The following is a 60,948-nucleotide window of genomic DNA, read 5'->3' as shown; positions in this document are numbered from 1 at the left end:
AAAACTACAAGCCTCACTGTTTTCTATAAACTTGTTAATCCAGCAAACTTAATGATGGTGTTGGAGTTGCAATTCCATGCAGTTGTGGGTGAACAGGGAATTAAGAATAACACCTCAGGGGCCCCAGTGTTGATCAGGGAGAGGTTGTTGTCCTGGCAGTCCAGCAACTTTACTATCTCAGTTGAAAAACTCTGACTCTGCCATATGAGTTCCTCCATTAGTTTTAGACCATCTCATCATTAGCATCTGGGACAGAGTAGGAGGCGGTTCATTGGCCTATTCAAAGTGAAAACTGTTGTGTACTCAGACGCAATACCTCTAGCAAACTTAATGATACCAGAGGTGTCTCTGGACGGTGCATGGAAAATCCCGCTAGCTCTAGATTGTCCATTGTCTCTGTTTCCCCTCATGCCTTTGTCAGTTGTTTGGGTTGTATATAATTGGTGCGCATCGGGGAATACATTCAGTGTTTGAGTAAGTTTCGTTCATTGTTATTAAATAACTCCATTACACTCAGTTTGAATCTCCTGCGCCTGACTTCACAAAATGTTTGGATCTGGGCCTGTCCCAGTGGGCCCCAGACTCGTTAAAGGAAAAGGTTTCTTCCATCCGTGGTGAGTAAGCTTTTCTGATGTCCAGCAGTACACAACATTATGTACACAATGTTTGTTACACAAAACACACAAAAAATAACAAAATCTTCCACCATGTTCTTTGAACAACCTTGTTGCTGTAATCCAGGCAACACCACACAGGCCACTGCTATTTCAGCAGACAGTCAAGACAGAACTACAGTGGTACTAAATGACCAGCACTATCTTGCCTTGTTGCCTCTCCTGTAAAGTCTTGTGTGTATCCCTCAGTGCTTGACTTGGGCAGGAGGTCACGAAGTAGTACCAGCACCTCAAGTTCTTTTCTGCTTGAGCTCCTGTTCCTCTTATAGAATATTATCTAAAAATGTTATTGTGGAGCTTGCACCTAAATATAAACAAAAACAAAATGATTACAAACCTGATTTCTCTCAAGTTTTCTGTTCTGCTCTGTTAGGATGTTGTGTGTTCTGTTATACTCACAGATATCATTCAAACAGGATGTTGTTTTGAGACACTTCATAGTGATGCCTTTTCAGGATGTTGTGTGGGTGATGCCTCTGTTCACAGGATGTTGTGTGTGTGATCCAATACTAATAATAATATGCATATATTATGCCTCTGCATCTGGGACATGCCTCTGTTCACAGGAGTAGGATGCACCTGCTCACAGGATGTTGTGTGTGTGATGCCTCTGTTCACGGTTAAACATCCCGTTATTTGCAAGAGGAAGAAACGCAGGTCCAGGGGACACAGAGCGGGATGCCTCGTGAGGACCCGCAGACGGCAAGTGGGAAAGTTGCCGTTACCGTCAATAATATGCCTCGTGAGGATGTTGTGTGCAAAGTGGAAATCGTCAATAATTCGCCAACGTGCAAATCATTGGACAGTAAATTAGACGAGGTACGATCACGAATATCCTACCAACGGGACATCAAAAACGGTAATATCCTATGTTTCAAGGAATTGTGGCTGAATGACGACATGGATATTCAGCTAACAGGATATAAACTGCACCGGCAGGATAGAACAGCACACTCTGGTAAGACTAGGGGGGCAGTCTGTGCATATTTGTAAACAACAGCTGGTGCATGAAATCTGAGGAAGTCTCGAGATTTTGCTTGCCTGAAGTAGAGTATATGGTGATAAACTGTAGGCCACACTACTTGCCTAGAGAGTTTTCAGCTATACTTTTCATGGCTGTTTATTTACCACCACAGACTCAGTCTATAAAAAAAGTGGTCAGATGAAGCAGATGCTAAACTACAGGACTGTTTTGCTATCACAGACTGGAACATGTCCCGGGATTCTTCTGATGACATTGAGGAATACATCACATCAGTCACTGGCTTTGTCAGTAAGTGCATCAAGGACGTCGTCCCCACAGTGACTGTACGTACATACCTCAACCAGAAGCCATGGATTACAAGCATGATTCGCACTGAGCTAAAGGGCAGAGCTGCCACTTTCAAGGTGCGGGACTCTAACCCAGAAGCTTACAAGAAATCCTGCTATTGCCTGCGACGAACCATCAAACAGGCAAAGCGTCAATACAGGGCTAAGTTTGAATCACAATACACCGGCTCCGACGCTCGTCAGATGTGGCAGGGCTTGCAAACTATTACAGACTACAAAGGGAAGCACAGCCGCGAGCTGCCCAGTGACACGACCCTACCATACTCTCTTCGAGGCAAGCAACACTGAGGCATGCATGAGAGCATCAGCTGTTCCGGACGACTGCGTGATCACGCTCTCCGTAGCTGACATGAGTAAGACCTTTAAACAGGTCCACATACACAAGGCTGCGGGTCAGATGGATTACCAGGACATGTGCTCCGGGCATGTACTGACCAACTGGCTGGTGTCTTCACTGACATTTTCAACATGTCCCTGATTGAGTCTGTAATACCAACATGTTTCAAGCAGACCACCATAGTCCCTGTGCCCAAGAACACAAAGGCAACCTGCCTAAATGACTACAGACTCGTAGCACTCACGTCCGTAGCCATGAAGTGCTTTGAAAGGCTGGTAATGGCTCACATCAACACCATTATCCCAGAAACCCTAGACCCACTCCAATTTGCATACCACCCAAACAGATCCACAGATGATGCAATCTCTATTGCACTCCACACTGCCCATTCCCACCTGGACAAAAGGAACACTTATGTGAGAATGCTATTCATTGACTACAGATCAGCGTTCAATGCCATAGTACCCTCAAAGCTCATGACTAAGCTAAGGATCCTGTGGCTAAACACCTCCCTCTGCAAATGGAACCTGGACTTCCTGACAGGCCGCCCAAAGGTGGTGAGGGTAGGTAGCAACACATCTGCCACGCTAATGCTCAACACTGGATCCCCCCAAGGGTGCGTGCTCAGTCCCCTCCTGTACTCCCTGTTCACCCACGGCTGCATGGCCTGGCACGACTCCAAATTACACAACAGTAGCCTGATGACGAAACAGCCTATAGGGAGGAGGTCAGAGACCTGGCCGGGTGGTGCCAGAATAACAACCTATCCCTCAACAAATCAAGACTATGGAGATGATTGTGGACTACAGGAAAAGGAGGACCGAGTACACCCCCATTCTCATCGACGGGGCTGTAGTGGAGCAGGTTCAGAGTTTCAAGTTCCTTGGTGTCCACTTCACCAACAAACTAGAGTGGTCCAAACACACCAAGACAATCATGAAGAGGGCACGACAAAGCCTAGTCCCCCTCAGGAAACTAAAAAGATTTGGTATGGGTCCTGAGATCTTCAAAAGGTTCTACAGCTGCAATATCGAGAGCATCCTGACTGGTTGCATCACTGCCTAGTACGGCAATTGCTCAGCCTCCGACCGCAAGGCACTACAGAGGGTAGTGCGTACGGCCCAGTACATCACTGGGGCTAAGCTGCCTGCCATCCAGGACCTCTACACCAGGCGGTGTCAGAGGAAGGCCCTAAGAATTGTCAAAGACCCCAGCCACCCCAGTCATAGACTGTTCTCTCTACTACCGCATGGCAAGCGGTACCGGAGTGCCAAGTCTAGGACAAAAAGGCTTTTCAACAGTTTTTACCCCCAAGCCATAAGACTCCTGAACAGGTAATCAAATGGCTACCTGGACTATTTGCATTATGTGCCCCCCAACCCATCTTTTAGGCTGCTCCTACTCTCTGTTTATCATATATGCACAGTCACTTTAACTATACATTCATGTACATACTACCTCAATTGGCCCGACCAACCATTGCTCCCGCACATTGGCTAACCGGGCTATCTGCATTGTGTCCCGCCACCCGCCACCCACCACCCGCCAACCCCTCTTTACGCTACTGCTACTCTCTGTTCATCATATATGCATAGTCACTTTAACCATATCTACATGCACATACTACCTCAATCAACCTGACTAACCGGTGTCTGTATGTAGCCTCGCTACTTTAATAGCCTCGCTACTGTATATAGCCTGTCTTTTTACTGCTGTTTTTATTTCTTTACCTACCTATTGTTCACCTAATACCTTTTTTGCACTATTGGTTAGAGCCTGTAAGTAAGCATTTCACTGTAAGGTCTACACGTGTGATATTCGGCGCACGTGACAAATAAACTTTAATTTGATTTATTTATTCAATCAAAACCTCAAAAAAATAAATAAAAAGTTTGATTGTCTACTTCAGAATAGTAATGTTCACAATTTCCCTGAGGGGTGTATGGAGCCAGTCAGCCAATAAGGTAGCCCTACAGGTTAGTTTGGGCAGTTTGGAGAACGCTGCAGTTTTACCACATTCTTCTTCACTGAAAAGTTGTTAAATGAATAACTCCAGTCAGAATAAGAGGTATTTATGCTCATTCAAAGACATTAGACATATGCAGGGATTTCTCCTCTCTGTATGTTTTCTGTTGTTGTTTTTTATAAGGGAAGTCCAGGAAGAACCAGAGCAAAATGGTGGATTGGTTACAATGGTGATACATTCATGTGAAGTAATTATTAACTTTAGATAATATATATGACTATTATAATTAGTTCAGTAACTAGTTCACATGAAGAAGAGAACAGAACATTGCAGTTTCCATTTCCATCAGATAAAGAGGGACAAGGAGAGGAAAGGGGAGGGGAGAGTGGGGTGTGGTAATCAATGTTTAAAACCAACAGCCCATCCCTCTCTTCCTCACTTCCTCTCTCTCTCTTTCTCTGACTGTCCAACTCCTCGCACAACTTCGGTGAGTGAAAACTAAACCTAGTAAAACATGTACCTGAGTGCCTCGCTGATAAAAACCTTCAGTTTGTTTTAGCTGTGTTTATTTATGATGTGTTAGATGTGCCAAATTATACTTTCTCATCTGGTGGTTTACAACATTTATTTCTAATTGTGTGTAGTTTAATGTTGTATAGTGATTAATACATGACTGCAAAAGTATGAATGACTTCAGGGTGTGCTTTGCAACAGTTAGTAAGTGCCTGTCCACACTGTTTATGATCTTGAGCCAAGCTCTGCGGAGGGCGTAACTCTGTCTGCCTTTCCATTCAAACATGTGTGGTGCTACTCAGAGCACTACGCAGTTTAGATGAAAGAATCTCTCTTCTCTTCCTCCTCCTCCCCTCTCTCTCTTCCTCCCTCAATCCTTCCATAGTGCAGAACACTACCTCTTTCTATCCTCCACACCCCCTCTCTCTCTTTCGCTCTCTCTGTCCTTACCATAAACTCTCTCTCCCCTCGCTCTGACCATTCTGTGAGTAGAGTGTGTTTCTAGTTATCAGATGGGCAGTCAGAGGGGTGGTAAGAAGGTGTGTCTGGTTGGATGCCTGCTGGTCCTGGGGCAGCTGACAGTGACTCAGAGAGAGATCAGTGGAGTCCACCACAGTGACTGGGGTTGTTCCTTACAACTATAATGTTGTGCTTACCATGTTCGTACTGTGTGGTTGCTTCAACGTCCTTCTTTGACCGCACTTACTGCAAGTCACACTGGAGAGGGGGTCAGCTAAATGAGAGATTTACATTACAGACACTTCCTTAAACTCAGAAGCTTCACACCACCTTGACTACGAGGCAGAGAAAGAGAGAAGAGAGAGGGCAACCTCCCTACATAGTGGCGAGATATGTGAAGGGACAGAGTGAAGATACACACCTTAAGCAAACAAGATAGATAGAGGGTGGAGACAGGTGAGGGGTGGGGGAGGTGCTGGGATTTCTATGTTATCGTTTGCCTGAAATTACCAACGCACCTTTTAGCCGATCCACCAATTTCCTACAATCTGTCTTTTTGTCTATGTGTCTGTCCCTCTCTCTCTATATATATATATATACTTCTCTCTTTCTCTCCTTAAAATCCCCCAGAGTTAATGAGACAGACATGCAAGGGCGTTGGCTAGAGCCATGTCTGTTTGTGTTTAAACAACTCAGCCCCCTCTTCTCTTCCTTTCTCCCCTCCATATCCGCATCTCTCTCTCTTCCTTCTCTCGCCGCCTCTCTCCCTATGACTCCATCTCTTACCTCTCTCCCTATGACTCCATCTCTTACCTCTCTCCCTATGACTCCATCTCTTACCTCTCTCCCTATGACTCCATCTCTTACCTCTCTCCCTATGACTCCATCTCTTACCTCTCTCCCTATGACTCCATCTCTTACCTCTCTCCCTATGACTCCATCTCTTACCTCTCTCCCTATGACTCCATCTCTTACCTCTCTCCCTATGACTCCATCTCTTACCTCTCTCCCTCTCTAATTGCCTCTGTTGCGTTGCTCTCCATCTCTCCTCCCCCTCTCTTTCTCTTCCTTTGTGGTAGAGATGTAGAACCTGTTTGCAGTGGGGTGTGTGGGGTGTGGTGTGGGGTGTGGTGTGTGTGTAGTTAAGTCTTTGCTGCGTGTGCAACAACTGTTAATATTCTTTAAACCCTCTATTCAACCTGAACCTTATGTTTAAACATGATTACACCAGTGCCAACACGACTTTATTTCCCAGACTTATGGAACGCATGGAATGGTAACCCGGATGTAAGATAAAAATGGATTTGAATTGATAATACTGGAAATTAATCACCTAAATTTGTACCTCCATTCTCTCTCTCTGTGTGTGTGTGTGTGTGTGTGTGTGTGTGTGTGTGTGTGTGTGTGTGTGTGTGTGTGTGTGTGTGTGTGTGTGTGTGTGTGTGTGTGTGTGTGTGTGTGTTGTAGTCACCATGTCACAGGTCCAGCAGGGTATGGCATTGCTCATCTCAGCCTTCCACAAGTACTCTGGCAAGGAGGGCGACAAGACGACCCTGAGCAAGGGAGAACTCAAAGATCTGCTCAACGCTGAGCTTGGAGAGATCATGGGGGTGAGTGGATCCTAGGAACAGTTCAGTTCAATCATGCTTTATTAGCAGCACGACCAAATACAATAATGCTAAAGACAGTATTGAAATATTGAATTGCTTGGAACATCACAAACACATGACCCGCCTCATCCAATAGAATAACTTAATCTCTCACACCTTTATAAACACATAACAAATGTATGGATTCTAGTTTGAACTGCTAAAATCAAAGTCTCACCTATTACCTCTCTCTCTGATCATTATAACAGAAAAACACTGACCAGGCAAAGGTTGACAAGATCTTCAAAGATCTGGACGCTAACTCAGATGGCAGTGTGGACTTCCAGGAGTACGTCACACTGGTGGCCTGCCTGACCATGATGTGCAATGAGTTCTTCACCAAGAAGTGAAACGGCTCCCCCTGCCCACTCTCCACAGAACAGCAGCTATTGCTCCATGAGTGAATTCATGATAAGATTAGCAAAATCCTCAATGCAGGTTCAGAGGGTCAGAGATGCAGGTTTACACACATACACAGAAAAGGGTTGGGTTGATTATACACACCACACAGGTGAAGGACACAGACACTACAATCTCATGAGATGAAGCTCTTTTTACTTAACTAGGCAAGTCAGTTAAGAACAAATTCTTATTTTCAATGACAGGGTAGGAAGAGTGGGTTATCTGCCTGTTCAGGGTCAGAATGACAGATTTGTACCTTGTCAGCTCAGGGATTTGAACTAGCAACCTTTCGGTTACTAGTCCAACGCTCTAACCACTAGGCTACCTTGCCACCTTTGGTTTGTTTAAAGTGAAAAACGAAATAAACTATTTTAATATGTTTGGAAGAAAGCTGACTTATTATTTGTGCAGGTGTGATTGTGTTTGTGCATGTGTGATTGTGTTTGTGCATGTGTGATCGTGTTTGTGCATGTGTGATTGTGTTTGTGCATGTGTGATTGTGTTTGTGCATGTGTGATTGTGTTTGTGCATGTGTGATTGTGTTTGTGCATGTGTGATTGTGTTTGTGCATGTGTGATTGTGTTTGTGCATGTGTGATTGGCTGTGTATGTGTGATTGTGTTTGTGCATGTGTGATTGGCTGTGTATGTCCTAAATAGGATACAGCAAGCAACATGAATCAAACATGAACCTTTGTTTTCAGACACCTGGTGAAATAATAAAATTGTTGATTATGTCAATGTAACCCAAAACATTAAATAAATGAGGGGTTTACGGCATACCCTATATTTGATTACTTAATTACGTCACAATATTGTTATCTACTCCAGAGGCAGTAAGAATACAGGAAGTCAACTGTTACTGTGAAGGTTAAATAGAGCCACATATAGAACCATCTCCAAGATGAAGCCTCCTACCCAGCAACATGAAACAACAAAGATAATATCGAAAGAATGATACTGTATCGCAGGTCTCCATAGAGAACATATTGGACAATACTGAAGATGAAAATTGAGATGAGCCGTAGTCCAGCAATCGCCTAGTTTTAGATTAAATCTGCCGTAGAGTCACCATTTACACAAGCACACGCAACGTAACATGCAAGCCAAGGGGGCCCATTGTATAATTTCTTACGAACGAAGAAACCGGAAGTGTGATTGTTTTGTTCTGAAGAAGGTGTTATGGCGGCGCCAGTGGAGGGAATTTCAAAATTGAGCAGATCCTGCTAAATAGAGTTAATCTAACCTCATGTATTAACAGTGAAAACTACAAGAAACGCGTGAGCTGTCATTCGGGGCGCTTCCTCATAACAGTAAGCGGAGAATAAACGACATGATTGAATTTGCATAGCTTTAGTTAACGTTAGCTAGCTAATTAGCCAAACAACCCCTATAACGTTAGCTGGCTAGTAGTACAACAAGTATAGTTAGCTGGCTAACTGACTGGTGAACTTTCTAGCATGTCTGCTGTCGTCGTTAGCTAGCTAGCTGGCTGTGTGCTGAAAGCTCCCACTGAATGGAATCTAGCCAGAGATCTAACGTTAGATAACGTCACATCGTCATATCTGGTTGGAAGTGTAAAGTGAACGTTATTCAACCTACACTACAGATGCAACAATGTTAAGAGACTGGGTTCGGCATAGGACTCAAAATATGTTCAGTTTGCTCCATCAGAAAGGTTAGGTTAGGGGGTGTTAGGCAAAGTGTAACTGCCATTCAGAACCATACAACATATTCTGGGCATTGACTACCTTTGCCTTGTATCTTACCTACATCAGTAACAGAGCCTTCACCCAAAGATAAAGACCCAGACTGGTGACCTAAGATGACCAGAGTAGGTCCCCTGCAGCAGCATCCTCTAGCAGGGTGCAGTGACCCAGACATCTGGCTGGTCCCCCTGCCTGCCCCGGTGCCCCTGGTCCCCGCTAGCCTCCTGCGGTGCCCGGAACTGGACCTGTCTCTCCCCCTCAGCCCAGACCCGCCACGACCCAACCCGGCTAGCCTGCTGAGAGGACGCAGCCACCGGCAGGTCAGTCTGACACACACACACACACACACACACACACACACACACACACACACACACACTGACGGACAATCACAAATGGTGCTTTTCTCAGTTGTCAAGACAGCCGTAGAAATGATGAGAGATCTGTGTGTGATGGTCTGTGTTTTTGGAGAGACATCACTGAAGTGTGTGCCCCTGACTCTACAGGTGCGATTTGTCTCCGAGGTGCCTGTGGTTGACACGGTGATAGCAGAGCCTAGCAAAGACCCTCCACCTTGGCAATGCCCTGGACACTCCAGCAGTTACTCAAAGGGGAAAAGACTCCATGGTAACTAACCCTCCTGGTCTAGAGTCTGATGTACACATGTTCCCCTGCACAGGAGTTGCATGCATCAACCAATGGTTGTGTGCCACGTCATGGACTGTGCCGTCGCACCAGATTGCTATAACGTGATGTGGTTAGGTTGATACGTAAAGTACCTATCCAGGTGTTATAAGATCTGGCATGAGTCAGCAATGTCTGAGCAGAGGACTGGTCAATATCTCTTCCTGTATTCCTCACATAGGTGGAGATCTGTGTTGGAGGGCAAGGTCAGCAACCAATGAGGAGGCTCCCTGTGAGGAGAGGGGTGGCAGCCTCCCTGAAGGGGCGGAGTTAAATACTACTCTGGCTCTGAGGGCTGAGCTAGATAACGTGGCAGGGGCAGAGTTTAACTCCCAGAAGGCCGTGCAGGAGCAACTACAGAAGTCAGACAGAACCAAGAACAGCATCAGCGCCCGGGCTACAGAGGGTAGCACAAAGAAACACACACATGCCGACATTAACACACACACACAGAACACACACATGCAGATATAAACACACACAGAAACACACACATGCAGATATAAACACACACAGAACACACACATGCAGATATAAACACACACAGAAACACACACATGCAGACATAAACACACCACACACTAACTGAGTGTATGTCCTGTCTTTGTCTATAGGGGTGAACGTCCCTCCATCCCAGCACCTCTACAGGGCATTGGTCAATGTGAATGTGGAGGAGGAGGAGCTTATCAGCCAGGCTCTACGTGACAGGCTTCAGCTAGTCTCGCCCACATGCAGCCATGGCAACAAGGCAAGTCCCTCTCACTGACCCCATCTGATTACATTTACGTGTGTGTGTGTGTAAGTAATATGTAAATAAAAGTGTGTGTAGAGCGAAATCACTCATGACCTGCAACTGGTCCATAACTGTATTTGTAATCCGTGTGTGTGTGAGCAGAAAGAGGACAGTCCTGACCTGCAGGTTTTCTTCAGGGGGGATCTGCTGAGAGAGAAGCCCCTCCTACCAGGGGAGGAGATTACCATACCACGCCCCCAGCCCATCCCACGCCCCGCAGACACAACCTTTGACCTCTACCACAGACACACATGCTGGGAGGCTGGAACCTGACACGCACACACTTACTCTGAACCTCTAGACTGAAAGGCCCTGTCCCAAAACTTAAGAAGAGCATTATCCCTTCTTTCCCTCCCTACCTCCGTCATTCTCAGATATAAATATTATATTTTAAACTAATTTAAGATATTAAAGGAATGAACCTGTATCATGTTGATGAGCGATCTTTACTGCTTGCATGTGTGCTTGAGCCTTCGTTTAGTTTGTGCTTGCTTGCATGCATGTACGAGTTGTGGGTGTTGGAGAGCAAGGGAGGAGGTAGAGGTGGTAGAGGGATGAAGAGGTGAAGAGGTGAGGGAGAGATTGTCCAGGGATCGAAGACGGCTGCAAGGTGAGTACACAGCTTCAATTCACACTGCTGGGTGTGTACTATTTGTAACGTGTGTATAGAGGGCAATAGTAATGGTGTCTCTTGTAGACACTAACGGAAGCTAACTCTGCCATGGCTTGTTGGCCAAAGCCAATGGGGACATGTATGGGTTTGAGGATAAATGCCGAAGCATTTATGTAATCAAAACAAGCACAAAGGCATTATCAAATCAAAGTTTGCTTGTCTCCTAGATATGTTGTGTTTTACATCTCCTAGATGTGTTGTGTTTTACATCTCCTAGATGTGTTGTGTTTTACATCTCCTAGATGTGTTGTGTTTTACATCTCCTAGATGTGTTGTGTTTTACATCTCCTAGATGTGTGGTTCAGGACCATCTCCAGTTAGAATCCATCAGCCTACGTCACCCTGTGCTGTAACCTGGGTGATATAGACCATCCACACTTTCTCTCTCTCTCTCACACACAGGCACGCTTGTACCATCTCAGCTCACCTCTCTCTCTCACGCACACACCCCAGTCTCTGAGACCCGGGCATCTCTCTCTGACCATGGACGTGTCAGTGCTGGGCAGTGGGAGCAGCTGTTCAGAGGATTGTGTGCTAGGGTCTGGCTGTCTGGAGGACTGTGGGAACCAGAGTGACCAGACTGACTGGGAATGGGAGGACTTCAGTGGGGCTGAGCTGGTGTGTGACAGCCGTGTGTGTGCTGCTGCTGGCCCTGGGCATCGTAGGAAATATGTTAACCATCCTGGTAGTTTGGCTCCGGCCACACCTGAGAAGCACCACCTACTTCTACCTGAGTAGTATGGCCGTCTCCGACCTCCTCATACTGCTTCTGATGCCTTTAGATCTGTACTACAAGGTAAGGGGGGGGGGGGGGTCTCTCTAGCTATGGAGGTTCTGGCCCTGGGGTTTAGCTAGCTGATACTGCGTGTGTGTGTGTGTGATTTGTGTTTCTCTCTCTCTAGCTGTGGAGGTTCTGGCCCTGGGGGTTAGACGATATAGTGTCTGAGCTGGGTTGTGTGTGTGTAACCTATCTGTGTGTCCGTCCCTCTAGCTGTGGAGGTTCCGGCCCTGGGATCTGGGTGATGCAGTGTGTAAACTGAGTGTGTTCATCAGTGAGAGTTGTACCTACTCCTCCATCCTCCACATCACCGCCCTTTCTCTGGAGCGCTACCTCGCTGTCTGTCGACCACTCACAGCCAAGACCCTGGTCACACGGACCCGCGTCCGCACTCTCATTGGCTGCCTGTGGGTTGTGGCCGTGATTAGCGCCGGGCCGGTGTTTGCTATAGTAGGGGTAGAGGAGTTGGGGGGAGGTGAGGGGGAGAGCGAGTGTCGCTGTACGGACTACGCCGTCTCCTCAGGCCTGCTGGGGGCCATGATGTGGCTCTCCAACCTCTACTTCCTGGTGCCGCTGGGCATTCTGGGAGTTGTGTATGGCCTGATCGGCAGGAAGCTTTGGCTCCGCCCACAACGCAGCAGCCGAGACCGTGCCCAGCGACACACCATCAAGATGCTCGGTGAGGCTGTGAGAGAGTCTCTGTATTTTAAAGTTACTTTGATTTACTGGTTTGGGCCTCAGCAATACTACAGCTCGGCAGCTATTGTGAACCAACTATATCACACATACAGTAATAATGAGTTCTAATGTCAACTCTTTCTGTCGCTCCATCCCATATTCTCCTCTCTCTCTAGGGATGATCGTGCTGGCGTTTGTTCTGTGTTGGCTGCCGTTCCACGTTGGTCGGACGTTGTTCTCTGTGACTCTGGGCTCCAGCGCTGATATGTACTACATCTCTCAGTACTTTAACCTGGTCTCCTTTGTGTTGTTCTACCTCAGTGCTGCTGTCAACCCTATCCTCTACAACACCATGTCAGCACGCTACCGCCACGCTGTCCGCAGCCTGCTGCGCTCACACACACCCCACCCCCCACCCACACCACAACACTCTACCACCACCCTGTAACTCACACACACCCCACCCCACCACCCCCCACTCACCCCACAACACTCTACCACCACCCTGTAACTCACACACACGCCACAATACTCTACCACCACCCTGTAATTCACACACACCCCACCCCCACCACCCCCACTCACCCCACAACACTCTACCACCACCCCCCACCCACGCCACAACACTCTACCACCACCCCCACCCACACCACAACACTCTACCACCACCCCCACCCACACCACAACACTCTACCACCACCCCCCACCCACACCACAACACTCTACCACCACCCCTCACCCACGCCACAACACTCTACCACCACCCTGTAACTCACACACGCCACAACACTCTACCACCACCCTGTAACTCACACACACCCCACCACCCCCACTCACCCCACAACACTCTACCACCACCCTGTAACTCACACACACCCCACCACCCCCACCCACGCCACAACACTCTACCACCACCCTGTAACTCACACACACCCCGCTCCCACCACCCCCACTCACCCCACAACACTCTACCACCACCCTGTAACTCACACACACCCCACCCCCACCACCCCCAACACTCTACCACCACCCTGTAACTCACACACACCCCACCCCCACCACCCCCCAACACTCTACCACCACCCTGTAACTCACACACACCCCACCCCCACCACCACCCACTCACCTCACAACACTCTACCACCACCCTGTAACTCACACACACCCCACCCCCACCACCACCCACTCACCTCACAACACTCTACCACCAGCCTGTAACTCACACACACCCCACCACCACCTACTCACCTCACAACACTCTACCACCACCCTGTAACTCACACACACCCCACCCCCATCACCACCCACTCACCTCACAACACTCTACCACCACCCTGTAACTCACACACACCCCACCCCCACCACCCACCTCCCACCCACGCCACAACACTCTACCACCACCCTGTAACTCACACACACCCCGCTCCCACCACCCCCCACTCACCTCACAACACTCTACCACCACTCTGTAACTCACGGACACACACACACACACAAATCTTGGAGATGGATGGAGGAATAAGACTTTGTTTAGAGGCACATTGTCTTTAGTGAGACATACTGTCAGATTTATTGTATAATATTTGATTCATATATATTTTCCATTTTGATGACTGTTGGTTCTAAACCCCTGAAGGTGTGTGTGTTCTCAGAGTGATGTGTAATAAACTGTAATTCCAGCCTTTTGTCCTTGTGGTACTTTAGCTCTGGTGTGTGTGTGTGCATGCGTCTGTGAGCGTGTGTGTGTGCATCCGTCTGTGTGTGTGTGTCACCATGGTGACTAGTGATGGTAAGAATGGCCTCTGGGGAATATTGGCGGGTTGGGAGATTGATTAGAGGGGGTTACTGGGATTATTGGTTAATGTGAGGGAGGGAGGGATGTAAGGTGTGTGTGTAGCAGTAGGAGGTTGCAGCCTTTGAGTTGACAGCGTGCTCAGAGTTCCACTCTGTCTCATCACAGACTGACTGATTTAGCAGACTTGACACCTGCAAGCCCACCCACCCCACACAGCTCCTGGGAAGCTCTTGGGAGCCCCCCATTCTAGTAAATCAGTGGCATCAATTAACAAGGGAGACAAGGACACCAGTGGCTACTGCAAACCATCAGGCTCTGTTCTGAATATCACAGCAAAGTTTTTTTATTTATTTAAAGGCCCTTTTTTCACATCACAGTACAACATATTCAGTCCCCATTTGAGTATTATGTATTGATGTACATTTTTGAATGTGTTACATCTAATCTAAATAAAACATTTGACTGATAATAAACCCTGCACTCTTCATTTGATTCACTTTCTTTCATGACAGACTCACTCAACCTGCCATGATGGAGAGAGAGAATGGAAGAATCTGAAATGTGTCTTTATATTGTGTGTATCTTGGGCTCTGTGTTTCAGAGTAGAGTTCCTATTCAGCCCATCCATCCCCCTCTACCTGCCTAGCATCATCATGGCACACTTGTCTTCTAGCCTCTGCTATTCTTCCTGCTTCCATTCTACTATACCTCTCAGGAGGAGAGCTGATAGATGTGGTATCAGGCCAATGGAAATACATTGTCCCCCAGCAAAATGAGTTGACATTTAGGGTATTGTTTATATGTGTATTTTACACGATGTGGTAGAAATCAGAACATAATACTTGTCTGGATGTCAAGCCCAACACATATCATCGTCACCAATCAACTGCATTGCAGTTAAAAAACAACTTAGCATATGAAAATCAGTGGTGGTAGTCAAACTACACTACCAGCTTTATACGAACAGGATTTGGCATTTAAATCACTTTTTCTAAACCTGAAAAGGAACCATTTCTAAATGTTATGCAACGAAAACAACCAAATATATCTAAATTGTACATTAGTAAACCTGTTGAGGGCCTGTTACAGGACATCAATCATGAGCAGTGGCGAACCGTCATTCAGGGCAGGTGGGTCTAAGCCGGGCTTGTCTGTTTTGCATGTTATTTTGGTTTTAAGACGTGTCATATCAGTTTGTAAACAATGTAAAAAAAAATGATATACGTAGAATTGAGTTAATAAAGCCGCATACAAACAGGTAGCTCCAAAATGCAGGTGTTTCAGCCTAGCTCAGTCCTTTCTGTAGTGGTGGGGCAGGCCAGCAGAAATTAGGAGCATTGCACCGTGATTCGCTCAACATTGCACGCGCCTTTAGTATGGGAATTGATGGAAATGGATGTAAAATATATCACCAGCCTCTTTAAACAATGCTAATTAATATAATGTTTACATACCCTACATTACTCATCTCATATGTATATACTGTACTCTATATAATCTACTGCATCTTTATGTAATACATGTATCACTAGCCACTTTAAACTATGCCACTTTGTTTACATACCCTACATTACTCATCTAATATGTATATACTGCACTCGATACCATCTACTGCATCTTGCCTATGCCGTTCTGTACCATCACTCATTCATATATCTTTATGTACATATTCTTTATCCCTTTACACTTGTGTGTAGAAGGTAGTCGTTTTGGAATTGTTAGGTTAGATTATTCGTTGGTTATCACTGCATTGTCAGAACTAGAAGCACAAGCATTTCGCTACACTCGCATTAACATCTGCTAACCATGTGTATGTGACAAATACATTTGATTTGATTTAGTAAGTGTCGACAATAATGTGAGCCCTCTGTGTGCTGCATAGAATTACATTAGAAGTGCCCTTTCAAGAAGGCTCACCGGTCATTGGCCACAGAAATGACGTCAAAACACGTTATTTGTACAGTAGCTTTGATTGGATTGATCATGTCAACGTCTTACTTTCACAATCTTAGCTTGCAGTCATCATCATGAATCAAGTCTACTGGTAAATCGTTATTAATCCTTGTAAAATGAACAGAAATAATGAAGAGAAAATATAGATAAAACATATCGGTGCTCATCGGCCATTGGGCATAAACATTACACAACAATTTGGAGATCGAAAATTCAACAATGAGTGATTTGTAAGGAATCGGTGACAGTGACTAACTGCAAGCATTGCAACTGGGAATTCGGGAATAATACATTTTGAAAGGTCATTCAACTCGGAATTGTAAATCCAGCATCTTTCTCTTTGATGACAACATTTGCCCACGAAGGACCAGTGCGCCACTTTCCAAAAATGTCTTATGCTGCTTCATAAATGATGTAAGATGTCAGAGAGATATGTATACTGTAGCTAAGAAAGTAATATTAGTATACATAAGTGTATTTTGTGTAGTAAGCTGTTAGTAGTCTATTTTCACCAACGCGGTATTGAAAACACATCGTTCGTGGCCGGTGTGTGCTTGTTTGCAAACGTTTTGTGTATAGCTTGACAGTGCTCCTGATAGTAGTACACTGTAAGAACAGCCCATGTTCTGAATTATGTTACTGTACATTTCAAAACTGCTTAACAAATAGGTATGTTTACCACGCCGTCCTAGCTCGCTCATGAATGTCTTAATCGAAGTAACGGATTGCTTTATCCACTTGCCGTTGTCAAGGTGTGCGCTACTGGTGGAGAAGTCAGGTGCAGGAGAGCAGAGAGTCGTGAACAGGCGCACACTTTATTTAGGCCGAGGCAATAAAACAGACAGACACCACTGCATCAACCTCCAGCCAAAGGTAAAAGTGTAAGGTGTGAAACAGTCACAAAAAAAATAGCAAATGTTTACAATAAACATCCTTCGTGGAAATACCACGGAATAACGGGAAATCCCCAGCCTGGCGCGTACACACGAAACACGTAACAAAACCAATTTCACAAAAAGATATGGGGGAGCCGTGACAGTCGTCCCCTTATGCCATAGCTTGTACTGTACATCTCAAATGTCAGTAGAAACCACATCTGTTTAAGCAAGTCAGCAATATCAGTGATGTTTTTTTTAAAGGCAGTAAATGAGGGGGATAGATCCCAATGAGAACACACACCTACACACATTCACACACAAGTCTTGCCATACATCAATAATTACTGTTGTGACCACCCTCTTAGAATCTTACCTGTGAAGGCCCCTGTAACATTGGAACTTCACAGCTACATTTCAAGTTGTAATGTCACATGCTCAAGTACAGTGACATTACTTTATTGCAAACTCAAAACCCAACAATGCAATAATCAATAACAATGTAATACTAGAAAAAAACACATTAGACATAAGAACACAATAAGTAAGTAAGCATATTATATACAGGGTCAGTTTTAATGCCATATTTAAAATGTGCAGGGATACTGGAGTGGTGGAGGTAGATATGTATAGGGGTAAGGTGACAGGGATACTGGAGTGATGGAGGTAGATATGTATAGGGGTAAGGTGACAGGGATACTGGAGTGATGGAGGTAGATATGTATAGGGGTAAGGTGACAGGGATACTGGAGTGATGGAGGTAGATATGTATAGGGTTAAGGTGACAGGGATACTGGAGTGATGGAGGTAGATATGTATAGAGGTAAGGTGACAGGGATACTGGAGTGATGGAGGTAGATATGTATAGGGGTAAGGTGACAGGGATACTGGAGTGATGGAGGTAGATATGTATAGGGGTAAGGTGACAGGGATACTGGAGTGATGGAGGTAGATATGTATAGGGGTAAGGAGACAGGGATACTGGAGTGATGGAGGTAGATATGTATAGGGGTAAGGTGACAGGGATACTGGAGTGATGGAGGTAGATATGTATAGGGGTAAGGAGACATGGATACTGGAGTGATGGAGGTAGATATGTATAGGGGTAAGGTGACAGGGATACTGGAGTGATGGAGGTAGATATGTATAGGGGTAAGGTGACAGGGATACTGGAGTGATGGAGGTAGATATGTATAGGGGTAAGGTGACAGGGATACTGGAGTGATGGAGGTAGATATGTATAGGGGTAAGGTGACAGGGATACTGGAGTGATGGAGGTAGATATGTATAGGGGTAAGGTGACAGGGATACTGGAGTGATGGAGGTAGATATGTATAGGAGTAAGGAGACAGGGATACTGGAGTGATGGAGGTAGATATGTATAGGGGTAAGGTGACAGGGATACTGGAGTGATGGAGGTAGATATGTATAGGGGTAAGGTGACAGGGATACTGGAGTGATGGAGGTAGATATGTATAGGGGTAAGGTGACAGGGATACTGGAGTGATGGAGGTAGATATGTATAGGGGTAAGGTGACAGGGATACTGGAGTGATGGAGGTAGATATGTATAGGGATAAGGTGACAGGGATACTGGAGTGATGGAGGTAGATATGTATAGGGGTAAGGTGACAGGGATACTGGAGTGATGGAGGTAGATATGTATAGGGGTAAGGTGACAGGGATACTGGAGTGATGGAGGTAGATATGTATAGGGGTAAGGTGACAGGGATACTGGAGTGATGGAGGTAGATATGTATAGGGGTAAGGTGACAGGGATACTGTAGTGATGGAGGTAGATATGTATAGGGGTAAGGTGACAGGGATACTGGAGTGATGGAGGTAGATATGTATAGGGATAAGGTGACAGGGATACTGGAGTGATGGTGGTAGATATGTATAGGGGTAAGGTGACAGGGATACTGGAGTGATGGAGGTAGATATGTATAGGGGTAAGGTGACAGGGATACTGGAGTGATGGAGGTAGATATGTATAGGGATAAGGTGACAGGGATACTGGAGTGATGGAGGTAGATATGTATAGGGATAAGGTGACAGGGATACTGGAGTGATGGTGGTAGATATGTATAGGGGTAAGGTGACAGGGATACTGGAGTGATGGAGGTAGATATGTATAGGGGTAAGGTGACAGGGATACTGGAGTGATGGAGGTAGATATGTATAGGGGTAAGGTGACAGGGATACTGGAGTGATGGAGGTAGATATGTATAGGGGTAAGGTGACAGGGATACTGTAGTGATGGAGGTAGATATGTATAGGGGTAAGGTGACAGGGATACTGGAGTGATGGAGGTAGATATGTATAGGGGTAAGGTGACAGGGATACTGGAGTGATGGAGGTAGATATGCATAGGGGTAAGGTGACAGGGATACTGGAGTGATGGAGGTAGATATGTATAGGGGTAAGGTGACAGGGATACTGGAGTGATGGAGGTAGATATGTATAGGGGTAAGGTGACAGGGATACTGGAGTGATGGAGGTAGATATGTATAGGGGTAAGGTGACAGGGATACTGGAGTGATGGAGGTAGATATGTATAAGGGTAAGGTGACAGGGATACTGGAGTGATGGAGGTAGATATGTATAGGGGTAAGGTGGAGTGATGGAGGTAGATATGTATAGGGGTAAGGTGGAGTGATGGAGGTAGATATGTATAGGGGTAAGGTGGAGTGATGGAGGTAGATATGTATAGGGGCAAGGAGACATGGATACTGGAGTGATGGAGGTAGATATGTATAGGGGTAAGGTGACAGGGATACTGGAGTGATGGAGGTAGATATGTATAGGGGTAAGGTGACAGGGATACTGGAGTGATGGAGGTAGATATGTATAGGGGTAAGGTGACAGGGATACTGGAGTGATGGAGGTAGATATGTATAGGGGTAAGGTGACAGGGATACTGTAGTGATGGAGGTAGATATGTATAGGGGTAAGGTGACAGGGATACTGGAGTGATGGAGGTAGATATGTATAGGGGTAAGGTGACAGGGATACTGGAGTGATGGAGGTAGATATGTATAGGGGTAAGGTGACAGGGATACTGGAGTGATGGAGGTAGATATGCATAGGGGTAAGGTGACAGGGATACTGGAGTGATGGAGGTAGATATGTATAGGGGTAAGGTGACAGGGATACTGGAGTGATGGAGGTAGATATGTATAGGGGTAAGGTGACAGGGATACTGGAGTGATGGAGGTAGATATGTATAGGGGTAAGGTGACAGGGATACTGGAGTGATGGAGGTAGATATGTATAAGGGTAAGGTGACAGGGATACTGGAGTGATGGAGGTAGATATGTATAGGGGTAAGGTGGAGTGATGGAGGTAGATATGTATAGGGGTAAGGTGGAGTGATGGAGGTAGATATGTATAGGGGTAAGGTGGAGTGATGGAGGTAGATATGTATAGGGGCAAGGAGACATGGATACTGGAGTGATGGAGGTAGATATGTAGGGGTAAGGTGACAGGGATACTGGAGTGATGGAGGTAGATATGTATAGGGGTAAGGTGACAGGGATACTGGAGTGATGGAGGTAGATATGTATAGGGGTAAGGAGACCGGGATACTGGAGTGATGGAGGTAGATATGTATAGGGGCAAGGAGACATGGATACTGGAGTGATGGAGGTAGATATGTATAGGGGTAAGGAGACCGGGATACTGGAGTGATGGAGGTAGATATGTATAGGGGTAAGGAGACCGGGATACTGGAGTGATGGAGGTAGATATGTATAGGGGCAAGGTGACATGGATACTGGAGTGATGGAGGTAGATATGTATAGGGGTAAGGTGGAGTGATGGAGGTAGATATGTATAGGGGTAAGGAGACATGGATACTGGAGTGATGGAGGTAGATATGTATAGGGGTAAGGTGACAGGGATACTGGAGTGATGGAGGTAGATATGTATAGGGGTAAGGTGACAGGGATACTGGAGTGATGGAGGTAGATATGTATAGGGGTAAGGTGACAGGGATACTGGAGTGATGGAGGTAGATATGTATAGGGGTAAGGTGACAGGGATACTGTAGTGATGGAGGTAGATATGTATAGGGGTAAGGTGACAGGGATACTGGAGTGATGGAGGTAGATATGTATAGGGGTAAGGTGACAGGGATACTGGAGTGATGGAGGTAGATATGCATAGGGGTAAGGTGACAGGGATACTGGAGTGATGGAGGTAGATATGTATAGGGGTAAGGTGACAGGGATACTGGAGTGATGGAGGTAGATATGTATAGGGGTAAGGTGACAGGGATACTGGAGTGATGGAGGTAGATATGTATAGGGGTAAGGTGACAGGGATACTGGAGTGATGGAGGTAGATATGTATAAGGGTAAGGTGACAGGGATACTGGAGTGATGGAGGTAGATATGTATAGGGGTAAGGTGGAGTGATGGAGGTAGATATGTATAGGGGTAAGGTGGAGTGATGGAGGTAGATATGTATAGGGGTAAGGTGGAGTGATGGAGGTAGATATGTATAGGGGCAAGGAGACATGGATACTGGAGTGATGGAGGTAGATATGTATAGGGGTAAGGTGACAGGGATACTGGAGTGATGGAGGTAGATATGTATAGGGGTAAGGTGACAGGGATACTGGAGTGATGGAGGTAGATATGTATAGGGGTAAGGTGACAGGGATACTGGAGTGATGGAGGTAGATATGTATAGGGGTAAGGTGACAGGGATACTGTAGTGATGGAGGTAGATATGTATAGGGGTAAGGTGACAGGGATACTGGAGTGATGGAGGTAGATATGTATAGGGGTAAGGTGACAGGGATACTGGAGTGATGGAGGTAGATATGTATAGGGGTAAGGTGACAGGGATACTGGAGTGATGGAGGTAGATATGCATAGGGGTAAGGTGACAGGGATACTGGAGTGATGGAGGTAGATATGTATAGGGGTAAGGTGACAGGGATACTGGAGTGATGGAGGTAGATATGTATAGGGGTAAGGTGACAGGGATACTGGAGTGATGGAGGTAGATATGTATAGGGGTAAGGTGACAGGGATACTGGAGTGATGGAGGTAGATATGTATAAGGGTAAGGTGACAGGGATACTGGAGTGATGGAGGTAGATATGTATAGGGGTAAGGTGGAGTGATGGAGGTAGATATGTATAGGGGTAAGGTGGAGTGATGGAGGTAGATATGTATAGGGGTAAGGTGGAGTGATGGAGGTAGATATGTATAGGGGTAAGGTGGAGTGATGGAGGTAGATATGTATAGGGGTAAGGAGACATGGATACTGGAGTGATGGAGGTAGATATGTATAGGGGTAAGGTGACAGGGATACTGGAGTGATGGAGGTAGATATGTATAGGGGTAAGGTGACAGGGATACTGGAGTGATGGAGGTAGATATGTATAGGGGTAAGGTGACAGGGATACTGGAGTGATGGAGGTAGATATGTATAGGGGTAAGGTGACAGGGATACTGTAGTGATGGAGGTAGATATGTATAGGGGTAAGGTGACAGGGATACTGGAGTGATGGAGGTAGATATGTATAGGGGTAAGGTGACAGGGATACTGGAGTGATGGAGGTAGATATGCATAGGGGTAAGGTGACAGGGATACTGGAGTGATGGAGGTAGATATGTATAGGGGTAAGGTGACAGGGATACTGGAGTGATGGAGGTAGATATGTATAGGGGTAAGGTGACAGGGATACTGGAGTGATGGAGGTAGATATGTATAGGGGTAAGGTGACAGGGATACTGGAGTGATGGAGGTAGATATGTATAAGGGTAAGGTGACAGGGATACTGGAGTGATGGAGGTAGATATGTATAGGGGTAAGGTGGAGTGATGGAGGTAGATATGTATAGGGGTAAGGTGGAGTGATGGAGGTAGATATGTATAGGGGTAAGGTGGAGTGATGGAGGTAGATATGTATAGGGGCAAGGAGACATGGATACTGGAGTGATGGAGGTAGATATGTATAGGGGTAAGGTGACAGGGATACTGGAGTGATGGAGGTAGATATGTATAGGGGTAAGGTGACAGGGATACTGGAGTGATGGAGGTAGATATGTATAGGGGTAAGGTGACAGGGATACTGGAGTGATGGAGGTAGATATGTATAGGGGTAAGGTGACAGGGATACTGTAGTGATGGAGGTAGATATGTATAGGGGTAAGGTGACAGGGATACTGGAGTGATGGAGGTAGATATGTATAGGGGTAAGGTGACAGGGATACTGGAGTGATGGAGGTAGATATGTATAGGGGTAAGGTGACAGGGATACTGGAGTGATGGAGGTAGATATGCATAGGGGTAAGGTGACAGGGATACTGGAGTGATGGAGGTAGATATGTATAGGGGTAAGGTGACAGGGATACTGGAGTGATGGAGGTAGATATGTATAGGGGTAAGGTGACAGGGATACTGGAGTGATGGAGGTAGATATGTATAGGGGTAAGGTGACAGGGATACTGGAGTGATGGAGGTAGATATGTATAAGGGTAAGGTGACAGGGATACTGGAGTGATGGAGGTAGATATGTATAGGGGTAAGGTGGAGTGATGGAGGTAGATATGTATAGGGGTAAGGTGGAGTGATGGAGGTAGATATGTATAGGGGTAAGGTGGAGTGATGGAGGTAGATATGTATAGGGGCAAGGAGACATGGATACTGGAGTGATGGAGGTAGATATGTAGGGGTAAGGTGACAGGGATACTGGAGTGATGGAGGTAGATATGTATAGGGGTAAGGTGACAGGGATACTGGAGTGATGGAGGTAGATATGTATAGGGGTAAGGAGACCGGGATACTGGAGTGATGGAGGTAGATATGTATAGGGGCAAGGAGACATGGATACTGGAGTGATGGAGGTAGATATGTATAGGGGTAAGGAGACCGGGATACTGGAGTGATGGAGGTAGATATGTATAGGGGTAAGGAGACCGGGATACTGGAGTGATGGAGGTAGATATGTATAGGGGCAAGGTGACATGGATACTGGAGTGATGGAGGTAGATATGTATAGGGGTAAGGTGACATGGATACTGGAGTGATGGAGGTAGATATGTATAGGGGTAAGGTGGAGTGATGGAGGTAGATATGTATAGGGGTAAGGAGACATGGATACTGGAGTGATGGAGGTAGATATGTATAGGGGTAAGGTGACAGGGATACTGGAGTGATGGAGGTAGATATGTATAGGGGTAAGGTGACAGGGATACTGGAGTGATGGAGGTAGATATGTATAGGGGTAAGGTGGAGTGATGGAGGTAGATATGTATAGGGGTAAGGTGACAGGGATACTGGAGTGATGGAGGTAGATATGTATAGGGGTAAGGTGACATGGATACTGGAGTGATGGAGGTAGATATGTATAGGGGTAAGGTGACATGGATACTGGAGTGATGGAGGTAGATATGTATAGGGGTAAGGAGACAGGGATACTGGAGTGATGGAGGTAGATATGTATAGGGGTAAGGTGACAGGGATACTGGAGTGATGGAGGTAGATATGTATAGGGGTAAGGTGACAGGGATACTGGAGTGATGGAGGTAGATATGTATAGGAGTAAGGAGACAGGGATACTGGAGTGATGGAGGTAGATATGTATAGGGGTAAGGTGACAGGGATACTGGAGTGATGGAGGTAGATATGTATAGGGGTAAGGTGACAGGGAGACTGGAGTGATGGAGGTAGATATGTATAGGGGTAAGGAGACATGGATACTGGAGTGATGGAGGTAGATATGTATAGGGGTAAGGTGACAGGGATACTGGAGTGATGGAGGTAGATATGTATAGGGGTAAGGTGACAGGGATACTGGAGTGATGGAGGTAGATATGTATAGGGGTAAGGTGACAGGGATACTGGAGTGATGGAGGTAGATATGTATAGAGGTAAGGTGACAGGGATACTGGAGTGATGGAGGTAGATATGTATAGGGGTAAGGTGACAGGGATACTGGAGTGATGGAGGTAGATATGTATAAGGGTAAGGTGACAGGGATACTGGAGTGATGGAGGTAGATATGTATAGGGGTAAGGTGGAGTGATGGAGGTAGATATGTATAGGGGTAAGGTGGAGTGATGGAGGTAGATATGTATAGGGGTAAGGTGGAGTGATGGAGGTAGATATGTATAGGGGCAAGGAGACATGGATACTGGAGTGATGGAGGTAGATATGTAGGGGTAAGGTGACAGGGATACTGGAGTGATGGAGGTAGATATGTATAGGGGTAAGGTGACAGGGATACTGGAGTGATGGAGGTAGATATGTATAGGGGTAAGGAGACCGGGATACTGGAGTGATGGAGGTAGATATGTATAGGGGCAAGGAGACATGGATACTGGAGTGATGGAGGTAGATATGTATAGGGGTAAGGAGACCGGGATACTGGAGTGATGGAGGTAGATATGTATAGGGGCAAGGAGACATGGATACTGGAGTGATGGAGGTAGATATGTATAGGGGTAAGGTGACATGGATACTGGAGTGATGGAGGTAGATATGTATAGGGGTAAGGTGACTAGGCAACTAGATATAACATAAACAGTGTAGCAACAGATTGTATGTGAGGGGGTGTGGGGGTTTGTAGAGTCAGTATAATTTTATGTGCGTATTGTATGTGAGTGAGCAGATGACGGAGTGAGTGAGTGAGTGAGTGAGTGTATGTGTGTAGGGCCCTGTGAGTGTGCATAGAGACAGTGTGTTAGTGTGTAGGGCCCTGGTAGTGTGTATAGAGACAGTGTGTTAGTGTGTAGGGCCCTGTGAGTGTGCATAGAGACAGTGTGTTAGTGTGTAGGGCCCTGTGAGTGTGCATAGAGACAGTGTGTTAGTGTGTAGGGCCCTGTGAGTGTGCATAGAGACAGTGTGTTAGTGTGTAGGGCCCTGTGAGTGTGCATAGAGACAGTGCAAAAATAAACGCTCAATAAAGATACAAGGTTAACTCAGATAGTCCATGTAGCTATTTTGTCATCTATTTATCAGTCATATTGCTTGGAGATAGAAGCTGTTCAGGAGCCTGTTGGTGTCAGACTTGATGCACTGGTACCTCTTGCAGTGCAGAAGCAGAGAGAATAGTCTATGGCTTGGGTGACTGGAGTCTTTAATGATTTTCCAGGCCTTCCTTCCACACCTGATATCGATGTCCTGGATGGCAGGAAGCTCGGCCCCAGTAATGTACTCAGCTGTCCGCACCACCCACTGTTGCGGTGCTATTTCCATACTAGGCAGTGATGCAGCCAGTCAAGATGCTATCAACGTTACAGCAGTAGAACTGTTTAAGGATTTGAGGGCCCATGCAAAACTTTTTTAACCTCCTTAGGGAGAAGAGGCACTTCACACCTTCTTCATGACTGTGCGTGTGTGTTTTGACCATTTTAAGTCTAGTGATTAGGACACCGTGGCTCCACTGCAGCCCTTTCGATGTGGATAGGGGCGTGCTCCCCCCTGTTTCCTGCAGCCCACGATCCGCACCTTGGTCTTACTGACGATGAGGGAGAGATTGATTCTCTGGCACCACACTGCCAGGTCACTGACCTCCTCCCTTTAGGCCATGGGTGTCAAACTCTGGCCCGTGGGCCAAATTTGACCTGCGGGGTAATTATATTTGGCCCGCGAGACAATACCAAATTACTACTAGAGCTGGCCCGCCGGTATTATACAGCGCATTCACCACTAATACTACGAATCCCATAATGCTCTGCTGTTTTCGCGCGCCAATCAGGACAGGACCCAGAAACGCTCTCTCCTCTGTGACAGTAGTCATAGCAACATAGACGCTACAACTGTCAGCGAGCTAACCCTTCCCAAAAATGGCGAAAAGAAAGGCAGAAAACAGGAGCTTTCTGGACAAGTGGGAGGCAGAATATCTGTTTACATATGTAAAAGACAAACCTGTTTGTCTTGTTTGTGGAGTCAACGTGGCTGTAAGTAAGGAGTACAACATTAGACGACACTATGAAACGAAACACCATGACAAATACAAGGACCTGGACATGACTCAAAGGAGCCAGAAAGTAGAGGAGATGAAAAGAAGTTTGGTTTCACAACAGAATATGTTTAAAAAAGCCACATCACAAAGCGAGGCTGCTGTAAAGGCTAGTTATATAGTGGCAGCAGAGATCGCAAAATCAGCCCGGCCCTTTAATGAGGGAGAGTTCATGAAAAAGTGCATGATGAAGGTTTGTGACCTCGTATGTGACCTCGTTGTGGGCGGAGCAGACCTCACCACCCTCTGGAGGGCCTTACGGTTGTGGGCGGAGCAGACCTCACCACCCTCTGGAGAGCCTTACGGTTGTGGGCGGAGCAGACCTCACCACCCTCTGGAGAGCCTTGTGGTTGTGGGCGGAGCAGACCTCACCACCCTCTGGAGAGCCTTACGGTTGTGGGCGGAGCAGACCTCACCACCCTCTGGAGAGCCTTGTGGTTGTGGGCGGAGCAGACCTCACCACCCTCTGGAGAGCCTTGTGGTTGTGGGCGGAGCAGACCTCACCACCCTCTGGAGAGCCTTGTGGTTGTGGGCGGAGCAGACCTCACCACCCTCTGGAGAGCCTTGTGGTTGTGGGCGGAGCAGACCTCACCACCCTCTGGAGAGCCTTACGGTTGTGGGCGGAGCAGACCTCACCACCCTCTGGAGAGCCTTGTGGTTGTGGGCGGAGCAGACCTCACCACCCTCTGGAGAGCCTTACGGTTGTGGGCGGAGCAGACCTCACCACCCTCTGGAGAGCCTTGTGGTTGTGGGCGGAGCAGACCTCACCACCCTCTGGAGAGCCTTGTGGTTGTGGGCGGAGCAGACCTCACCACCCTCTGGAGAGCCTTGTGGTTGTGGGCGGAGCAGACCTCACCACCCTCTGGAGAGCCTTGTGGTTGTGGGCGGAGCAGACCTCACCACCCTCTGGAGAGCCTTGTGGTTGTGGGCGGAGCAGACCTCACCACCCTCTGGAGAGCCTTACGGTTGTGTATTTGAAGTTTTATTTTGTTAAACAACCTTCAGTCTCTGTAATAACTATTGTATGTTCTAATTTACTATTCAGCAATTGTGACTCTCAGAAGTTTAAATAATGACTTAAAAAGATCATATGCCATGGGTGGATTTCCATTTGTTGATTCATTCATTATTTTACACATTTGGAATAAACCGATTTTATTAGGAATAAACCAATACCATTAGAATAAACCAATTATCTTAGCCATTTTTATCATGCCTTTGTTTAGGCTCCTAGATGTGGATGTGAAACTGATTGCCAAGTATTTTATCATGTAGTTTCTTCAATAGCATTAAGAACAAAGTGGGGAATCAATGAAATCAGTGACAATCTCAGTGGGCTCGTTTGAGTGATGCAACCGACTGCAGAAAAGTTGAGTGAAGTTGGTGCGTCTGCAACGGCCGAAAGTCAGACACTGATGTGGTTTCCCAACAGCAAGGCACAGTGCAGTGGCAGTGTTGCCATCGTTTATATACTTACATTGTTTTTGTACTGTCTAAATCATTTCCAACCCACGTATCGCACACTCACAAACTTTCAATGTGTTGTATTAGTTATTTTATATATTGTGCAGAATGGCTAATAAGAAGAAAAGATTAAGATGTGTAAAAGAACACAGACACTGGATAGAGGAACTCTGCCTAGAAGGCCAGCATCACGGAGTCGCCTCTTCACTGTGGACGTGGACACTGGACAGAGGAACTCTGCCTAGAAGGCCAGCATCCCGGAGTCGCCTCTTCACTGTGGACGTGGACACTGGACAGAGGAACTCTGCCTAGAAGGCCAGCATCCCGGAGTCGCCTCTTCACTGTGGACGTGGACACTGGACAGAGGAACTCTGCCTAGAAGGCCAGCATCCCGGAGTCGCCTCTTCACTGTGGACGTGGACACTGGACAGAGGAATTCTGCCTAGAAGGCCAGCATCCTGGAGTCGCCTCTTCAGTGTTGAAGTTTAGACTGGTGTTTTGCAGGTTCTATTTAATGAAGCTGCCAGTTGAGGACTTGTGAGGCGTCGGTTTCTCAAACTAGACACTCTAGTGTACTTGTCCTCTTGCTCAGTTGTGCACCGGGGCCTCCCACTCCTCTTTCTATTTCTAGTTAGAGCCAGTTTGCGCTGTTCTGTGAAGGGAGCGTTATACGAGATCTTCAGTTTATTGGCAATTTCTGGCATGGAATAGCCTTCGTTTCTCAGAACAAGTATAAACTGACGCGTTTCAGAAGAAATGTCTGTGTTTCTGGCCATTTGTAGTCTGTAATCGAACCCACAAATGCTGATACTCCACATACTGAACTAGTCTAAAGAAGGCCAGTTTTATTTCTTCTTTAATCAGAACAACAGTTTTCAGCTTTGCTAACATAATTGCAAAAGGGTTTTCCAATGATCAATTAGCTTTTGAAAATGATAAACGTGCCATTGGAACACAGGAGTGATGTTTGCTGATAATGGGCCTCTCTACGCCTATGTAGATTTTCCACAGAAAATCTGTCGTTTCCAGCTACAATAGTCATTTACAACGTTAATGTCTACTCTGTATTTCTGATCAATTTGATGTTATTTTAATGGACAAAAATTGTGCTTTTCTTTAAAAATCAATGACATTTCTAAGTGACCCCAAACTTTTGAACGGTAGCATATATTGAACATTTTAATTTACTGTTCCATATTTTATTGAACTAGTAATTGTTGTCTTAATTATGCATTTGGTCTTGTCTTGTCCAAAATACTATCCTAGTAGCAGTCATATTTACAATGGACCATGAATAATAGGCTAGTTTTTTGAAAATAACCTAGCTACCTACCTAAATTAAATAACCTAGCTACCTACCTAAATTAAATAACCTAGCTACCTACCTAAATTAAATAACCTAGCTACCTACCTAAATTAAATAACCTAGCTACCTACCTAAATTAAATAACCTAGCTACCTACCTAAATTAAATAACCTAGCTACCTACCTAAATTAAATAACCTAGCTACCTACCTAAATTAAATAACCTAGCTACCTACCTAAATTAAATAACCTAGCTACCTACCTAAATTAAATAACCTAGCTACCTACCTAAATTAAATTACTAGCAACATACCCTTATTTTACCTGATCCTCTTCTCCTTCAGCCAGTGGAGATCTATATTTAATCCCTTATCATTTCTGACAACTATATGAACGAGGTGAAATCTATTTCAGTTCATGGTGGCAGTATGCACTGCTGTATTCAAGCAACTCAGAATGAACTTGTTGACATGTTCTGTTGCAGCTTGAAAGCCAGATGAACTCATTTCAGAATGTATCCATAATCATGACTGAATAAGCATATTTATTTGACAAGAATGCACCAGTCACCCATCAATCATCTTAACTCCAACAATTACATTGTTTTAATAAAATCAAAATAGTAAACAATGCATACATATGCCTTTCATACATAACACATGCCTAAACACAGCTATATCAACACCCTTCTGGTCAATGTAACAGGTCCATGTAGCCATGCCTAAACACAGCTATATCAACACCCTTCTAGTGTAACAGGTCCATGTAGCCATGCCTAAACACAGCTATATCAACACCCTTCTGGTCAATGTAACAGGTCCATGTAGCCATGCCTAAACACAGCTATATCAACACCCTTCTAGTGTAACAGGTCCATGTAGCCATGCCTAAACACAGCTATATCAACACCCTTCTAGTGTAACAGGTCCATGTAGCCATGCCTAAACACAGCTATATCAACACCCTTCTAGTGTAACAGGTCCATGTAGCCATGCCTAAACACAGCTATATCAACACCCTTCTAGTGTAACAGGTCCATGTAGCCATGTCTAAACACAGCTATATCAACACCCTTCCAGTGTAACAGGTCCATGTAGCCATGCCTAAACACCGCTATATCAACACCCTTCTAGTGTAACAGGTCCATGTAGCCATGCCTAAACACAGCTATATCAACACCCTTCTAGTGTAACAGGTCCATGTAGCCATGCCTAAACACAGCTATATCAACACCCTTCTAGTGTAACAGGTCCATGTAGCCATGCCTAAACACAGCTATATCAACACCCTTCTGGTCAATGTAACAGGTCCATGTAGCCATGCCTAAACACAGCTATATCAACACCCTTCTGGTCAATGTAACAGGTACATGTAGCCATGCCTAAACACAGCTATATCAACACCCTTCTGGTCAATGTAACAGGTCCATGTAGCCATGCCTAAACACCGCTATATCAACACCCTTCTAGTGTAACAGGTCCATGTAGCCATGCCTAAACACAGCTATATCAACACCCTTCTGGTCAATGTAACAGGTCCATGTAGCCATGCCTAAACACCGCTATATCAACACCCTTCTAGTGTAACAGGTCCATGTAGCCATGCCTAAACACAGCTATATCAACACCCTTCTAGTGTAACAGGTCCATGTAGCCATGCCTAAACACAGCTATATCAACACCCTTCTAGTGTAACAGGTCCATGTAGCCATGCCTAAACACAGCTATATCAACACCCTTCTAGTGTAACAGGTCCATGTAGCCATGCCTAAACACAGCTATATCAACACCCTTCTGGTCAATGTAACAGGTACATGTAGCCATGCCTAAACACAGCTATATCAACACCCTTCTGGTCAATGTAACAGGTCCATGTAGCCATGCCTAAACACAGCTATATCAACACCCTTCTAGTGTAACAGGTCCATGTAGCCATGCCTAAACACAGCTATATCAACACCCTTCTGGTCAATGTAACAGGTACATGTAGCCATGCCTAAACACAGCTATATCAACACCCTTCTGGTCAATGTAACAGGTACATGTAGCCATGCCTAAACACAGCTATATCAACACCCTTCTAGTGTAACAGGTCCATGTAGCCATGCCTAAACACAGCTATATCAACACCCTTCTAGTCAATGTAACAGGTCCATGTAGCCATGCCTAAACACAGCTATATCAACACCCTTCTAGTGTAACAGGTCCATGTAGCCATGCCTAAACACAGCTATATCAACACCCTTCTAGTCAATGTAACAGGTCCATGTAGCCATGCCTAAACACAGCTATATCAACACCCTTCTGGTCATTGTAACAGGTCCATGTTGCTGCTATCAATTGTGAGCAGCACCTTTACCATTGTATTCAGTCTGAACCCCAGAATAAGCAGAAGGAGGAAAGCATTACATAGGCGAAAGAAAAGTACACCACAACACAGTCTAGATGTTATCCAATCAGGAGCCCAACAAGTGAAGGAAGGTTGGATTTACAGCGATAAGATAGAGAGTTAAAAGTGTCTGAAGTTGAGGGACCATGGGGCATGAAAGGCATAGTGTGGAATAAGGGGTAGCTAGAGGGATGGTTGGCCATGGAATAAACATAAAAAGGGGTTTTGTGGATTCAGCACACAAGCTCTAACAGGATAACTGATACATCCTAAAAGGACTTTGTCAGGTAAAGACTGACTCAAAACTAAAAAGTACTGACAGTGACTCCTCTGTTTCACCACGCTCACCACCAGGCCCGCATAGCACCAAACGGCGGGCATCACAACCACCCGGAATCTCCAACTTCAATTCCCCATGCTACACCATAAATCACTCCTTTTGATGGTGCCCTGTTCCTAAGAGCAAAGAAAGAAACCAATCTTGACCTAAGTTGCATGACACTCCCGCTCCCCCTGGTCAGAAGAGACACAAACAAATATCACATGTCCACTACAGGTTACCTTCACTGATTCAACTGCACCCAACTCCTTTCCCACCCACCCCGAAACCACAAATGTCACACCTACTGGACCAGATTCTTCTTGATCATGACCATCGATGCCATACTGAGGCTCAGAGCTCTTCACCACACCTTCCACCTCATTTAACTCACTTCCATTTCACCTCCAGCACTCGGTCTGGCGCACGGCTCACTCTGTTTGCACTTGACACCACTCTCCTCCAGGTCTCACTCTGTTTGCACTTGACACCACTCTCCTCCAGGTCTCACTCTGTTTGCACTTGACACCACTCTCCTCCAGGTCTCACTCTGTTTGTACTTGACACCACTCTCCTCCAGGTCTCACTCTGTTTGCACTTGACACCACTCTCCTCCAGGTGTCACTCTGTTTGCACTTGACACCACTCTCCTCCAGGTCTCACTCTGTTTGCACTTGACACCACTCTCCTCCAGGTGTCACTCTGTTTGCACTTGACACCTCTCTCCTCCAGGTCTCACTCTGTTTGCACTTGACACCACTCTCCTCCAGGTCTCACTCTGTTTGCACTTGACACCACTCTCCTCCAGGTCTCACTCTGTACTTGACACCACTCTCCTCCAGGTCTCACTCTGTTTGCACTTGACACCACTCTCCTCCAGGTCTCACTCTGTTTGCACTTGACACCACTCTCCTCCAGGTCTCACTCTGTTTGTACTTGACACCACTCTCCTCCAGGTGTCACTCTCTTTGCACTTGACACCACTCTCCTCCAGGTGTCACTCTCTTTGCACTTGACACCACTCTCCTCCAGGTCTCACTCTGTTTGCACTTGACACCACTCTCCTCCAGGTCTCACTCTGTTTGTACTTGACACCACTCTCCTCCAGGTCTCACTCTGTTTGCACTTGACACCACTCTCCTCCAGGTGTCACTCTGTTTGCACTTGACACCACTCTCCTCCAGGTCTCACTCTGTTTGCACTTGACACCTCTCTCCTCCAGGTGTCACTCTGTTTGCACTTGACACCACTCTCCTCCAGGTCTCACTCTGTTTGCACTTGACACCACTCTCCTCCAGGTCTCACTCTGTTTGCACTTGACACCACTCTCCTCCAGGTCTCACTCTCTTTGCACTTGACACCACTCTCCTCCAGGTGTCACTCTCTTTGCACTTGACACCACTCTCCTCCAGGTGTCACTCTCTTTGCACTTGACACCTCTCTCCTCCAGGTGTCACTCTGTTTGCACTTGACACCACTCTCCTCCAGGTCTCACTCTGTTTGCACTTGACACCACTCTCCTCCAGGTCTCACTCTGTTTGCACTTGACACCACTCTCCTCCAGGTCTCACTCTGTTTGCACTTGACACCACTCTCCTCCAGGTCTCACTCTCTTTGCACTTGACACCACGCTCCTCCAGGTGTCACTCTCTTTGCACTTGACACCACTCTCCTCCAGGTGTCACTCTCTTTGCACTTGACACCTCTCTCCTCCAGGTGTCAATCTGTTTGCACTTGACACCACTCTCCTCCAGGTCTCACTCTGTTTGCACTTGACACCACTCTCCTCCAGGTCTCACTCTGTTTGCACTTGACACCACTCTCCTCCAGGTCTCACTCTGTTTGCACTGGACACCTCTCTCCTCCAGGTCTCACTCTCTTTGCACTTGACACCTCTCTCCTCCAGGTGTCACTCTGTTTGCACTTGACACCACTCTCCTCCAGGTCTCACTCTGTTTGCACTTGACACCACTCTCCTCCAGGTCTCACTCTGTTTGCACTTGACACCACTCTCCTCCAGGTGTCACTCTGTTTGCACTTGACACCACTCTCCTCCAGGTCTCACTCTGTTTGCACTTGACACCACTCTCCTCCAGGTCTCACCCTCTTTGTACTTGACACCACTCTCCTCCAGGTGTCACTCTGTTTGCACTTGACACCACTCTCCTCCAGGTCTCACTCTGTTTGTACTTGACACCACTCTCCTCCAGGTCTCACTCTGTTTGTACTTGACACCACTCTCCTCCAGGTCTCACTCTGTACTTGACACCACTCTCCTCCAGGTCTCACTCTGTTTGCACTTGACACCACTCTCCTCCAGGTCTCACTCTGTTTGTACTTGACACCACTCTCCTCCAGGTCTCACTCTGTTTGCACTTGACACCACTCTCCTCCAGGTCTCACTCTGTTTGTACTTGACACCACTCTCCTCCAGGTCTCACTCTGTTTGCACTTGACACCACTCTCCTCCAGGTGTCACTCTCTTTGCACTTGACACCACTCTCCTCCAGGTGTCACTCTCTTTGCACTTGACACCACTCTCCTCCAGGTCTCACTCTGTTTGCACTTGACACCACTCTCCTCCAGGTCTCAATCTGTTTGTACTTGACACCACTCTCCTCCAGGTCTCACTCTGTTTGCACTTGACACCACTCTCCTCCAGGTCTCACTCTGTTTGCACTTGACACCACTCTCCTCCAGGTCTCACTCTGTTTGCACTTGACACCACTCTCCTCCAGGTGTCACTCTCTTTGCACTTGACACCACTCTCCTCCAGGTCTCACTCTCTTTGCACTTGACACCACTCTCCTCCAGGTGTCACTCTCTTTGCACTTGACACCACTCTCCTCCAGGTCTCACTCTCTTTGCACTTGACACCACTCTCCTCCAGGTCTCACTCTCTTTGCACTTGACACCAATCTTCTTCGACACCATGTCCATTTTTATCACCATTATCCTCAAATCCAACCTCTGCTTTCCTCATTTTCTTCAACCACTTCTTCCTCTTTTTCTCCCCTCCATTATTCCTCAGAAATCCACCTTTGAGTCCAAAACATGTGAATACCAATTAATGTAAAACCCACAATAGCAAATCGGACTAAATAAGATTACATAACCTTGCCTTCTAGCTATACTATTGATCTGCTGTCCAGAGTGCAACAGCAATCAATGCCTTCCAGCAGTAAATTAAATTGAAAGGAAGTCACGCTTCTTGCTTAGCAAGTACCACTTCCTCCTGATTCAGCCCATACCTGGAGTGAACTCGAGACCTCTGCCTTGCTGGCACACATGACCGCCCTCCTTAAGCATCTTATCAGTCAGCGCCACGCGAAAAGCGAGTTATTCACTGCCGAAAGTGTGCACACCTCAAGCTGAGGAGTAGGTTTCACACATCCCCATGTGTTACATAAGCTCACTGTTGACTCAAGATATACTAATCAGTCAGTCTCTGAAACTTCTCAAAAAGCCAGCCCAAAATAATACAGCTAGCTAGGGTAGTTACAAGTCAAGTCGGCTACTTGAAGTAGACTACTCGCCCACAGACACAAACAAGCATTATCAAAAATTCCTAGCTTCACCATCTATATTACTTAGCTAGTTACAACTAGTGAGCTAGACTGTTGGTTTATACTGTAAAAGTCAAAGAAAGCTTCATTTGTTTTTTATCAATTTGTCATGCATTTAAATGGCTAGACAAATAGACCACTAATGTAGCCATGTAGGCATCTAGCCAGGCTAATGTTGCTAACTAGCTAGCTAGATAACATTTACATTACATTTACATTTAAGTCATTTAGCAGACGCTCTTATCCAGAGCGACTTACAAATTGGTGCATTCACCTTATGACATCCATAACAGGTATTGTGTCAATTTAAAACTTGCCCAGGACAGTTCACAGAATTGTCAATTGAAACAAATGTATTAATTACTGAATTGAGCTAATATTAGGTAGTTAATCCAGAGATTCTTACCTTAGCCTCGTTTCGGCAGTCTAGTCTAGATCATCATCGCCCTGGTGGGTGATGCTAATCTTGAGACAGGCATTTGTAGTTCTGTATAATAGCCACAATAGCAGCTAATTAGCTATTCATTTTTTGGGGGGGTAAATACAGGCAATTATATTTATAAAAGTCACCTTGTTCAAGAGAGAATTACACAGTTATGAAAACGTTCCGCCAGGGTAAGTCTACACGAAACACAGACCTTATTTGAAGTGTTTCTAAAAATCACCTATGAGAAAAATGTATGATAAAAAAACTATTGGAACCATCTCTGTGTTTGACCGCTAGGTTTTATGGGAATTATGACTCATAGGATGGTACTCTATCGCCACATTCACATGCTAGTCGGAACTAGGAAATGTTTAAATTTCCAACTTGCTGATTCGTTGAACGCGGCAAGTGTATAACTACAACCAGTTAGCAAGTCAGACATTTCAGAGTTTCCTAGTTCCAACATGGATAGTGATTTACATTTGTGGAAAGTGATTTACATTTGTGGAAAGTGATTTACATTTGTGGATTGGTGATTTACATTTGTGGATTGGTGATTTACATTTGTGGATTGGTGATTTACATTTGTGGAAAGTGATTTACATTTGTGGATTGGTGATTTACATTTGTGGATTGGTGATTTACATTTGTGGAAAGTGATTTACATTTGTGGATTGGTGATTTACATTTGTGGAAAGTGATTTACATTTGTGGAAAGTGATTTACATTTGTGGATTGGTGATTTACATTTGTGGATTGGTGATTTACATTTGTGGATTGGTGATTTACATTTGTGGATTGGTGATTTACATTTGTGGAAAGTGATTTACATTTGTGGATTGGTGATTTACATTTGTGGAAAGTGATTTACATTTGTGGATTGGTGATTTACATTTGTGGAAAGTGATTTACATTTGTGGATTGGTGATTTACATTTGTGGAAAGTGATTTACATTTGTGGAAAGTGATTTACATTTGTGGATTGGTGATTTACATTTGTGGATTGGTGATTTACATTTGTGGATTGGTGATTTACATTTGTGGATTGGTGATTTACATTTGTGGATTGGTGATTTACATTTGTGGATTGGTGATTTACATTTGTGGATTGGTGATTTTGTTGGAACCCCTATTACTAGTCTGTTCAACCTCTCTTTTGTATCGTCTGAGATTGCTAAAGATTGGAAAGCAGTCGCGGTCATCCCCCTCACTCTTGACCCAAACTGTTACAGACCTATATCCATTCTGCCCTGCCTTTCTAAAGTCTTCGAAATCCAAGTGAACAAACAGATCACCGACCATTTCGAATCCCACCGTACCTTGTCCACTATGCAATCTAGTTTCCGAGCTGGTCACAGGTGCACCTCAGCCATGCTCAAGGACCTAAACAATATCATAACCGCGATCGATAAAAGACAGTACTGTGCAGCCATCTTCATTGACCTGGCCAAGGCTCTCGACTCTGTCAATCATCGTATTCTTATCGGCAGACTCAACAACCTTGGTTTCTCTAATGACTGCCTCGCCTGGTTCACTAACAACTTCTCAGATAGAGTTCAGTGTGTAAAATCAGAGGGCCTGTTGTCCGGACCTCTGGCAGTCTCTATGGGGGTGCCACAGGGTTCAATTCTCGGGCCGACTCTTTTCTCTGTATATTTCAATGATGTTGCTCTTGCTTCTGATGATTCTCTGATCCACCTCTACACAGATGACACCATTCTGTATACATCTGGCCCTTCTTTGGACATTGTTTTAACAAACCTCCAAACGAGCTTCAACGCCATACAACAATTGGCTTCTTATTCCACAACAAAGTCTCCTTCACTCATGCTGCCAAGCATCCCTCGTAAAACTGACCATCCGACCGATCTTGACTTCGGCGACGTCATTTACAAACCCACTGGCTCCAGGTCATCTACCATCTCTGCTAGGTAAAGCTCCGCCTTATCTCAGCTCACTGGTCACCATAGCAACACCCACTTGTAGCACGCGCTCCAGCAGGTATATTTCACTGGTCATCCCCAAAGCCAACACCTCCTTTGGCCACCTTTCCTTCCAGTTCTCTGCTGCCAATGATTGTAATGAATTGCAAAAATCACTGAAGTTGGAGACTTATATCTCCCTCACTAACTTTAAGCATCCGCTGTCAGAGCAGCATACCGATCGCTGCAGCTGTACACAGCCCGTCTGTGAATAGCCCATCCAACCAACTACCTACCTCATCCCCATATTTATTTTTGTTTTTCTGCTCTTTTGCACACCAGTATATCTACTTGCACATCCTCATCTGCACATATATCACTCCAGTGTAAATTGCTAAATTGTAATTACTTCGCCACTATTGTGTCACACCCTGACCATAGTTTGCTTTGTATGTTTCTATGTTTTGTATGGTATGGGTGTGATCTGAGTGGGCATTCTATGTTGTGTGTCTAGTTTGTCTGTTTCTGTGTTTGGCCTGATATGGTTCTCAATCAGAGGCAGGTGTTAGTTATTGTCTCTGATTGGGAACCATATTTAGGTAGCCTGTTTGGTGTTGGGGTTTGTCGGGGATTGTTCCTGTCTTTGTGTTTGTTACAACAGATAGGGCTGTTTTCGGTTTTTCACATTTCTTGTTTTGTATATTGTTCATTTATCATCTACATTAAAGATGTATCACAATAACCACGCTGCATTTTGGTCCGCCTCCCCTTCAACAGAGGAATCCCGTGACAGAATCACCCAGCACAACAGGACCAAGTGGTGTGGTGACAGGCAGTGGCAGCAGGAGCAGCGCGAGGAGTACTGGACATGGGAGGATGAGTTGGATGGTAAACGACCCTGGGCACAGCCTGGAGAATATCGCCGCCCCAAAGAAGAGCTGGAGGCGATGAAGGTGGAGAGGCGCTGGTATGAGGAGGCAGCACGGCGGCGTGGATGGAAGCCCGAGAGTCAGACCCAAAAATGTATTGGCGGGGGGGGCACAGGAAGTGTAGCGGAGCCAGGTAGGAGACCTGCGCCAACTTCCTGTGCTTACCGGGGGGCTAGAGAGACCGGGCAGGCACCGTGTTATGCTGTGAAGCGCACGGTGTCCCCAGTGCAGGTGCATAGCCCGATGCGGTACATACCAGCTCCGCGTATCGGCCGGGTGGGCATCGAGCCAAGTGCCATGAAGCCGGCTCTACGCATCTGGTCTCCAGTGCGTCTCCTTGGGTCGGCTTACATGGCACCAGCCTTGCACATGGTGTACCCGGTTCGCCTGCATAGCCCAGGGCGGGCTATTCCACCTCGCCGCACTGGCAGGGCGACCGGGAGCATTCAACCAGGTAAGGTTGGGCAGGCTCGGTGCTCAAGAGCTCCAGTGCGCCTGTACGGTCCGGTCTATCCGGTACCACCTCCACGCACCAGCCCTCCGGTGGCAGCCCCCCGCACCAGGCTATCTCTCCATCTCATCCCTACAAGTGCTCCCGCCTGTCCAGTGCTGCCGGAGCCTTCCTGCTCTCCAGCGTTGCCGGAGTCTCCCGCCTGTCCAGCGCTGCCGGAGCCTTCCTCCTTGCCAGTGCTGCCGGAGTCTCCCGCCTGTCCAGCACTGCCAGTCTGCAAGGAGCTGCCAGTCTGCAAGGAGCTGCCAGAGCTGCCAGTCTGCAAGGAGCTGCCAGAGCTGCCAGTCTGCAAGGAGCTGCCAGAGATGCCAGTCTGCATGGAGCAGCCAGAGCCGCCAGTCTGCATGGAGCAGCCAGAGCCGCCAGTCTGCATGGAGCAGCCAGAGCCGCCAGTCTGCATGGAACAGCCAGAGCCGCCAGTCTGCATGGAGCAGCCAGAGCCACCAGTCTGCATGGAGCAGCCAGAGCCACCAGTCAGCATGAAGCAGTCAGTGCCGCCAGTCAGCCAGGATCCGCCAGTGCAGCCAGTCAGCCAGGATCAGCCAGTCAGCCAGGATCTGCCAGTGCAGCCAGTCAGCCAGTCAGCCAGGATCCGCCAGTCAGCCAGGATCCGCCTGTGCCGCCAGTCAGCCAGGATCTGCCAGTGCCACCAGTCAGCCAGGATCTGCCAGAGCCGCCAGTCAGCCAGGATCTGCCAGAGTCGTCAGCCAGTACGGAGCTGCCCCTCTGTCCCGAGCTGCCCCTCAGTCTAGTGGGGTCATTTATAGAAGGGTCGCCGTGATTAGGAGGCCACGGAAGCGGACAACGTGGTGGACTAAGACTATGGTGAAGTGGGGGCCACTAAGACTATGGTGAAGTGGGGGGGGGGGGGGGGGGTACTGTCACACCCTGACCATAGTTTGCTTTGCATGTTTCTATGTTTTGCTTGGTCAGGGTGTGATCTGAGTGGGCATTCTATGTTGTGTGTCTAGTTTGTCTGTTTCTGTGTTTGGCCTGATATGGTTCTCAATCAGAGGCAGGTGTTAGTCATTGTCTCTGATTGGGAACCATATTTAGGTAGCCTGTTTGGTGTTGGGGTTTGTGGGGGATTGTTCCTGTCTTTGTGTTTGTTACAACAGATAGGGCTGTTTTCGGTTTTTCACATTTCTTGTTTTGTATATTGTTCATTTATCATCTTCATTAAAGATGTATCACAATAACCACGCTGCATTTTGGTCCGTCTCTCCTTCAACAGAGGAATCCCGTGACATATTGGCCTATTTATTGCCTTACCTCCTTACTGCATTTGCACACACTGTATACAGATTTTTCTATTGTGTTATTGACTGTACGTTTGTTTATCCCATGTGTAACTCTGTGTTTTTGTCGCACTGCTTTGCTTTATCTTGGCCAGGTCGCAGTTGTAAATGAGAACTTGTTCTCAACTGGCCTACCTGTTTAAATAAAGGTGAAATAAAATACATGTTTTACATTTGTGGATTGGTGATTTACATTTGTGGATTTGTACTTATTAGTACAGATCGTGATACACGAATACAAAATGCATGCTGTGGGTTCACAATACTTTTGGCATGATATTGATCCCATACATATCCTTCACATTTAGTGGTGCTATCACACTGGCCAGCTAATTCAACTATTTGGGTGATGAACGGGTGTACACCGCAATAGTGTTGCATATATAGAGTAAACTAGGGGTGGGGTTTTGATTATTTACATTGGACATGCTATGGCTACATATATGGTTAACATATTACGTTTCCCATAGTGTAATTTCTGCAGCATTGAAAGGCAGGCATCAACATGACCGATTTAAAGAATTCGCTTATTATAGGTACATTTTTTTTTCTACGACTACAAATCGCTTTCTACGCATGATAACTTGTAGTCTTTATGGCGGTCATTTTACTTAAGACCCTTGGAAATTACCTGCAGATATAAAACAAATTCTAATGCAATATATCGATTTACAAATCAATTGTGGATAGTGATTGTATTTGTGGAGAGCAATTTACATTTGTGGAAAGTGATTTACATTTGTGGATTGGTACTTATTTGTATAGATCATGATACACGAATACAAAATGCATGCTGTGAGTTCACAATACATTTGGCATGATATTGATCCCATAGTGACCATCGACTTGAGAAAATGTATCCACTCAAACGAGCCCAGTATCTTGATGTTGCGGGTGCGCAGTCGAGACCCACTCTAACCAGACGATGGGCGGGTTCCGGGGAGGGCAGTCTCTCGAGTCAAATCGGTTTTCGTGACTTGGTCGCTCCTCCTCTCTCCATCGTTTCTAGCAAGCTAGCTAGATAACTAGGAGAGCTACCTTGAAGTTTGGAGACTCAAAGTGGATAAGGGGGAAACAGGCTGACGGAAAATGGCAGACTTCGAGGGAGAGGGAATTAATTCGGTGGCACCTCGGTTAGTTCAGCCATCCTCTCCTAACGGCACCGGTGTCAGCCCTACGCAGGGCACCGGCAGTTGCCAAACGGTGACTACCGTTACGTCAGGCCCGCGACTGGTGCGGATAGTCAAGTCTGACTCGGGATATGGCTTCAATGTCCGGGGACAGGTTAGCGAAGGAGGACAACTACGGAGCATCAACGGGGAATTGTATGCCCCGCTACAGCATGTTAGTGCTGTTTTACCGGGAGGTGCAGCGGACAGAGCCGGTATCTCGAAAGGGGACCGGATTCTGGAAGTGTAAGTAAGAGTTAGCTTGCTGTCTGGTAGCTGCTAACTACATGCGTAAGCAAGCTCATTGGTAGATATTTGGTCAAGGCAGGGCAAAACAAACAGACCACAGCAAAGTTAAAAAGGACGCTAATTGTCATGTCAGCTCCTCTGCACTGCAGTTGGTTCGTGAAACAACGTGTACTGTTGACCCAAATTTAAGCTCGCTAGCTAACGTTAACTCCATAATTCACAAGCTGTTGTCCTCGGTTCAGTGCAACGACATAAACGATCATAGCAAGCAACGTTAAATGACATGTTTCACTTGACCTGGAGACTAGGTTAACAAAGCCTTGCTAACTCATGCATCAGTCTGTGCTTGTGCCAGTCTTATCGGGAGTGTCCAGGGCAGAAGAGCCGGTTCATCCCAATGAAAAGACGGTCTGTGTGAGAGCATGTGATCATTACGAATTCCAGTCACACTGACTCTCTGAACTTGGATACAAGCTAACTATATTAACACCAGCACACACACAGGTTCCTTCCTTCCCTGCACATTACGTTACCAGAAAAACAGCATCTGTCATTCTTATTAACAACAGAACCAGATGATGGAAAAATGACCATTCAATGCGTGTGCACATTAATAGTCGGCTACTGTTTTTACCTACTTGCCTTGATGATGATAATAGGTATTTTAATAGTGTGCCCAAATGCTTTCTATCTCGTCTCAATTAAATTGGGACTTAACATTTCCTAATTGTAATAGATCAACAATAGCCATAGTATGCCATCTGTGTCTGGATGCGGATGCTGCAATATATAGAGAGTGCAGTGTGTCTGTCTGGTCTTTGCGACAGGTTTAGTATGCACATGGGTAGCTAGCTTGGTGATGTTAGGTTCTGTTGCCATGGCAAGGAGCAGGCAGCATACAGCTCAGCATCAGTACCTGTGTGAGTGAGGGGGGTTGCTGGATATGGGATACATAGGGCTCATCTGATTGGATGTGCTCTCAGTAATTCTGTTTTGATTCGTTGGCTCACCGTTTGCTGCTTTATGATTGGGTGCCGTGCAGTAGCTTGGCAGTTTGTTGACTCCAATATTGGTGTGCGTGCATGGGTGGTTTCACGCCCATTGTGCGTGTGTGTGTCTTGAGCAACACAATTATCTATGCCAGGGAGAGAAACCTGCCCATGTGCTCCATATGCTCACACACAGCAGTCCCTCAGTGTTCGCTGCAGTGCTTGTAGAGCATCTCCACTGCTCTCCAAAATACACACTCCTCAGTAACACAGTCCCAGAGAGAACACACACAGTCCCAGAGAGAACACACACAGTCCCAGAGAGAACACACGCACAGTCCCAGAGAGAACACACGCACAGTCCCAGAGAGAACACACGCACAGTCCCAGAGAGAACACACACACAGTCCCAGAGAGAACACACCCACACAGTCCCAGAGAGAACACACACACAGTCCCAGAGAGAACACACACACACACAGTCCCAGAGAGAACACACACACACACAGTCCCAGAGAGAACACACACACACACAGTCCCAGAGAGAACACACACACACACAGTCCCAGAGAGAACACACACACACAGTCCCAGAGAGAACACACACACACAGTCCCAGAGAGAACACACACACACACAGTCCCAGAGAGAACACACACACACACACAGTCCCAGAGAGAACACACACACACACAGTGCCAGAGAGAACACACACACACACACACAGTCCCAGAGAGAACACACACACACACAGTCCCAGAGAGCACACACACACACAGTCCCAGAGAGCACACACACACACAGTCCCAGAGAGAACACACACACACACAGTTCCAGAGAGAACACACACACACACAGTTCCAGAGAGAACACACACACACACAGTCCCAGAGAGAACACACACACAGTCCCAGAGAGAACACACACACACAGTCCCAGAGAGAACACACACACACAGTCCCAGAGAGAACACACACACACAGTCCCAGAGAGAACACACACACACACAGTCTCAGAGAGAACACACACACACAGTCCCAGAGAGAACACACACACACAGTCCCAGAGAGAACACACACACAGTTCCAGAGAGAACACACACACACAGTCCCAGAGAGAACACACACACAGTCCCAGAGAGAACACACACACAGTCCCAGAGAGAACACACACACACACAGTCCCAGAGAGAACACACACACACACAGTCCCAGAGAGAACACACACAGTCCCAGAGAGAACACACACACACACACAGTTCCAGAGAGAACACAACGCAGCCACTGCCAGCTAGCCTACTTCAGCAGTACTGTATCATTTGAATCATTTTAGTCAATAGATTCTTGCTACGTAAGCTTAACTTTCTGAACATTCGAGACGTGTAGTCCATTTGTCATTCTAATCTCCTTTGCATTAGCGTAGCCTCTTCTGTAGCCTGTCAACTATGTGTCTGTCTATCCCTGTTCTCTCCTCTCTGCACAGACCATACAAACGCTCCACACCACGTGGCCGCGGCCACCCTAATCTGGTGGTCCCAGCGCGCACAACCCACGTGGAGTTCCAGGTCTCCGGCAGCCTCTGGAACTGCCGATCTGCGGCCAACAAGGCAGAGTTCATCTCAGCCTATGCCTCCCTCCAGTCCCTCGACTTCTTGGCACTGACGGAAACATGGATCACCACAGATAACACTGCTACTCCGACTGCTCTCTCTTCGTCCACCCACGTGTTCTCGCACACCCTGAGAGCTTCTGGTCAGCGGGGTGGTGGCACCGGGATCCTCATCTCTCCCAAGTGGTCATTCTCTCTTTCTCCCCTTACCCATCTGTCTATCGCCTCCTTTGAATTCCATGCTGTCACAGTTACCAGCCCTTTCAAGCTTAACATCCTTATCATTTATCGCCCTCCAGGTTCCCTCGGAGAGTTCATCAATGAGCTTGATGCCTTGATAAGCTCCTTTCCTGAGGACGGCTCACCTCTCACAGTTCTGGGCGACTTTAACCTCCCCACGTCTACCTTTGACTCATTCCTCTCTGCCTCCTTCTTTCCACTCCTCTCCTCTTGACTTCACCCTCTCACCTTCCCCCCCTACTCACAAGGCAGGCAATACGCTCGACCTCATCTTTACTAGATGCTGTTCTTCCACTAACCTCATTGCAACTCCCCTCCAAGTCTCCGACCACTACCTTGTATCCTTTTCCCTCTCGCTCTCATCCAACACTTCCCACACTGCCCCTACTCGGATGGTATCGCGCCGTCCCAACCTCCGCTCTCTCTCCCCCGCTACTCTCTCCTCTTCCATCCTATCATCTCTTCCCTCTGCTTAAACCTTCTCCAACCTATCTCCTGATTCTGCCTCCTCAACCCTCCTCTCCTCCCTTTCTGCATCCTTTGACTCTCTATGTCCCCTATCCTCCAGGCCGGCTCGGTCCTCCCCTCCCGCTCCGTGGCTCGACGACTCATTGCGAGCTCACAGAACAGGGCTCCGGGCAGCCGAGCGGAAATGGAGGAAAACTCGCCTCCCTGCGGACCTGGCATCCTTTCACTCCCTCCTCTCTACATTTTCCTCCTCTGTCTCTGCTGCTAAAGCCACTTTCTACCACTCTAAATTCCAAGCATCTGCCTCTAACCCTAGGAAGCTCTTTGCCACCTTCTCCTCCCTCCTGAATCCCCCCTCCTCCCTCTCTGCAGATGACTTCGTCAACCATTTTGAAAAGAAGGTCGACGACATCCGATCCTCGTTTGCTAAGTCAAACGACACCGCTGGTTCTGCTCACACTGCCCTACCCTGTGCTCTGACCTCTTTCTCCCCTCTCTCTCCAGATGAAATCTCGCGTCTTGTGACGGCCGGCCGCCCAACAACCTGCCCGCTTGACCCTATGCCCTCCTCTCTTCTCCAGACCATTTCCGGAGACCTTCTCCCTTACCTCAACTCGCTCATCAACTCATCCCTGACCGCTGGCTACGTCCCTTCCGTCTTCAAGAGAGCGAGAGTTGCACCCCTTCTGAAAAAACCTACACTCGATCCCTCCGATGTCAACAACTACAGACCAGTATCCCTTCTTTCTTTTCTCTCCAAAACTCTTGAACGTGCCGTCCTTGGCCAGCTCTCCCGCTATCTCTCTCAGAATGACCTTCTTGATCCAAATCAGTCAGGTTTCAAGACTAGTCATTCAACTGAGACTGCTCTTCTCTGTATCACGGAGGCGCTCCGCACTGCTAAAGCTAACTCTCTCTCTCTGCTCTCATCCTTCTAGACCTATCGGCTGCCTTCGATACTGTGAACCATCAGATCCTCCTCTCCACCCTCTCCGAGTTGGGCATCTCCGGCGCGGCCCACGCTTGGATTGCGTCCTACCTGACAGGTCGCTCCTACCAGGTGGCGTGGCGAGAATCTGTCTCCTCACCACGCGCTCTCACCACTGGTGTCCCCCAGGGCTCTGTTCTAGGCCCTCTCCTATTCTCGCTATACACCAAGTCACTTGGCTCTGTCATAACCTCACATGGTCTCTCCTATCATTGCTATGCAGACGACACACAATTAATCTTCTCCTTTCCCCCTTCTGATGACCAGGTGGCGAATTGCATCTCTGCATGTGTGGCAGACATATCAGTGTGGATGACGGATCACCACCTCAAGCTGAACCTCGGCAAGACGGAGCTGCTCTTCCTCCCGGGGAAGGACTGCCCGTTCCATGATCTCGCCATCACGGTTGACAACTCCATTGTGTCCTCCCAGAGCGCTAAGAACCTTGGCGTGATCCTGGACAACACCCTGTCGTTCTCAACTAACATCAAGGCGGTGGCCCGTTCCTGTAGGTTCATGCTATACAACATCCGCAGAGTACGACCCTGCCTCACACAGGAAGCGGCGCAGGTCCTAATCCAGGCACTTGTCATCTCCCGTCTGGATTACTGCAACTCGCTGTTGGCTGGGCTCCCTGCCTGTGCCATTAAACCCCTACAACTCATCCAGAACACCGCAGCCCGTCTGGTGTTCAACCTTCCCAAGTACTCTCACGTCACCCCGCTCCTCCGCTCTCTCCACTGGCTTCCAGTTGAAGCTCGCATCCGCTACAAGACCATGGTGCTTGCCTACGGAGCTGTGAGGGGAACGGCACCTCAGTACCTCCAGGCTCTGATCAGGCCCTACACCCAAACAAGGGCACTGCGTTCATCCACCTCTGGCCTGCTCGCCTCCCTACCACTGAGGAAGTACAGTTCCCACTCAGCCCAGTCAAAACTGTTCGCTGCTCTGGCCCCCCAATGAGGGAACAAACTCCCTCACGACGCCAGGACAGCGGAGTCAATCACCACCTTCCGGAGACACCTGAAACCCCACCTCTTTAAGGAATACCTAGGATAGGATAAAGTAATCCTTCTCACCCCCCCCCCTTAAAAGATTTAGATGCACTATCGTAAAGTGGCTGTTCCACTGGATGTCATAAGGTGAATGCACCAATTTGTAAGTCGCTCTGGATAAGAGCGTCTGCTAAATGACTTAAATGTAATTGTAAACACACACACACACACAGTCCCAGAGTCCCTTTCTGTGTGTGTGTTTGTCTCGGTCCAGTCTGTCTCTGTATGTCTGTGTGTGTGTGTGTGTGTGTGTGTTTGTCTCGGTCCAGTCTGTCTCTGTATGTCTGTGCGTGTATTACTACCTCAGCTGCTTTCAGTTAAACATTAGCCAGCCGAGAGACTAGTGATTAAAGGAAATGAGTCTGGGTTTTTTGAGACCTGTAAGATATACATGTAATGATCAACATGTTGGGACGCATAACACACACAGGCCCACAGATGACAGAATGTACCTACTGTGTTCTCTACCCACACACACTGATTAGGAGTTGTGCCGGCTGTGCGCACACTGTCAGTTTCCTTGATGAAACATTGGAGTGTGTGTATCTCTGTCATTGTCTGTTTGTTTTATGACCCCAGTGTCTTCCTCAGTGTTAACTGCAGTGCTTGTGGAGCATCTCCACTGCAGGTGGTCTGTCTGGCAGTGTTGTGTGTTGATGCTGTAATCTTTGGCCTGCCTGCTTTCTGTTCCTCTGTCACTGATGTAACAACATGATAGTTAGCCTGGGTTTACTAGGCACAGGGCTACTTTATCATTTATTTTCCTGTGAACAGAAATATCACGTTGACATCATGTGTATCCTGAAGGTAGGATTGGGTTCTTCTGTATCAATAGTTTCTACTGTGTGAACTGTGAGCCTAACTATAGTTGGTAACTGTAATATTTACTATAGGCTGCTGCAGTGCAGGCGTCAGCACTCCTGCTGCTTACACACACACACAGTCTCATGCCCTGACACGCTGCCATCTGAGTGGCCCTCTCTCTCGCTCTCTCACTCACTCACTCACACACTAGAGGTCGACAAATTAATCTGAATGGCCGATTAATTAGGGCCGATTTCAAGTTTTCAGAACAATCTGAAATCTGTATTTTTGGGCGCCGATTTCCCATTATTATTTTTATTACATTTTTGTCAAAAAAAATATACCTTTTATTTAACTAGGCAAGTCAGTTAAGAACACATTCTTATTTTCAATGACGGCCTAGGAACAGTGGGTTAACTGCCTGTTTAGGGGCAGAACGACAGATTTTCTCCTCAGCTCAGGGGTTCCAATCTTGCCACCGCACAGTTAACTAAGTCCAACGCTCTAACCATTGCACTCCACGAGTAGCCTGCCTGTTACGCAAATGTAGTAGAAGCCAAGGTACATTGCTAGCTAGCAGTAAATGTATCTTATAAAAAACAATCAATCATAATCACTAGTTATAACTACTGATCAAGTTTAGCTGGCAATATTAACCAGGTGAAATTGTGTCATTTCTCTTGCGTTCACTGCACGCAGAGTCAGGGTATATGCAACAGTTTGGGCTGCCTGGCTCATTGCGAACTAATTTGTCAGAATTTACTTAATAATAAACGTTTTGTTTTCGAAATTATAGTTTCCAGATTCGATCATATTAACGACCAAAGGCTCGTATTTCTGTGTGTTGTTGTGTTATAATGAAGTCTGATTTGATAGAGCAGTCTGACTGAGCAGCAGCAGGCGCGTAATCATTCATTCAAACAGCACTTTCGTGCGTTTTGCCAGCAGCTCTTCACAAGCACAGCGCTGTTTATGACTTCAAGCCTATCAGCCTAATGGCTGGTGTAACCAATGTGAAATGGCTAGCTAGTTAGCTGGGTGGGCGCTAATACTGTTTCAAATGTCACTCTCTTTTAGATTTGGAGTAGTTATTTCCATTGCGCTGCAAGGGCCTTTGCTTTTGTGGAGAGATGGGTAAACGATGCTTTGAGTGTGGCTGTTGTCGACGTGTTCCTGGTTCGAGCCCAGGTAGGGGCGAGGAGGGGGATGGAAGCTATACATTGGCAATACTATAGTGCCTATAAGAACATCCAATAGTCAAAGGTATATGAAATACAAATGGTAGAGAGAGAAATAGTCCTATAAATACTATATTAACAACAACCTAAAACCTCTTACCTTGGAATATTGAAGTCTCATGTTAAAAGGAACCACCAGCTTTCATATGTTCTCATGTTGAGCAAGGAACTGAAACTTGAGCTTTTTTACATGACACACATTTTTACATGGCACACATTATCTTCTCCAACACTTTGTTTTTGCATTATTTAAACCAAATTAAACATGTTTCATTATTTATTTGAGGCTAAATTGATTTTATTGATGTTTTATATTAAGTTAAAATAAGTGTTAATTCAGTATTGTTGTAATTGTCATTATTACAAATTGAAAAAATAAAAAAATCGGCCTATTTAATCGTTATCAGCTTTTTTGGTCCTCCAATAATCGGTATCAGCGTTGAAAAATCATAATCGGTCGACCTCTAACACACACACACAGAGTCCCTGCAGAGGTCACAAGTCCATCTTACTAGCTCATGCTCTGACGCACAGTCATCTGAGTGACGCGACCCAACCGTGACCCCGTTGCATTTACATTACATTTAAGTCATTTAGCAGACGCTCTTATCCAGAGCGACTTACAAATTGGTGCATTCACCTTATGACATCCAGTGGGACAGTCACTTAACAATAGTGCATCTAAAACTTAGGGGGGGTGGGGTGAGAGGGATTACTTATCCTATCCTAGGTATTCCTTAAAGAGGTGGGGTTTCAGGTGTCTCCGGAAGGTGGTGATTGACTCCGCTGTCCTGGCGTCGTGAGGGAGTTTGTTCCACCATTGGGGGGCCAGGGCAGCGAACAGTTTTGACTGGGCTGAGCGGGAGCTGTACTTCCTCAGTGGTAGGGAGGCGAGCAGGCCAGAGGTGGATGAACGCAGTGCCCTTGTTTGGGTGTAGGGCCTGATCAGAGCCTGGAGGTACTGAGGTGCCGTTCCCCTCACAGCTCCGTAGGCAAGCACCATGGTCTTGTAGCGGATGCGAGCTTCAACTGGAAGCCAGTGGAGAGAACGGAGGAGCGGGGTGACGTGAGAGAACTTGCTAAGGTTGAACACCAGACGGGCTGCGGCGTTCTGGATGAGTTGAAGGGGTTTAATGGCACAGGCAGGGAGCCCAGCCAACAGCGAGTTGCAGTAATCCAGACGGGAGATGACAAGTGCCTGGATTAGGACCTGCGCCGCTTCCTGTGTGAGGCAGGGTCGTACTCTGCGGATGTTGTAGAGCATGAACCTACAGGAACGGGCCACCGCCTTGATGTTGGTTGAGAACGACAGGGTGTTGTCCAGGATCACGCCAAGGTTCTTGAGGAGGAGGAGGAGGACACAATGGAGTTGTCAACCGTGATGGCGAGATCATGGAACGGGCAGTCCTTCCCCGGGAGGAAGAGCAGCTCCGTCTTGCCGAGGTTCAGCTTGAGGTGGTGATCCGTCATCCACACTGATATGTCTGCCAGACATGCAGAGATGCGATTCGCCACCTGGTCATCAGAAGGGGGAAAGGAGAAGATTAATTGTGTGTCGTCTGCATAGCAATGATAAGAGAGACCATGTGAGGTTATGACAGAGCCAAGTGACTTGGTGTATAGCGAGAATAGGAGAGGGCCAAGAACAGAGCCCTGGGGGACACCAGTGGTGAGAGCGCGTGGTGAGGAGACAGATTCTCGCCACGCCACCTGGTAGGAGCGACCTGTCAGGTAGGACGCAATCCAAGTGTGGGCCGCGCCGGAGATGCCCAACTCGGAGAGGGTGGAGAGGAGGATCTGATGGTTCACAGTATCGAAGGCAGCCGATAGATCTAGAAGGATGAGAGCAGAGGAGAGAGAGTTAGCTTTAGCAGTGCGGAGCGCCTCCGTGATACAGAGGAGAGCAGTCTCAGTTGAATGACTAGTCTTGAAACCTGACTGATTTGGATCAAGAAGGTCATTCAGAGAGAGATAGCGAGAGAGCTGGCCAAGGACGGCACGTTCAAGAGTTTTGGAGAGAAAAGAAAGAAGGGATACTGGTCTGTAATTGTTGACATCGGAGGGATCGAGTGTAGGTTTTTTCAGAAGGGGTGCAACTCTCGCTCTCTTGAAGACGGAAGGGACGTAGCCAGCGGTCAGGGATGAGTTGATGAGCGAGGTGAGGTAAGGGAGAAGGTCTCCGGAAATGGTCTGGAGAAGAGAGGAGGGGATAGGGTCAAGCGGGCAGGTTGTTGGGCGGCCGGCCGTCACAAGACGCGAGATTTCATCTGGAGAGAGAGGGGAGAAAGAGGTCAGAGCACAGGGTAGGGCAGTGTGAGCAGAACCAGCGGTGTCGTTTGACTTAGCAAACGAGGATCGGATGTCGTCGACCTTCTTTTCAAAATGGTTGACGAAGTCATCTGCAGAGAGGGAGGGGGGGCGGAGGATTCAGGAGGGAGGAGAAGGTGGCAAAGAGCTTCCTAGGGTTAGAGGCAGATGCTTGGAATTTAGCGTGGTAGAAAGTGGCTTTAGCAGCAGAGACAGAGGAGGAAAATGTAGAGAGGAGGGAGTGAAAGGATGCCAGGTCCGCAGGGAGGCGAGTTTTCCTCCATTTCCGCTCGGCTGCCCGGAGCCCTGTTCTGTGAGCTCGCAATGAGTCATCGAGCCACGGAGCGGGAGGGGAGGACCGAGCCGGCCTGGAGGATAGGGGACATAGAGAGTCAAGGGATGCAGAGAGGGAGGAGAGGAGGGTTGAGGAGGCAGAATCAGGAGATAGGTGGGAGAAGGTTTGAGCGGAGGGAAGAGATGATAGGATGGAAGAGGAGAGAGTAGCGGGGAGAGAGAGCGAAGGTTGGGACGGCGCGATACCATCCGAGTAGGGGCAGTGTGGGAGGTGTTGGATGAGAGCGAGAGGGAAAAGGATACAAGGCAGTGGTCGGAGACTTGGAGGGGAGTTGCAATGAGGTTAGTGGAAGAACAGCATCTAGTAAAGATGAGGTTGAGCGTATTGCCTGCCTTGTGAGTAGGGGGGGAAGGTGAGAGGGTGAGGTCAAAAGAGGAGAGGAGTGGAAAGAAGGAGGCAGAGAGGAAAGAGTCAAAGGTAGACGTGGGGAGGTTAAAGTCGCCCAGAACTGTGAGAGGTGAGCCGTCCTCAGGAAAGGAGCTTATCAAGGCATCAAGCTCATTGATGAACTCTCCGAGGAACCTGGAGGGCGATAAATGATAAGGATGTTAAGCTTGAAAGGGCTAGTAACTGTGACAGCATGGAATTCAAAGGAGGCGATAGACAGATGGGTAAGGGGAGAAAGAGAGAATGACCACTTGGGAGAGATGAGGATCCCGGTGCCACCACCCCGCTGACCAGACGCTCTCGGGGTGTGCGAGAACACGTGGGCGGACGAAGAGAGAGCAGTAGGAGTAGCAGTGTTGTCTGTGGTGATCCATGTTTCCGTCAGTGCCAAGAAGTCGAGGGACTGGAGGGAGGCATAGGCTGAGATGAACTCTGCCTTGTTGACCGCAGATTGGCAGTTCCAGAGGCTACCGGAGACCTGGAACTCCACGTGGGTCGTGCGCGCTGGGACCACCAGAGTAGGGTGGCCGCGGCCACGCGGTGAGGAGCGTTTGTATGGTCTGTGCAGAGAGGAGAGAACAGGGATAAACAGACACATAGTTGACAGGCTACAGAAGAGGCTACGCTAATGCAAAGGAGATTGGAATGACAAGTGGACTACACGTCTCGAATGTTCAGAAAGTTAAGCTACGTAGCAAGAATCTTATTGACTAAAATGATTAAAATGATACAGTACTGCTGAAGTAGGCCAGCTGGCAGTGGGTGCGTTGTTGACACTACACTAATCAAGTCGTTCCGTTGAGTGTAATAGTTTCTGCAGTGTTGCTATTCGGGGGCTAGCAGGCTAGCTAGCAGTGTTGTTTACGTTACGTTGCGTTAAAAGAACGACAATAGATGGCTAGCGAACCTAGAAAATCGCTCTAGACTACACAATTATCTTTGATACAAAAGACGGCTATGTAGCTAGCTAAGTAGCTAGCTACGATCAAACAAATCAAACCGTTGTACTGTAATGAAATGAAGTGAAAATGTGATACTACCTGTGAATGCGACCGGGTAGTTGAGTTCTATACAGAAGACGTTGGCTAGCGTTGGCTAGCTAGCAGAGTCTCCTACTTTAAGGACGACAAATAGCTGGCTAGCTAACCTCGGTAAATTAAGATAATCACTCTAAGACTACACACTCTAAACCTAAACAACACAATTATCTTGGATACGATGATACGAAGACAGCAAAGACAGCTATGTAGCTAGCTAACACTAAACTAATCAAGTCGTTCAGTTGAGTGTAATAGTTTCTCCAGTGCAGCTAATCAGTGGACGTTAGCTAGCTGGCTAGTGAAGACTACGTTAGGACGGCGAAATACGATAATTACGCAATTATCTTTGATACAAAGACGGCTATGTAGCTAGCTGAGAAGAAATTGCTAAGATAAGACAAATCAAACCGTTGTGATATAATGAAATATAATGAAAAAGTTATACTACCCGCGGGAGCGAAGTGCAGATGCGACCACTCGCTCCAACCGGAACCGTTGCCATGGGAGACATCAGAGTTCCAGCTGGGGTGAACATTAGACTTGCTGACAGCCTTATCATGATGTCTACTGGCTGACCCTTAATATATGATGATCACTGTTATACAAGAGGGCTCGTCCATTCACACCCAGACACACACAGACTGGCACTTAATATAGGATGATCACTGTTATACAAGAGGGTTTGTCCATTCACACCCAGACACACACAGACTGGTACTTAATATAGGATGATCACTGTTATACAAGAGGGTTTGTCCAGACACACACAGACTGGCACTTAATATAGGATGATCACTGTTATACAAGAGGGTTTGTCCATTCACACCCAGACACACACAGACTGGTACTTAATATAGGATGATCACTGTTATACAAGAGGGTTTGTCCATTCACACCCAGACACACACAGACTGGCACTTAATATAGGATGATCACTGTTATACAAGAGGGTTTGTCCATTCACACCCAGACACACACAGACTGGTACTTAATATAGGATGATTACTGTTATACAAGAGGGTTTGTCCATTCACACCCAGACACACACAGACTGGTACTTAATATAGGATGATCACTGTTATACAAGAGGGTTTGTCCATTCACACCCAGACACACACAGACTGGCACTTAATATAGGATGATTACTGGTATACAAGACACACTGACTAGGCAGCAAGAAACGTCAACAACACAATTCATTTTAGGCAGAAAGAACCAATGCTAGTTTGTAATTATGTATGAGTGCTGCTGCTCATTTACAATGATGACTCGGTATACCCTAGCCCAATTATGAATGAATATTCAATCTCTACCGCCCTTCATCTGTCTCTCTCTCCATCTCTCTTCTCAGTAATAGTGTGAACGTGGAGGGGGCGACCCATAAGCAGGTGGTGGATCTGATCCGTGCGGGGGAGAGGGAGCTGATGCTGGCCGTGCTGTCTGTACCTCCCCAGGAGGCTGACTGTCTGGACCCTGGAGACGACGGCTCAGCCCAGTCCTGCTACGACTACAGTGACAAACAGGCCGTCCCCATCTCCGTCCCCACATACAAACACGCTGAACTCAACCAGGAGAGGTTTGTGGTGAGTAGATGGACAGAAGGAGAAAGAAAGGAAGGGGGGTTGGAGAGAGGGAAGGAGTGGTGCGAATAACCTGTCCTCATCTGTCCCAACATGCAAATACACTGAACGCAACCAGGAGAGAGAGGGAGGGAGATATAAAATGACTAAGGAAAGATGTACATAACATGTAGGTATTGCCGCAGGTAGCCTAGTGGTTAGAGCGTTGGGCCAGTAAACCAAAAGGTTGCTAGATCGAATCCCCAAGCTGACAAGGTAAACATCTGTCGTTCTGCCCCTGAACAAGGCAGTTAACCCACTGTTCCTAGGCCGTCATTGTAAATAAGAATTTGATCTTAACTGACTTGCCTAGTTAAATGAAATAAAAATACCTAAAGTATATTTGAAGTGTGTGTCTCTGTTTGCAGGTGTATAATGTGTACATGGCAGGCAGACAGCTGTGCTCTAAGAGGTACAGGGAGTTTGCTATCCTCAACCAGAACCTGAAGAGAGAGTTTGCCAACTACACCTTCCCCAAAATACCTGGCAAATGGCCTTTTTCCCTGTCTGAACAACAACTAGACGCTAGACGCAGGGGACTGGAGGAATACCTGGAGAAAGGTGAGAGGGAGGGAAAGGCCAGAGAAATATGGAGCAAAAACCATTTGGAAAGGTGATAGAAAGGGTGGAATGAGAGATGGAGGGATAACTGGAAGAAGGTGGAAGATGATGTAATACATGAATGGAGGAAGAAGACGTGAAAAGGAAAGGATTGGAGAGGAGGATAACAGGCTACTCATAGAGGAACTCATGGGAGTGTCTTAGAGAGGAGGTAGAGATGGTCAGGATAACAGGCTACTCATAGAGGAACTCATGGGAGTGTCTTAGAGAGGAGGTAGAGATGGTCAGGATAACAGGCTACTCATAGAGGAACTCATGGGAGTGTCTTAGAGAGGAGGTAGAGATGGTCAGGATAACAGGCTACTCATAGAGGAACTCATGGGAGTGTCTTAGAGAGGAGGTAGAGATGGTCAGGATAACAGGCTACTCATAGAGGAACTCATGGGAGTGTCTTAGAGAGGAGGTAGAGATGGTCAGGATAACAGGCTACTCATAGAGGAACTCATGGGAGTGTCTTAGAGAGGAGGTAGAGATGGTCAGGATAACAGGCTACTCATAGAGGAACTCATGGGAGTGTCTTAGAGAGGAGGTAGAGATGGTCAGGATAACAGGCTACTCATAGAGGAACTCATGGGAGTGTCTTAGAGAGGAGGTAGAGATGGTCAGGATAACAGGCTACTCATAGAGGAACTCATGGGAGTGTCTTAGAGAGGAGGTAGAGATGGTCAGGATAACAGGCTACTCATAGAGGAACTCATGGGAGTGTCTTAGAGAGGAGGTAGAGATGGTCAGGATAACAGGCTACTCATAGAGGAACTCATGGGAGTGTCTTAGAGAGGAGGTAGAGATGGTCAGGATAACAGGCTACTCATAGAGGAACTCATGGGAGTGTCTTAGAGAGGAGGTAGAGATGGTCAGGATAACAGGCTACTCATAGAGGAACTCATGGGAGTGTCTTAGAGAGGAGGTAGAGATGGTCAGGATAACAGGCTACTCATAGAGGAACTCATGGGAGTGTCTTAGAGAGGAGGTAGAGATGGTCAGGATAACAGGCTACTAAGAGAGGAACTCATGGGAGTGTCTTAGAGAGGAGGTAGAGATGGTCAGGATTACAGGCTACTCATAGAGGAACTCATGGGAGTGTCTTAGAGAGGAGGTAGAGATGGTCAGGATAACAGGCTACTAAGAGAGGAACTCATGGGAGTGTCTTAGAGAGGAGGTAGAGATGGTCAGGATAACAGGCTACTAAGAGAGGAACTCATGGGAGTGTCTTAGAGAGGAGGTAGAGATGGTCAGGATAACAGGCTACTCATAGAGGAACTCATGGGAGTGTCTTAGAGAGGAGGTAGAGATGGTCAGGATAACAGGCTACTCATAGAGGAACTCATGGGAGTGTCTTAGAGAGGAGGTAGAGATGGTCAGGATAACAGGCTACTCATAGAGGAACTCATGGGAGTGTCTTAGAGAGGAGGTAGAGATGGTCAGGATAACAGGCTACTCATAGAGGAACTCATGGGAGTGTCTTAGAGAGGAGGTAGAGATGGTCAGGATAACAGGCTACTCATAGAGGAACTCATGGGAGTGTCTTAGAGAGGAGGTAGAGATGGTCAGGATAACAGGCTACTCATAGAGGAACTCATGGGAGTGTCTTAGAGAGGAGGTAGAGATGGTCAGGATAACAGGCTACTCATAGAGGAACTCATGGGAGTGTCTTAGAGAGGAGGTAGAGATGGTCAGGATAACAGGCTACTCATAGAGGAACTCATGGGAGTGTCTTAGAGAGGAGGTAGAGATGGTCAGGATAACAGGCTACTAAGAGAGGCTCATGGGAGTGTCTTAGAGAGGAGGTAGAGATGGTCAGGATTACAGGCTACTAAGAGAGGCTCATGGGAGTGTCTTAGAGAGGAGGTAGAGATGGTCAGGATAACAGGCTACTAAGAGAGGAACTCATGGGAGTGTCTTAGAGAGGAGGTAGAGATGGTCAGGATAACAGGCTACTAAGAGAGGAGCTCATGGGAGTGTCTTAGAGAGGAGGTAGAGATGGTCAGGATAACAGGCTACTCATAGAGGAACTCATGGGAGTGTCTTAGAGAGGAGGTAGAGATGGTCAGGATAACAGGCTACTAAGAGAGGAACTCATGGGAGTGTCTTAGAGAGGAGGTAGAGATGGTCAGGATAACAGGCTACTAAGAGAGGAGCTCATGGGAGTGTCTTAGAGAGGAGGTAGAGATGGTCAGGATTACAGGCTACTAAGAGAGGCTCATGGGAGTGTCTTAGAGAGGAGGTAGAGATGGTCAGGATAACAGGCTACTAAGAGAGGAACTCATGGGAGTGTCTTAGAGAGGAGGTAGAGATGGTCAGGATAACAGGCTACTAAGAGAGGAACTCATGGGAGTGTCTTAGAGAGGAGGTAGAGATGGTCAGGATAACAGGCTACTAAGAGAGGAACTCATGGGAGTGTCTTAGAGAGGAGGTAGAGATGGTCAGGATAACAGGCTACTAAGAGAGGAACTCATGGGAGTGTTTTAGAGAGGAGGTAGAGATGGTCAGGATAACAGGCTACTAAGAGAGGAACTCATGGGAGTGTCTACAAGGGATCTGCCTTTCTCAGTGTTTCTACTTTCTTTCTCCCTTCTCTCTTCACAGTGTGTTCAGTGAGGGTGTTTGGGGAGAGTGATGTCATGCAGGAGTTTCTGTCTGACGAGTCTGATGAGGTAAGCGTATCATGATGAGTGTGTTTGCTTATTCCTCTCTAAGATGTATTCTTGTTTTAGACTCTTTCTCTCTTGTTCTGCTGTTCTCTCTCCTCCCATCTTATCCTCTGGGATGTGTGGTGTGTGAGTTGGGGCTGGCATCTCTGTCCTTTTTTCTTCTTTTTGGTTTCCTCTCTTCTGCTTTTCCATCTCTGTCTACACTGTGTGTGTGTGTGCGTGCGTGCGTGCGTGCGTGCGTGCGTGCGTGTTTGGCCTATGAGTGGTCCTGTAAGTCATCTCTTGCCACCCCCCATTCTCCGTAGAACTATAACGGCGTATCAGATGTGGAGTTGAGGATAGCCATGCCTGATAAAACCACCGTCACAGTCCGTGTCCGCAAGAACTGTACAACTGACCAGGTTTACCAGGTAACACACCCCTAACCTCTAGTTACACATACAGCCCTCACACCTAGTCCCCAGGACCATCAGCCCACGGCCCTCACACCTAGTCCCCAGGACCATCAGCCCACGGCCCTCACACCTAGTCCCCAGGACCATCAGCCCACGGCCCTCACACCTAGTCCCCAGGACCATCAGCCCATGGCCCTCACACCTAGTCCCCAGGACCATCAGCCCACGGCCCTCACCCCTAGTCCCCAGGACCATCAGCCCACGGCCCTCACCCCTAGTCCCCAGGACCATCAGCCCACGGCCCTCACACCTAGTCCCCAGGACCATCAGCCCACGGCCCTCACACCTAGTCCCCAGGACCATCAGGCCACACCCTCACACCTAGTCCCCAGGACACACCCTCAAACCCAGTCCCCAGGACCATCAGGCCACACCCTCACACCTAGTCCCTCAGAACATCATGCCACACCTAGTCCCCAGGAACATCAGGCCACACCTAGTCCCCAGGACCATCAGGCCACACCCTCACACCTAGTCCCCAGGACCATCAGGCCACACCCTCAAACCCAGTCCCCAGGACCATCAGGCCACACCCTCACACCTGGTCCCTCGGAACATCATGCCACACCTTCACACCTAGTCCCCAGGAACATCAGGCCACACCTAGTCCCCAGGACAATCAGGCCACACCTAGTCTCCAGGACCATCAGGGCACACCCTCACACCTAGTCTCCAGGACCATCAGGGCACACCCTCACACCTAGTCCCCAGGACCATCAGGCCACAGCCTCACACCTAGTCCCCAGGACCATCAGGCCACACCCTCACACCTAGTCCCCAGGACCATCAGGCCACACCCTCAAACCTAGTCCCCAGGACCATCAGGCCACACCCTCACACCTAGTCCCCAGGACCATCAAGCCACACCCTCACACCTAGTCCCCAGGACCATCAGGTGTGGCCTGATGGTCCAGTCCCCAGGACCATCAGGCCACACCCTCACACCTAGTCCCTCGGAACATCATGCCACACCTTCACACCTAGTGCCCTGGAACATCAGGCCACACCTCGTCCCCAGGAACATCAGGCCACACCTCGTCCCCAGGAACATCAGGCCACACCTCGTCCCCAGGAACATCAGGCCACACCTCGTCCCCAGGAACATCAGGCCACAGCTAGTCCCCAGGAACATCAGGCCACACCTAGTGCCCTGGAACATCAGGCCACACCTAGTGCCCTGGAACATCAGGCCACACCTAGTACCCTGGAACATCAGGCCACACCTAGTGCCCTGGAACATCACCACACTTAGTGCCCTGGAACATCAAGCCACACCTAGTGCCCTGGAACATCAGGCCACACCTAGTGCCCTGGAACATCAGGCTACA

General features: G+C 47.3%; 3 protein-coding genes and 1 pseudogene across 5 annotated transcripts in view; all 4 read left to right on the top strand.

Moving 5' to 3' along the window:
* The first annotated feature begins 4,648 nt into the window (after positions 1-4,648).
* LOC123998215 (ictacalcin-like) lies at positions 4,649-7,718 on the top strand. 2 transcript variants are annotated; one of them, XM_046303244.1, is made up of 4 exons: positions 4,726-4,796; positions 5,734-5,737; positions 6,749-6,891; positions 7,140-7,718. In XM_046303244.1, exons 3-4 carry the CDS (start codon positions 6,754-6,756, stop codon positions 7,278-7,280), a joined length of 279 nt encoding a protein of 92 aa, XP_046159200.1. In that variant the 5' UTR covers positions 4,726-4,796; positions 5,734-5,737; positions 6,749-6,753; the 3' UTR covers positions 7,281-7,718. The 2 variants fall into 2 exon arrangements, with proteins under 2 accessions (XP_046159201.1, XP_046159200.1); XM_046303245.1 differs by lacking the exon at positions 5,734-5,737 and having other exon boundaries at positions 4,649-4,796.
* A 144-nt stretch (positions 7,719-7,862) lies between these two features.
* Positions 7,863-10,943, top strand: LOC123998214 (protein phosphatase 1 regulatory subunit 35-like). 2 transcript variants are annotated; one of them, XM_046303243.1, is made up of 6 exons: positions 7,863-8,643; positions 9,109-9,359; positions 9,546-9,666; positions 9,905-10,129; positions 10,338-10,471; positions 10,654-10,943. In XM_046303243.1, the coding sequence occupies exons 2-6, from the start codon at positions 9,156-9,158 to the stop codon at positions 10,747-10,749; spliced, it is 780 nt and encodes a 259-aa protein (XP_046159199.1). In that variant the 5' UTR covers positions 7,863-8,643; positions 9,109-9,155; the 3' UTR covers positions 10,750-10,943. The 2 variants fall into 2 exon arrangements, with proteins under 2 accessions (XP_046159199.1, XP_046159198.1); XM_046303242.1 differs by having other exon boundaries at positions 7,865-8,643; positions 10,619-10,943.
* A 154-nt stretch (positions 10,944-11,097) lies between these two features.
* LOC123998213 lies at positions 11,098-13,166 on the top strand (annotated as a pseudogene).
* A 29,251-nt stretch (positions 13,167-42,417) lies between these two features.
* LOC123996791 (sorting nexin-27-like) overlaps positions 42,418-60,948 on the top strand; it is a 37,397-nt gene continuing 18,866 nt past the window's right edge. Inside the window, exons 1-5 of the mRNA XM_046300492.1 lie at positions 42,418-42,792; positions 55,626-55,857; positions 56,262-56,454; positions 59,101-59,168; positions 59,471-59,575. Of these exons, the coding sequence (XP_046156448.1) occupies positions 42,467-42,792; positions 55,626-55,857; positions 56,262-56,454; positions 59,101-59,168; positions 59,471-59,575 (924 nt within the window). The 5' untranslated portion in view covers positions 42,418-42,466. The remainder of the gene's footprint in view (positions 42,793-55,625; positions 55,858-56,261; positions 56,455-59,100; positions 59,169-59,470; positions 59,576-60,948) is intronic.

The sequence above is a fragment of the Oncorhynchus gorbuscha genome, linkage group LG15 (genome assembly GCF_021184085.1).
Source record: "Oncorhynchus gorbuscha isolate QuinsamMale2020 ecotype Even-year linkage group LG15, OgorEven_v1.0, whole genome shotgun sequence".
NCBI classification, from domain to species: domain Eukaryota; kingdom Metazoa; phylum Chordata; class Actinopteri; order Salmoniformes; family Salmonidae; genus Oncorhynchus; species Oncorhynchus gorbuscha.
Note: the sequence above shows the minus strand (reverse complement) of the source record. Positions and strands in the feature narration are given on the sequence as shown.

What these genes read in the sequence shown, in the direction of transcription:
- LOC123998215 (XM_046303245.1), top strand. Translation starts at nt 6,754, where the DNA reads ATGTCACAGGTCCAGCAGGGTATGGCATTGCTCATCTCAGCCTTCCAC. An exon ending in AGCTTGGAGAGATCATGGGG is followed by an intron (nt 6,892 to 7,139) that starts GTGAGTGGATCC and finishes TCATTATAACAG; the next exon opens with AAAAACACTGACCAGGCAAA.
- LOC123998214 (XM_046303242.1), top strand. Translation starts at nt 9,156, where the DNA reads ATGACCAGAGTAGGTCCCCTGCAGCAGCATCCTCTAGCAGGGTGCAGT. An exon ending in GAGGACGCAGCCACCGGCAG is followed by an intron (nt 9,360 to 9,545) that starts GTCAGTCTGACA and finishes CTGACTCTACAG; the next exon opens with GTGCGATTTGTCTCCGAGGT. An exon ending in CAGCGCCCGGGCTACAGAGG is followed by an intron (nt 10,130 to 10,337) that starts GTAGCACAAAGA and finishes CTTTGTCTATAG; the next exon opens with GGGTGAACGTCCCTCCATCC.